Consider the following 72,089-nt stretch of genomic DNA (forward strand, 5'->3'; position numbering starts at 1 on the left):
ATTTATTTAATGTTGTATTTTCTGTGGAAGCAATAGAGGCTCTTATCTGGCTGTTACAAGAGCCAAGAAAAGTCTCTCTGAGTTTGTCATGTCAGATCCTCAGTCACAAAGGAAATTCTTTCCAAAAGATCCAAGCCAGTGTCTCATTAAGTCAAACATACTTTCACGGCTACTCACCCCAGTGCCAATATGGAGTGAATACAGGGAAAGTTATTCTTGGACTTCAATGCGTTGATTACATAATTGTTCCTTTCCATTCATATCCTATGCCCTGACTTAGTTCTTGTTCCCACTCATTTACACCAGTGGTAATTGGTTTTTTTTCTTTATCCATATCAAAGCAGATTTACTTTTGTCCTTCCTTATTCTTGATTCTTTTCTAATATCCCAAGACCCCCATGGACCTAGACACAGACAGTCCACTGGAGGGTGGGATTCAGCAAGGCCCAGAGGACTGACCAGCAGTGGTTGAGTAGGGTATTACATCAATTCCAATAAATGAATTAATGTATTTAAGGTACCTCAAAGAGTGCACAAACACATAGTGCAAGTTCAGTAACTGTTAAGTGTCATTATTATCATAATCAAAGCATAATCCAAGTATCAGAGTTTTTCTCCTCCAAAGATCTTCTTCCTCTAGCAGATTTGGAGAAGATAGAGTTTGTCTCACGTCTCCTGTTGGTCAGCACAGTTGCTTCTCCGCCCTGCTCTCGGCTCTCCCTCAGAATGTCTCCTGGCCACAAGCTGGAGCACTGAGCTCTTCAATGTAGAACAGCAGAATCTTTAGCAGAGTAATACAGAGTGGTCTTTGGCCCTCAAAATCCAGATCCCTTCCAGACTCCCTGAGAGTGGGACGTGTAATATGACTCCTCTTTCTTTCCGATTCTGTATTGATTAACTGTAATACACATACAGACACACACACACACACACACACAAACATGCACACACCTTGTCAGAACTGTAAAATCTAAATCCACTTTAAAGAATAAGCAATCTTCCTAAAATCCAATAGTGTGCTCAGTATCTCCAGAGCAAGACAGAGGCCACATTTTACAGATCATGCAAATCTGTGGAGTTCTTCTTTGTTTTTTCTTCCAGCCTGAGTCTCCAGAGCCTGATAAATTGGCCCAATTACACAGGATCACTTACCCCTGATTACCATTCCAAGGCCCAGAAGCTTTAAAACTTTGGAACAAAAGATTTGGATTTGATTTATCCTTACACAGCAGATCATAGAAAATTCTTGTGTGAGGGCTTCTTTTATGTACATACATGTATATGAAAAGGAGGGTTTATGATCTTCCTGACCAAGCAACGTCCTGAAGAGCTGGAAGATTATATTAGCATTGGCACCAAGGTATCTACTGTTGATCTTTAATAAGTCTGCTCGTGTAACTAAAGAGAAAACACTCCTCAACCTTTATACCACCACCTGCCCCTTGTTCCAGCCAGAAATGTTCTTGCTCAGAAAAACCCATTTAGCCTACCAAGAAAAGAATGGAAGGCATGGAGCCTCATCTTACTCATCTCTTGGGCCTAATACAGAGTTCAGTAAACAAAACGCATTTCATAGATGCTAACTTGCATGCAATGAGCCAATTTAAGTGTTGCAAAATAATATAGTCCTCAAGGAGAGTATAGGAAAGAGATTTCCAATTTTTAAAAGTGGAGAAGAGACCCTCTTTGAGGAAAAATATTAAAATTCCTCCACCTATAAATAGACACTTGAGTATCATGCTTACCGAGAATTGGTTGCCAGTGATACGAAGAGACCCATTAGAAGAGCACTCTCTTCAGGGTCTTGCCCAGGGCAAGTTTAATATCCTTATTCCTGAAACTGTAGATCAAAGGGTTAAGCATGGGAACCACATTGGTGTAAAAGACTGAGGCAAATCTGCCATGGTTCATAGAGCAAGGAAAAGATGTTGTTAAGTAGGTGAATGCCCCTGACCCAAAAAACAGAGCAACAGCAATTGTGTGGGAACCACATGTGCTAAAGGGTTTGGATCTGCCCTCTGCAGAAGGAATACGGAGGATGTTGGAGCATATCAAAGCATAAGAGATGATGATGCTTATGCTGGATAGCATGATGATTACTCCAACAACAATGAAAAATACCAGCTCATTGACATGGGTGCTGGTGCGGGAGAGCTGCAAGAGGGGGAGAACTTCCCACAGATAATGGTCAATGACGTTGGAATCACAGAAGGTCAGTCGCAGCATGCTTCCAGTGTGGGCCATGGCCCCAGCAAACCCTACCACATACGAACCAAACATCAGCAGAAAGCAGACCCTTGGGGTCATGGTGAGCATGTAGAGTAGGGGGTTGCAGATGGCCACATAGCGATCATAGGCCATTGATACCAACACATAGCACTCAGAATTGACAAACAGAAGAAAAATAGCTGAGTCATACATCCCACATAAGAGATGATACTTTCTATCACAAAGTCATTCAGCATTTTGGGGGTAAACACACAGGAATGACAGAAATCTATAAAGGACAAGTTGAAGAGGAAAAAGTACATGGGGGTGTGAAGGCTAGGATTTATCCCAATCAAGGCGATCAAGCCCAAGTTGCCCACCACAGTGAACACATAGATCCCTAAGAATAGAAGGAAAAGGGAGCTGGAGCTCCGGCTGTTCTGATAATCCCACAAGGATAAACTCAGTCACTGAGGAGCTGTTTCTCAGAGTCATTCTCTCTTGGCAAGTTGTCTGGGGAAACAGAGGGCAAAACACAAAGAGTCATGACAGGCACAAGCATGGCTAAGGAAAGAAGACTCTAGCAGACCAGCCAGTGTGCAGATGCCCTCCCTTCCATCCTCCCTCATCTACACACCTCCCCACCCTGAGGTATCGACAATGTGTCTGTGAGAGGATCTCAGCTCTGCTGGGCCAATCATGAATTCAAGCTAGCATGTGTTACCATGGGCAGCAAGAATTCTGTCTCTGCTTGAGAGATGAGGGGGGAGACAACACACCTGAATTGGCTGCCCAGGGACTCTCAGAAAGACACCCTGAGAACCAAGAGTACAACCTGGGCCACTGCCTCAGGAGCTGAGAGACCAGAACTCTCAAGGTCCCCAGGATGCCCTCCCATTCTCTGCCTCTGTCTCCCAACTAGCTGGTGGATTTCCATCTGGAGAGAAAGCCAAGAATGTTCCCTACTGGCTCTTTACATCCCACCCACCTCCTCGAACACCCTCCATTCCATCTCACCTCAGGGTCAGTGTTGAGAGCAGAGACGGGATCCATACTTCCCAGAGCCCTTGGTTGTGGGTTTCAAAGAGACCATCAGGAAAGACAGGATTCAGACCTTCACCTTCCTTCTCCCCGGCCCCACTCAGTGCTGGGCCTTACGCCATCTCTTTTTCCATTAGCCAGAAAGAGAAAATGGTGCTGCTTGTGCAGAAAGCACACAGCCTTGTGTATTACCTCTTTTGACTCCCTTGGTGCTGAGAATCAGAGCTTTTACAGACCCCAGGCTCCAAGGTGCTCAAGGAATAGACCATGGTTTCTGTTCGTGGATTTTCCCAGATGGTCTCCACAACTTCGGGAAAGAAAACTAGGAACTCTCATTTTGACCAGAACCCCAGCTGTCATATCGCAGAGGAATTTAAGCTGCTTGACGATCTCAGGGACCTGATTAGACACAGTTTCCCCTGGAAATTTCTCCAAGATCTGTCTCTATAGGGAAGGAATTGCACTGTCTTTGTTTACAGCCTGGATAACGGTGCTTACCTAGCATCTTGGGAGTGGGGGGTTCCACTCAAACTTTCCCTCTACCCCAGGGATTTCATGTTATTCAGTGCTGAGTTTGGGGACTCATTTTTTCCTTTCTCATTAACTCTCAGAGCCTAAGCTTGAATTTAAGGGTGAATAGCCCCAATCTTAGCCACCATCTCCAAATCTTCACAGGGAGCTATGAGAGTAGGACCCCTCAAAAAAGGTCAGATCAGATCTACAGAGAGCACCTCAGATAAACGGTTTCTTGGACCATGCGCTGCTCAGAACAGAAACCACACCACCTCCACCACAAACACCACCTACTCGAAACTCTAATAAGGGCCGCAGACAGGCCTTTACTATATATGAAGAGATTAAAATATCACAACACATATGCTAGAAAGCACACACTAACACACACACACACACACACACACCCCTACACAGAGTTACTCTCTAGGCATGCAGGCTTAAGGTATAATGGGAGATGGATGTAAGGGTTTAATCCTGCCATTATTCAGATGACAAAGCTGCTCTCCATATGATCTGCTAGATGAATATTTTAAGAAAAATTCAAAGACATGGGAGCATCTGCATTTGTAAGTTTCACTAAGGCGGCCTAAAATAATCCCAGTTTGCCTGGGACGGTCCTGACTTACACTCATTATCTCTGTGTAATTATTAATAGCATACCCTTTCACTCTCAGAAGTGTCTGGACTTGGATAACAAATTATATGATCACTGGATTAAAAGAGCAGAAGTAGCTTTTCAGGTCCTCTGGCCCCCAGTGTCTCCTAAATCCACTGACTTTCATCCCCTTTTGGACGGTCTCCGTCTTTCACCCTCCTTGGCCTCAAGGTCTTCCTTAACTGAGCCCACCCTTCTGGACAACCAGTGCTATCTCTTAAGGAGAACTTGTCTTCAAAAATGGGAAAGGCGTTAACTGCAAGCTGCTTCTGATTTATATCTAGCCCCAAAATCCTAAAGCAAAGAAGTAACAACCCGTAGTTACCTGCCTAAAATCAGTGAAAAGGAAAAAAAAAAATAAAGGGATAGGAATTACCTAGGTATAAGGAACAAATATTAGTACGTTGTTGTACATCACTGTATGTGGGTACAATAAATTGGTTGGCAGTACTTGACAAACTTGGACATATACATATATTTTGACCCAGTGTTCCACCACTAAGTGTATGCTGAATAAAAATAAGTATGCACATTTACCTAAAGACATGCCAAGACTGTGCACAGCAGCATTGTCCTTAATAGCCACAAACTGAAATCACCCCACCTGTCAGCCAACTGTAGATTGGATAATAAATGGTAGGATGTTAATAAAATAAAATTCCATATAGCCGTGAAAGATAATGACATAGATAAATGTCACAAACCAATAGGGAGTGAAAGGAGCCAAGCACAGAAGAGGGTATATTTTATTATTTCATTTATATACAGTTTAGAAACAAGGAAGCTAATCTATGGTGCTAGAAGTCACACAGCAGTTCTTCTTGGGTGGGCAGGCAGGGGCTAGTGACTGGAGAAGGATGTGAAGGGTGCTTTAGGGTTGCTGGCAATGTCTGGTTCTGACAGGGGTGCTGGTGACACAGATGTATGCAGTTAGCAAAAATTCATCGAGCTCTATCCTTATGTTACACTTAGATAAAAAGTTTATTTAAAACGTAAGTGGAGAATAAAAAATAAATCATTCTACCAAATTAGTTTAAGACAAAAATTACTCAACAGCTTTGAGCTATAATTCCCCCATTTGTAAAATGGATATTTACTGCCCTGACAACTCAATATAGTAGAATGTGCAAGAAAAATAACACCGTTTATGTTTCTTTTCCATCTTATGTCACTTAAAATAAAAAACCATTTTTTAATATAAAGGGAGGAAATCAAGAGAAAAGACAATTAATGCATATGGAGCAACTACAGAGTGCCTGGCCTTATGCTGGATGTTTTCTGATGTAATATGTTGTTTATAACAACTATACAATGTGTATGTGTGTGGCAGATTGTATTTCCCAAGTATGACTATACTGGTGCACACACACATACACAGTCACGCATGTATACCTTGCGTCCCATATGCTCTTGATATAATAGGACTGAAACTCCTCCAATCAAAAGATGAGGCCTATATGCCCTTATTTTGCCTCTAGGCAGGGACTTGGGATTTTTCCAATCACTAAAGTATGGTAGAAGTAATGCTATGTGACTTTCAAGGTTAGGTCATAAAAGGGTAGAGCTTCCACCAGGCATGCATTCTCTCTCTATATATATCTATTCTCTCTCTCTCTATCTCTCCCCTCGCCCCTGCACCTCACATCTATCTCTCTTTTGACACCCTTAACCTTCAGGAAAGTCATGTTAAAACCCTCTGGCTTTGTCGCAAGATAAAATCACATAACTACATGCCATAGGAACTTAACTCTTGTTTATGTCACTTACCCTATAGGAAAATTGCTCTCACTATCCAGTACATTATTTCACTTAAAGTTGTGGTTTCCAAGCACCTACCAAAAATGTTGAGTGTGGGCTTACTGTACACTATAAGGTAGCAAGCGTATGGTCATTTGCCCAGTGTTGAGGGGCAGGAGCCCCACAGGACCTACATGCCAGTGAGTGGACACTTGGAAAAACACTCAAGGGAAATAGCCAGGGGACTCACCAGGACAGGTCTGGATCACTTGGCCCAATTCTCCCACACTACCAAGGAAGTCTCTTTCCAGTTCCATATTTGAATAATGTTTATGAGGTTTACTTTTATGAAGAAAACAAGCATTGCTTTTTAGTACACATAATTCCTTACCCATTGCATTTTCCCATCCTGAATGGCAGTTTATTAGGTATGCAGCAATGATCTAACAATGGAAGAGAGAATCTTCTGTTCATTAGAGTAGACGTCAATTTATTAATCATCCAACAAATATTTATTAAAGCTAGTTATTTCCAGTAATACTGCAAAAGCTATTGTATTAGGGTTCTCTAGAGGGACAGAACTAATGTGATATATATAGAGAGGCGTTTATTAAGTATTAATTCACATAATCACAAGGTCCCACAATAGGCTGTCTGCAGGCAGAGGAGCAAGGAGAGCCAGTCCGAGTCCCAAAACGGAGGAACTTGGAGTCCAATGTTCGAAGGAAGGAAGCATCCAGCAGGGGAGAAAGGTGTAGTCTGGGAGGCTAGGCCAGTCTCTCTCTACATTTTTCTGCCTGCTTATATTCTAGTCTCGATGGCAGCTGATTAGATTGTGCCCACCCAGATTAAGGATGGGTCTGCCTTTCCCCAGCCCACTGTCTCAAACGTTAATCTCCTTTGGCAACACCCTCACAGACACACCCAGGACCAATACTTTGTATCCTTCAATATAATCAAGTTGACACTCAGTATTCACCATCACAGTTATATTCAGAAAGAGTTCTCCTGATAAAAACAAAAAACAAGAATTCTGGACAAAATATTAAAAGCATCTATTTGTTCACATTTGAACTCCCAAAAACTAAGTAAAAATCTGTAAGAGCAAAAGAGAAGAAGTAAGAAAGTAAGACTTCAGAGGGATCCACAAACCCCAGAGCTAGAGTTTGCCTTTGAGGAACTAGCAGATTCCTTGGAGGCAGAGCTGGGGTTTAATGAGTTAGCTATGCAGGAGTTAAGATAAAGCCTGGAATTTTAAGCAGGTTGGAAGTTTGGAACCATGACTGACATAATTCTGACTCCCCAGGAAAAAAAAAATTCTCAGTGGCTAACTTGGAGAAAAAATGCCCACAGCAGGAGCAGACCTAGAAATGTGACTGACTTGGCCTTGGCTCTAGAATGGCAGAAAAACAGACAAAATAGCCTCTGACAATTTCTAATCACCTCTGTGTTTCAAGTAAAACATTCATATTACAAATACGACAATAACAAAAAGTTCTTTCTGGAGACTACAACTTAAATCCAGATACGAAAAAATTTCCCCAGATAAATATCCAAGGATCATGAGCTCATGATGAAAATTTTAAACAAACACAAAATAATCCACCATCAATAAGACTCAACAGGAATGATAAAACACAATTTATATACCTAGCCAAACCTGCAAAATTACTAGCTTGTCAGAGACAGAAAACAAAATAGATCTATATGATATGTTTTTTTTTATTGTACTTTAAGTTTTAGGGTACATGTGCACAATGTGCAGGTTTGTTACATATGTATCCATGTGCCGTGTTGGTGTGCTGCACCCATTAACTCATCACTTAGCATTAGGTGTATCTACTGATGCTATCCCTCCCCCCTCCCCCCACCCCATAACAGTCCCCAGAGTGTGATGTTCCCCTTCCTGTGTCCATGTGTTCTCATTGTTCAATTCCCACCTATGAGTGAGAACATGCGGTGTTTGGTTTTTTGTCCTTGTGATAGTTTACTGAGAATGATGGTTTCCAGCTTCATCCATGTCCCTACAAAGGACATGAACTCATCATTTTTTATGGCTGCATAGTATTCCACGGTGTATATGTGCCACATTGTCTTAATCCAGTCTATCATTGTTGGACATTTGGGTTGGTTCCAAGTCTTTGCTATTGTGAATAGTGCCGCAACAAACATACGTGTGCATGTGTCTTTATAGCAGCATGATTTATAGTCCTTTGGGTATATACCCAGTAATGGGATGGCTGGGTCAAATGGTATTTCTAGTTCTAGATCCCTGAGGAATCGCCACCCTGACTTCCACAATGGTTGAACTAGTTTACAGTCCCACCAACAGTGTAAAAGTGTTCCTATTTCTCCACATCCTCTCCAGCACCTGTTGTTTCCTGACTTTTGAATGATGGCCATTCTAACTGGTGTGAGATGGTATCTCATTGTGGTTTTGATTTGCATTTCTCTGATGGCCAGTGATGATGAGCATTTTTGCATGTGTTTTTTGGCTGCATAAATGTCTTCTTTAGAGAAGTGTCTGTTCATGTCCTTCGCCCACTTTTCGACGGGGTTGTTTGTTTTTTTCTTGTAAATTTGTTTGAGTTCATTGTAGATTCTGGATATTAGCCCTTTGTCAGATGAGTAGGTTGTGAAAATTTTCTCCCATTTTGTAGGTTGCCTGTTCACTCTGATGGTAGTTTCTTTTGCTGTGCAGAAGCTCTTTAGTTTAATTAGATCCCATTTGTCAATTTTGGCTTTTGTTGCCATTGCTTTTGGTGTTTTAGACATGAAGTCCTTGCCCACGCCTATGTCCTGAATGGTAATGCCTAGGTTTTCTTCTAGAGTTTTTACGGTTTTAGGTCTAACATGTAAGTCTTTAATCCATCTTGAATTAATTTTTGTAAAAGGTGTAAGGAAGGGATCCAGTTGCAGCTTTCTACATATGGCTAGCCAGTTTTCCCAGCACCATTTATTAAATAGGGAATCCTTTCCCCATTTCTTGTTTTTGTCAGGTTTGTCAAAGATCAGATAGTTGTAGATATGCGGCATCATTTCTGAGGGCTCTGTTCTGTTCCATTGATCTATATCTCTGTTTTGGTACCAGTACCATGCTGTTTTGGTTACTGTAGCCTTGTAGTATAGTTTGAAGTCAGGTAGCATGATGCCTCCAGCTTTGTTCTTTTGGCTTAGGATTGACTTGGCGATGCGGGCTCTTTTTTGGTTCCATATGAACTTTAAAGTAGTTTTTTCCAATTCTGTGAAGAAAGTCATTGGTAGCTTGATGGGGATGGCATTGAATCTATAAATTACCTTGGGCAGTATGGCCATTTTCAAGATATTGATTGTTCCAACCCATGAGCATGGAATGTTCTTCCATTTGTTTGTATCCTCTTTTATTTCATCAAGCAGTGGTTTGTAGTTCTCCTTGAAGAGGTCCTTCACGTCCCTTGTAAGTTGGATTCCTAGGTATTTTATTCTCTTTGAAGCAATTGTGAATGGGAGTTCACTCATGATTTGGCTGTCTGTTTGTCTGTTATTGGTGTATAAGAATGCTTGTGATTTTTGCACATTGATTTTGTATCCTGAGACTTTGCTGAAGTTGCTTATCAGCTTGAGGAGATTTTGGGCTGAGACAATGGGGTTTTCTAGATATACAATCATGTCATCTGCAAACAGGGACAATTTGACTTCCTCTTTTCCTAATTGAATACCCTTTATTTCCTTCTCCTGCGTGATTGCCCTGGCCAGAACTTCCAACACTATGTTGAATAGGAGTGGTGAGAGAGGGCATCCCTGTCTTGTGCCAGTTTTCAAAGGGAATGCTTCCAGTTTTTGCCCATTCAGTATGATATTGGCTGTTGCTTTGCCATAGATAGCTCTTATTATTTTGAGATACATCCCATCAATACCTAATTTATTGAGAGTTTTTAGCATGAAAGGTTGTTGAATTTTGTCAAAGGCCTTTTCTGCGTCTATTGAGATAATCATGTGGTTTTTGTCTTTGGTTCTGTTTATATGCTGGATTACATTTATTGATTTGCGTATGTTGAACCAGCCTTGCATCCCAGGGATGAAGCCCACTTGATCATGGTGGATAAGCTTTTTGATGTGCTGCTGGATTTGGTTTGCCAGTATTTTATTGAGGATTTTTGCATCAATGTTCATCAAGGATATTGGTCTAAAATTCTCTTTTTTGGTTGTGTCTCTGCCAGGCTTTGGTATCAGGATGATGCTGGCCTCATAAAATGTGTTAGGGAGGATTCCCTCTTTTTCTATTGATTGAAATAGTTTCAGAAGGAATGGTACCAGTTCCTCCTTGTACCTCTGGTAGAATTTGGCTGTGAATCCATCAGGTCCTGGACTCTTTTTGGTTGGTAAGCTATTGATTATTGCCACAATTTCAGAGCCTGTTATTGGTCTATTCAGAGATTCGACTTCTTCCTGGTTTAGTGTTGGGAGGGTGTATGTGTCGAGGAATTTATCCATTTCTTCTAGATTTTCTAGTTTATTTGCGTAGAGGTGTTTGTAGTATTCTCTGATGGTAGTTTGTATTTCTGTGGGATTGGTGGTGATATCCCCTTTATCATTTTTTATTGCGTCTATTTGATTCTTCTCTCTTTTCTTCTTTATTAGTCTTGCTAGCGGTTTATCAATTTTGTTGATCTTTTCAAAAAACCAGCTCCTGGATTCATTAATTTTTGAAGGTTTTTTTGTGTCTCCATTTCCTTCAGTTCTGCTCTGATTTTAGTTATTTCTTGTCTTCTGCTAGCTTTTGAATGTGTTTGCTCTTACTTTTCTTTTTTTTTTTAATTGTGATGTTAGGGTGTCAATTTTGGATCTTTCCTGTTTTCTCTTGTGGGCATTTAGTGCTATGAATTTCCCACTACACACTGCTTTGAATGTGTCCCAGAGATTCATAATATGTTTTTAAAAATTAAAAAAGCAAACTGAAAGTATAATGAAGGAACCATCAAAACTGAAAGAACCCTCCAAACTTTAAAGAACCAAATAGAATTTTTAGAAATGAAAATATGATTAAAATTGGGACCTCTATGAATATGTTAGACAGCTTATGTTAGACACAAGTGAAGAGAAAATAAGTAAACTGGAAGTTAGATCTGAAGAAATTGTCCAGAAAAGTCAACATCAGTGTGGGAGAGACTATGAATTAGAAATACAATTTAAGATATGTAGAAATCAGAAGTTCCAACGTGTGTGTGTGTGTATACATATAAGCATTTAAAATAATTTAAACCCCATGTTTTGCTATAAAAACAAGGCAAAAATGAAAACAGACACAACCCCTTAACTTTCAAACATATAATCTAGATGGAGAAAGCTAGAAGAAACAGATACTGACACATAATTAGAAATACAGTAAGTGTGCCAGGAAGAGGTTATAGAGTTCTATGAAAACATTTAAAGTGGGCCCTACCAAGTCTTCAAGGTCAGAGAAGGCCTCCCTAAAGAAGTGAAATTCAGTTTTAAAGCTAAATTTAAGTAGAGATTTAAAAATATGTAGCTGTTTGTTTGTGACTGTCCAGCATTGGAATTCCTTCCAAATTGAGGACTTTGCCCCTATGTGAGCCTTGGCTGAAGCAAGGACCCAGCCTCCTTCTGTGAAAGCACCCCAGAGAACATCAGATCTGAGCTGAGCCAGTCAGATGTTCCCAGGCAGAAGTCTTGAGTTTGGGGCTAGCGACAGAAAAAAAAAAAACAACAGAAACAACTTATATTTCATTTTTGCAAAATCAAAAACAAAAATCTACCAATCAATAAAAATGTTAGGTACTAGTGGTGCCAACAGGAACAATCGGTGCAGCCTAACCAGATAGTTGTGTGGTATAACTTGGCTGAGATTCCACCTGTCTGGCTCCAAAAACTAGTTCCCTAGCCTGTTCTAAGATTCCATGAACTACCCCATTTATTGCTAATGAGCTCCCTTTTTTGCTAAAGTTAACCAGAGTCAACTGCTGCTTGCAGCTAAGATCTCCATCTACTAAAATAGGGACTGGTGGCTAAGGGGTCTGTGGGAAGGGAGTAGAGACAGGAAAAGCATCCAGGCTGTGGGGCAATTTTTTCATCTCCCTATGTTGGGATAAGCACACTCTCCACAATCATCTGCACAGAGTGTAACAAACCCTCCTTAAAATTTTGGTCTATTTTTAATGATTTTTCCCCTTCCAGGGATATGTTTGGATGTGGTTTGGAAAATAAAATAAACAAGCATCCCAGTTTCCAAGGACTGCTATTCTTCATACTCTTGCAACAAAGTTCTTAAAACCTTTGATTTTTCAATGATTCCTTTTTTTCTAAATAAGCTAAATTATGCTTCTCAGTGGAATGAATATAAGCTTCTTTGCTGGCTAAATAGAAATGCATTTAACGAATTATCTGGCCAGGTTTTTTAATGGGATGTGGGCCATATATAAATAAAATAAAAAGATGATGTTTAACATCTAAGGAAGATAATGGCTCAATAACTACTTTTATTAATGAATAATAGCTAGTGTAAGTTTACATTAGTCAATGTTATGATGGTGTTCTGCTTTTTCATATGCTCTATATTCACTTTATTGGCTTGGAGATCCTTTATAAAATCAATACCTGGAATAATTTTTGCACATATTGTAAAATTTGGAGAATAATTTTGCTCTTAAAAATTATAAGCCATTATAGAAAGTGTATCTTTGATTTTATAACAGGTTATTTTATACTAAATCTTTATTCAGTACATCTCCAGTTATTATATTTTTACTATGGAAATTCACAATCTGCTTTATGACATAGTTTTAGAAATGTATTGCTATTAGTCTTGAATAACAAGTAGAAGGTTACCAGCAGAGAAAATCAGGAAAGCGTTCTGAGCAAAAGGAACCACAAAAGGAAACGGAAAAAGTTATAAAGGAAAAAACACTGCAAATTTTAGGAGTGCCAAGTGACATAGAGAACAGAACAGCTGTATACAGGGCAAGGAGGGGTTGGAAATTGTGGACCAGGTTAATGATGAGAAATGTAAAAAGAAAATAAAATGTCCCAGATTCATTATGCTAAGGGGAAAAGTTAAGCCCTGAAAGCTGACTCACTCATGTTAACATGACTGTTTTTCTCCTCTGCTGCATGACTGTTGCTTTCTGACTTTTGTGTTGAGATGTTATACAGTAACTAAACTCCCTGTTCTTTATTCAAACTAGACTAAATGACACTGGAAATAGAGACCCTTGTGACTGTTACCTCTTTACAATAACATGTAAAACAATCCCCTTAGAGTGGAACCAATAGTAGTCAATCAAATCTTATATCTGTATGTTAGCCTTTGCATGGAAAGTGTAACCTGTTCAGCACCTCTGTTTTTTTCTGTATAAATTATCCTTATTTTTTACCACACCAGGAGCACAGATCACCATTCTTTGGTGTAGCTCTGCTCCCTGGACCATGCCCTCATACTTTCCATTTTAATGAGCTCTCCTTAAATTAGATTCTGACCCTTTTGATTATCTTAGGTTGACATAATCATATCCCTTTCTGTCTGAGTCCAGAATCAATTGAAAAAATAGAGACAGCAGTCACACAGGAAAAAAAAAATGCCAGCTTTATTGCTGATAAAGTTAATTGGAAAACCCAGCTTGGATGTGCAATAGGACCTTGTAATTCTCTCAATGCACACCATAGATTAAACTTGTGAATTTAGATCTAAACTGAGCTGGACAACAGTTGTCTTCACTACAAAGGAGAAAGGTTGCAAATGCAAGAGATTAGTGGGGGCCCTGAGAACATACCTATCCAACTAGGAAAAAAAAGGGAAAGGGTCTGTAGGAAGAAGGCTGGGCCACCCTGAACCACAAGTTCATTCTCCCAATTTCTCATCAGTCCTATAAAGCACTCCTCTCCCTCAGCAGCTTCCTGATTTACCTTCTGGGACAGAAAGCCCCGCATGCTCTAGAGAATGCGAGGTGCAAAGCATAAAGGAGACCAGAATCACAGTTTGGGCCCAGATCTGTTGTTACCACAATCTGGACTTGACCGTGGTCAATGGGGAGCAAGATGGGAGAGTGCTGACATCACCAGGCTGGCCTTCTGGCTTTTAGAAACGAGACAGATGGGACTGGAGACAAGAAAGCCGAACTAGAATGGTGCAAGGGATATGCAGAATTTGACACCTAAGGATAAGAAAGGGAGAGCTACTTTTAGAATTTAGAAAAGGAATTTAGGATCGTCAGATGAAATGTCACTGTTACAAAGTTCTTTGCAAAGAAGGAAATTATGCTTTCTGTGAGGCAAACAGAAACATTTGTCTTTCTGTTGACCTGATAGCTATAAACACAGCAAAGTAAAAACCATAATTTTGGTATAATATTTAATCATACAGAAAGCTGTTTACAACATTTTAAACAATGAAAATAAAACTGCAGGTCGGGTGCAGTGGCTAATGCCTGTAATCCCAGCACTTTCAGAGACCAAGGTGAGAGGATCACTTGAGGCTCAGAGTTCAAGACCAGCCTTGGCAACATAGTGAGACCCCATCTCTACACAAAATTTAAAAGTCAATTTAAAAAAAAGGAAATTGCAAAAGGGAACTTAACATGATCACATCTTTGTATATATATGTGTGTATGTGTATGTGTGTGTATGCGTGTGTGTGTGTGTGTGTGTGTATATATATACATACACATATATAGTTTTTGCAAACTGGTCTCTGCCATCACAACTACACAGACATACCCAGAAAAATATACACCAAAATGCTAAAAGTGGTCATATTTAGGTGCCAGGATTGTGGAATTTTTTAAAGCTTTTGCTTATTGCTACATATTCCTTATCTCACATGGTCCTACAATAGTAAAACATGGCTTTTGCAAATTTAAGAAAAATAATTTTTAAAAATTAAAAAATACCGCATAATTTCAGTATTTTAAGGCTTAAGGATTTCTTCAAAGTGTATTTAGCATCTTCTATATCTAGCAGGCAATAGCACCTGGCCGAAGTTGGGAATATAACCTCAATAAACATTTTCTAAATACATTATTGTATAATCCATATAACAGTAGATCAGTAGGTCTCAGATATGTTTACATTACTGATCCCTAATAATAATGACTGAGCTAATGCTTAGTGCATTAAATAAGGAGAAAAATCTTTAATGTCTTTATCTTAGCATATTTTTTGACAAATTGTTTCAACTGAGAGTGAATGTAGGGACTTGTTCAGCTCAAAGGCAGCAAGAATTTGGACTTTGTACAAGGTGAAAATATATATGCATCACACGTGCTCCTTCTTGCACACCCAGACTGAACCTTCTGGAAAGCAGCTAGTGTTGAAAGTGTGGGCGACTCTGGAGTCCTGCAGTCTAAAGTCAATTCTTTACTCCACCACTGACTATCTGTGCAATCTTAGGCAAGTACCTTAACTTTTTACAGCCTCGGTTTGCCCATTTATAAAACAGGGACAATTATCTCACACATTTGTACAGGAGATTAAATGAGAACTTGTATCTAAGGTTCATAAGACAAAGTCTCAAAAATATTATTGTTGGGGTTTGAAAAACTCATGTCCCTTGAATATTAAATTATTAACTATATGTCCACATTCATTCTCAGATCAGGGTAGTATGGAAAATTTTTAAAAAGGGAAGAAGCAGGAAAGGAAGGTATTGCAAAATATTACAAGAATGAAAGAAGCAAATGGGACAAGCAGTCATGTCTTTAAGGAAGCCAGACAGAATGGCATTTACAACCAAATTGTACGGGTAAAAGTCTCAGGGCTTTTTTTCTTCCACCTCAGGCTGATTTTCTTCTCATCTAGTCCCATCAGTTACTAATAGGAACCAGAAGAAGCTGTCATGTGAGAAGGTAAAAAGTGGCACAAAAAGAGCCACAAGTGACACTTAGGAATCACTGGCTTTGGCCACAGAGTATTGGCCCATTCACAGACAGCAAGTCCATTATTTGCCCATAGACAGGTGTATTCAGAGGGACAAATATGTAAGTGGTATTTTACAGACATGAATGTTCTTCCATTGAATATCTGCTCACAGAATGACATTAAATATAGCTCATCTCACCTTCCACTCATCTCTTAGTTGTAAATGCCATCAATTTCTAAACAGAACCAATGCTGGGCAGGGAATGGGCAGCAAGAAACTGAAATGTACCGCTTTGCCAGACAGTGATAAAGTGCTCAAAATCTGATGGTGCTATATTAAAAGGACACAGAAATCAGTGTGAAATGGCTTCCACTGGCCAAATCATGGACAAATGGAGCATCAGAGTAAACAATGACGATAATGAATCATAGCCAATTATAAAATTAGAAAGCATGAGTCCATAATGACATAAATGAATGAACAAACTGTTGAGAAGAAACAGCTCTTAACAGAATACCCACTAACAAATAAAGAAGGACTGATGGAATTAGAAAATCTTCATTTTTCAGGCATTAGAGTAATAATTGATTCAGGCAATAACTGATCATTAATAGATGCTAAAACCAATGTGTGAAAGTTTGAAAAGGAACGAAATATTTGCATAGTCTCAAAACCTCTCCCTATAATGTACTGTGAATTGCAAAAGAAAAAGTGGCAATCTTTGCCATTAAAATTACTGAGGAACTTAGTTACAAAAAAACTCTATATTATCAAATGTCCCAGAAGCAATTCTGGGAAGACATAAAACATACTCATTTGTGAGGATTTTTTTTTAAAAAAAAGAGGAAAATTTGTTCTGAGAAAGCAGTATTGTGCCCTGCAAAGACAGCAAAGATGAATCAGGCTATGGCCTTGGTGGCTTTTTTCTAAGTGTATTCATCTTTTCAAGGCGAGTGTTCAGGCAAGTATTCTGAGGAAAATAGAGCTCCATGCGTGAATGATTCATTTTCTCATCATGCAAATTTTTCTTCTATGTGTTATCTCTGGGATATCAGCTTAAATGGAGAGTACAAAATGAATGCTCAATTGTTGGTATTTTATAAAATCCTTCAAAGCCCTATGTTCAACTGAATAAAGATTTAGAGCTTAAGTTACCTATTTTATATTATGCTGTACATTTTACCATATAAAGGGGTGGAAAGTTGAGGTTTACAAAACTGAGGGAGGGACTAGTTTCTACTACAGCCACCAGGTAACATGAGCCTAAAGTTGGGGATCTTGAGTGAAAAGGAAGAATATGGTGAGGAGACCAGGGTGATGGACTTATGTTCATCAATGTGATGGAAGAAAGGAATGTGTTACCAGAAGGATGAAAACAGGAAAGCCTCTTTAGTAAGGCAGCTTCTAAAACTGCTAGACACTCCATTCTTGTAGCCAATAAATATTTGCTAAATTCCTACTCTATATGTGCCAGACACTGTGCTAGGTATGGTGGATATAGCAAAACAGACACCGGGGACCTTGCCTGTACAACACTCACAGTCTGAGTGTGGTGGGAGTGGATATGGAAAAGTAAGCAAGTAACAGTCCCACATGGTCTGGCACTTACTAGGTTACGTGCAGTGCACTGTGAAAGCACAGAGAAGTGGCACTGAAACCCAAGAGGAAGACAGGAGGAAGATATTCCAGAAGGAGACCTCATATTTATACATTACCACAAAGGCCAAGGGTGTCTGCCCTTTCTCTGATTAAACCGATCACCAGAAATATGGTCAAGCCAAGAAAAAGCCATTTAAGAAATAAGGCGAGTTTATATGGAAGGAAATGTAGAAGGAAAAAAAAACATTTTCAATGTTGCTCCCTGTTTTCTTTATCGATTCAGATACAAGTAGTTGATGAAATAAAGTAGGAGGAAAAAAGATGTAAAAAGGAGGAGACAATAATATAAACACTATCATCACGAAAACTGAAAGTAACATATTCCTATGAGCAGTGCCCTGACTAGGACAGAACCTGGCCAATAGTAGATTTTCCAAATGTGTTCATTCTGGTAATGAGAGTGCACATTGAGTTAAACTTTCAAGAAGGATTTTTGCAACCAAATTCAAGAATCTTGTGCAATTCAGTCAGTCTCTGTCTAGGAATATATCCAAAGTATGGGGAAAGCTCAAAGAGTTTCTGAATAAGTGTGTTAAGCAAGTATTATTTATAATTTGGAAAAATGGAAATAACCTAATGCACAGTAGTAGAAAATTGTTAATTACATTTAATACATCTATGATGGAATTTTGTGCAATCATGAGAATTGAGTTGGAGGCAATAGATCAGAACAAACAAATTCTTGCTGTGGGCTGTGCCTTTCCTGGGGTGTACGCTTTTGCAGCCAGAGCTAAAGCTCCCTTGTTTTCACATCATTACTTTCTCTCCCCCTACTTTTTTTACTAACCGCAACCCTTCATATACATTTTTAGGCTTTTCTCTCCATTTATTTATCTTAGTAACAAACCCTAATTCATTCCTCTTCGAATTAATTATCATAGTGGATATATTTCAAAGTAGGTTTTCATGACTTTGGAAACAAATTAAAAAGTTGTGTGTATGTATGTGCAGGCACACACAACTTGTACATGCAGTGACTATGTAAAAATATACAGCTAACAGGCAACCATGATAACCCCTAGAAAACAAGAGGACTGCATGACAAGAAAACTGAAGTAAAAGGAGGTTTCCTTTCACTGATTATTCTTTGGTACTAGTTTTAAATATCATAAACATTGTCTTGGTCTGTTCAGTCCACTGTAACAAAACTACACACCAGGTGGCTTTTAAACAACAAAAATTTATTTCTCATGGTTCCAGAGGCTGAGAAGTCCAAGATTAAGGCAGCAGCAGAGTCCATGTCTGGTGAGAGGCCACTTTCTGCCTCACAGACAGAGCCTTCTTGTTTTGTTCTTACATGGTAGAAGAGGTGGGGGAGGTCTCTCTCAGACTGTGTGTGTGTCTGTGTGTGTGTGTGTGTGTGTGTGTGTGTGCGCGCACTGGGATTACAGGCGTGAGCCACCGCGCCCAGCCTCAGGCCTCTTTTATAAGGACACTAACCTCATTCATGATGGCCCAACCTTCATTACCTAGTCACCTCCCAAAGGCCCCACCTCCTTTCAACATCTGTCATTTCAAAATCTGAGTTTGAGTGGACACAAGTGTTCAGCCTATAGCAAATGTGTTATCTGGTCAGTATATAAATAAATATATCTTGTAAATGGAATGTAGAAATAATCTGATAGAACATGATGATTTTCATATAAGCAAGCATAGGCCCAGAAAAATGAAGCAATTGTCCCAAGGTCACATAATACATTAGTGCAAGTGCTGATATTAAAAGGAAAAGGATCTGGCAGGGATAGAAACAAATTTACCGAGAATCTGGCATTTAATTCTCTTAACACCTCTAGGAAAAACGTTTTTAAAGATGAAGAAATTGATGCTCAGAGACATCATGTAATGCTTAAGGTAACACAACTGAGGAGAAGCTCAGGTTCAAGTTTGATTCTACCATCCAACTCTCTGGGCTCTGCTCTTTTTGAGTCTTTATGATGCTCTGCCCCTCTCAATCCCATAGTCAGCTAAATTCTGTGTTGTTTATCTAGTCCATGCTGTCCAAGACACAATCCCTCATTCTTTTGAATTCACCCTTATTAATCTGCAGCATCCCAAAGGGCAACACTCTACATCCATCCAAACTTTACTTTTTCTAAATAGAAGAGAATCTTCCTAAAGAGAGACTCATAAGTCAACACATTTTCACAGCATTTCACGTATCATTGTTTCACAAAGAAATCTACTATTTATAATCTTTTTAAACTGAAAAGCTACTCTACCTTCCTTTATACAGTACCATTAGGCTGTGGGCTTACAAACCTGAGCCACATCATTTCTCCCACCCTTTATTGGAAGGTGCAGCAGTCATGGTTTCTGCAAAAATCAGATGATCCACATAAATACAGTAATTGAAAATACAATAGAGAAACTATTTGCATTCGTTTAAGCAAAAGTGGTTGAGAGAAACCACAAAGAGATGGTCAAGCTCTCTGGGTTAGCAACAGCAGGGAGACATTATCACTCCTTGGCACGAAGAGATGAGGGAGGGAGCAGTTCTTATAGCCCAGTAAGAAATGAGGCATTCAGTTACTACCACTGTAGCCCAGCTGGGAGGAAGTCAGGGAAATAAATAGCATAATATCACACTCCTCCTACCCTCTGATTTCCTCTGCTGATGTTGCCATTGGTCTAACCCAGCTGAAACCAGAGGGCAAGGGGACCGGTTAAGGAATACCTCCCAGGATTCGGCATGAGGCGCCAAGGGGCAGAAAGTTGATCTGCGAAACCATGCAAAAAATACCCCTTATGGTTTCTGCTACATGCAGCATTATACCATTCGGTGGTCATTCCCTCCACTGACTGACTGCTGTGTGGGTCTCACCTGACTACTGACTTGTAACACAAGGCTCTCTGTGGTTCTGAAATATTCTCCAAATCTATAACTGACCACCCTAGGCTGTGGACTTCTCCATCTTGAGGTTTTTTTTGTTGTTGTTGTTTTTTAGATGGAGTCTTGCTCCATTGCCCAGGCTGGAGTGCAGTGGCATGATCTTGGCTCACTGCAACCTCCACCTCCTGGGTTCAAGCAATTTTCCTCCCTCAGTCTCCTGAGTAGCTGAGATTACATGCATGAGCCACTGCATCTGGCTCCCACCTTGACTTTTGAAAACAGGGAAGTGATTGTATGTGATTGTATGTGAAATAATTCCCAAATTCTGTTCTTCATAACCTTTACATTTTCTGTAAGTTCTTCCACCCAGCATCACTAAAACCCTTCAAGTCCAAGTCCCTGAAGCTCCACCCCACTGTCTTAAGAGGTACCATACATGCTGCTCCCTGGGTCCTAACACACTTCCCCTGCACCTTCTTCAAAATGCTTCAAGAATTTCCCTGGTCATTGGGCCAAGGCCATCTCAACAAAAAATTCTATATACTTCCTACCTACTTGCAAAAATGTGACATTTAAAATTAGCCTTTGAAGAGTTGCATGTAATTTCTGAGGACAGAATCAGATTTTAACATCCTAGGCCAGCTCACATTTGAAATGAAATCTTCCAGAGGCTGAGGGAGGAAGAAAGTGAGCCATAATGAAAAGCAGCCAGTACTGGAAATAAAGAGCCTGGATTTTAGTCACAGTTCCACTGCTGAGCAGCTGAGCAACCTCGGGGAAGGTACATAAGCCTGAGTCTATCCTCAGAAATAGCAGGGAACTGAGTGAAACAATCCTCAAGACTTACTGTGTGAGTATTCAAAGCTCTTAAGAATATTTGTAAATTAAAGAACCCTTAAAATGGGGATGATGAACCTGTTTGAGGAAAAATTATATTTCTTCCATGTAACCAATGGAGTCCAAATCACTTATGGGAGAAACAGTGTTTCCTTCCTGAGCGTTGCCCTTTTCTCAGGAAAATGCATTTTTATTCAAGATTTTCTTTAGAGCAACTTTGACGTCCTTATTCCTCAGGCTATAAATTAATGGGTTGAGCATGGGCACCACAGTGGTATAGAATAGGGAAGACACCTTGCCCTGGTTCATAGGTAAAAGAGAAGAGGGTTTGAGATACATGAATGCTCCTAACCCAAAGAACAGAGAAACTGCAATTATGTGGGAGCTGCAGGTGCTGAAGGCTTTGGACCTGCCCTCCGTGGAACGAATGTGGAAGATTCTGGAGAGAATGAGAGCATAGGAAATAAAGATGGTGACTATGGGCACACCGATATCAATACCCACAACAACAAACACTACAAGCTCATTCACATAAGTGCTGGTGCAAGCGTGCTTGAGAAGGGGAAGGATGTCACACATGTAGTGGTTGACAAGGTTATTGGCACAGAATGTCACACCCATTATGCACACTGTGTGGGCCATGGCCCCAGCAAACCCCATCCCGTAGACACCCAACAAAAGGAGCAACCACACCTGGGGAGACATGGTGACCATGTACCACAGTGGGTTACAGATGGCCACATAGCGGTCATACGCCATTGCTGACAGGATGAAGGACTCAGAGACAACAAAGAAAAGGAAGAAGAAGAGCTGAGTCATACACCCAGCGTAGGAGATGCTGTTCTTCTTTGAGACAAAGCTCATCAGCATTTTGGGAGTGATAACACTGGAACAGCAGAAATCTATGAAGGACAAGTTATAGAGGAAGAAGTACATAGGGGTGTGCAAGTGACAGTTGAGCCTTATCAGGGTTATCAAGTCCAGGTTCCCCACCACAGTGACCACATAGAAGCCTAGAAACAGGAAGAAGAGGGGGATCTGGACTCCTGGTTTGTCGGTTAAGCCTGCGAGGATAAACTCTGTCACGAAGGAGGAATTCTCAGCAGCCATTGTCATTTAAGGCATTCTGTGGGGACAAGGGAAAAAGTTATTTAGAGAGAGAGAGAGAGAGAGAGACCACTGCTGCCCTCCCAGTCATCCTTTCTTCCTTCTTGAGAATAGGAGGCACACAGAGAGATTTTGAACTTCAGCAGAGGGGGCTTTGCTGCGGCTCCCTCTGGAGCACACCCCACCTCCATGGCCAGGGCAGGTGCTGCTGGGAAGGCCTCCTGTCTTTACTTTGATCCCTTTGTTGCACCCTTTCAACTCCAGTTTCTACTTAAGTTTACAGAAACTGTGGCTAGTCTCCAGGAAGAGTCCTCTCAGAAGCCAGACCCAGCCCACCTGTGCCTGGAGAGTTAGGGTTAAGGTCATCCTGGACAGAGCAGAAGGATGGGGTGGACTTTCCCAGAGCTTTAGTACCTGAGACTGGGGACTCAGGAAAAGTTCGGACTGCTCATCCGGATTCAGCCTCTCATCCTCTTCAGCCCAGAGTTTCAGTGATGTACCTTTAGGTCCAGCTCTTATCTTCACTTGTTCAGACAGATTGGCTGCGGAGCTATCACAGATGAAAGACTAAGCACCAGCCCGCTACGCCCTATCCCTATGGCAGCACTGGAGCCTCGGCTGCCTCAGAACTCTTTCTGAGCTACAGTACATGACATCTGATGGAGGCTGTGCCCTGAGGCCTTTCTCTAGCTTGCAGAAAGGCGACAGCATCCTTACCATTATCAGTGATAGCCAGTGACAGGAGACTGAGCAGTTTTATTCTGAGTTTGGATATCTGGGGAACTGATTAGAAGTAGGGCAGCAGAAGTTTCTCTGGGATCACAGCCCCGGATATAACAAAGTTGTGCTCATACCCTTGGTAATATTTGAATGGGCTTTTAGAAACATGAAAATATTTGTTCGGAAATACACAAAGCATTGTGCAAAAACAATAATGTACCATTTATTGAGCACTTAATATATACCTAATGCTTTTTTTGTCCTAGCATTATGCACTGACATCAGCATGCCAGGATCCAATACCATTTTTCATATAATGCTTCATTTTAATTCTACCCCAAATTCTATGAGCTGGGTTTTATCACCCTCATTTTAGAGATGAAGTAACTCCCCAAATGTTAAGTTACAAAGGCCATATTAAAACTAGGTCCACCTTACTCCAGATTTGGTGTTCTTAATAACTGAGTTTAACACCTCCCTGTAGAAGGTAATGAAGTATGTAAAGCCCAGTTCTTGCCTTCAAGACTCTGACCATGTCTTGAAAAAGACACTAGAACACACATAACTGAGCAAAAGCATGTGATAAGATCCAGAAAAGGCAAAAACAAAATGTTATGCCACTCTGATGGAGGACATTCAACCTATCACTTACATTTCAGTTCATTGCTGAGCTGCACAGTACCTAGTCCAGAAGACAAACCAACCTGTCTTTTCTTGGAATTTGTGCTTGATAATAAAAGTCAATCTCCATTGGTTAAGAAGAGTTTTTTCCAAAATTGCTAACTTGTTGGGATTCCCCTAGATGGCCCTTGTCCTCTATTATTGCTCTTTCCAGTCTTATTTTCAGCTTTCCTCAGGCTCCCATCCCCTCATCGTGAGCCTGAAGGCCTTGTAGCTTGATTCTCCTTCTTCCCACGGGATATTTGCTTTCTTGTTTTGCTTGCTTTGCTCTTTTCATACTCTCCTCTCTCATGACAAAAGTCATCCCTTCTGTGTTCTAGCCTCTCAGAGCCTTGCTTGAGCTCAGTGACAGCTAGTTATCATTCTTAGAGACCCATAAATTTGAATCAATATTTAAAAATCACCTAATCCTGTGGTTCATAAACCTGGCTGTGCAATTGAATTAGATAACTATATCCTTATTAAAAGTACAGATCCTGCTGCCGCAAGCCAGGCATCATAAATTAGACTCTCCAGGGGTGGGGTTTTATAACTTGTATTTCTCACCCTATTGATCTGGATATTTAGACAGATTTCACCCTATTGATCCAGATGTTTAGGCAGGTTTGGGATTCAATGCCCTAATACTCTACCCTATGTTTTCTAGACAGGAAAATTGAAGTCCACCAGTCAGAGTTGGTTGGTGATGGAGTCCAGAATAAAACTTGTGTCTCCAATCTTTCCAGTTACATTGTCTGGAGGAAGTTCGCCTGGCCTTTAGTTTGGCTGGAATGTAGAGTACAGGAAGGGATATAGTTGTGTATCAATGCTGGAATAGCATCCCAGGTTCCTACTGTGGAGAGACTTGAATGTCATGACAGGAATTATGTATGTAATGTGAATCCATGGAATATATTGAATATGAGAGTGACATGGTCAGAGTTGTGGGGAGGGAGACCAATTAGTCTATTGGGCTATTGGGTGTTGATGACTTGATGCCATGTTCCCCCCAAATGCTATGTTTAATGTGTAATTCAGACACGAAGCCATAGCTCAAAGCACCAGCAATAAGATAAAGGATGAATTTTCAAATCAAGTAACAGGGAAATGGAGCAAAAGTCCTTTCTAAGCTTTTTAGCACATTGCAAGTCACATAAGGCTGGCCCTGCCTTCTAGCTGTGTTGTTCTCTGCCTACTATCCTGAATATTTTCACCAGGTCTGAGTTCAGGTCCCATCACCAAGCTCTCTGTGTTGCACATGTTTTATGCCTCATTTTATATTACTCAGCTTATCTTTTGGGCTTCTGCTGTTGCTGTGGCAGCGAGCTGCATCCAGCTATAGCCCAATAACAATGTTTCTTGACTGCACTACGTATCCCCTCCTTTCAGCCCTAGGACATCTCTGCCACCACAAAGTGGTACGTCTGAGAATCCATTCAGCCATTCTGGTGCACGTGCTGACTTTTAAACATGAAGGAATTAACATCCCTGGGAGCCAGTGGGTAAATGTCTCCCTTTTCTGTGTCTCCAGTGGTTCATTCTTCTTAGTACATCAAAAGATCCCAGAGGAACTAATCCTAAATTCCCCATTAAGGTAATATATAACAGAACCTTTTATTGGTTTTCTTTACTTCCCTGTTTTTCTCTCTCTCTTCCCTGGGATGACTTCTAAAAATAAACTATCTGCATGCATGGCCTTGTCCCTAGCACAACTTTTTGTGGAAATCCCAGCTAAGGTACTCCTAAAACAGTATTTGGAGCAGGTTTCAACAAAATGTTCCTTACTTCACCTGAGAGGAAGCATCCTCACCCAAGGCTCTTTGATTCCAGGACAAGAAACTAAATATGCATCACTAAATTCATCAAGGACCTGAAATTGTTCAGTACCATGTTTCAGAGAATTTGTATGTCTTGAGCATGACCTATCAAAACACCTAAATGCCAGAAGGAGTAATCTCAAATAATTATCAGCTCACACCTTAATAGGGATTAGCCATGACAAATCCTACGATACTTTGTTCTTAGATCTCTTGCAGCCCTACTCACCATGTATTACTGTCCTATCCCTCCATGAACTATAATGATGCTAGCAACATTGTAGTTTTATTCACTTTTATATCTTTGAATCATATAGCTCACAAAATGTTCATTAATCTCTAATTCTCAATCTCCTCATCTATAAAATGGGGATGATGGTGATAATTCACAGTGTTGTTGTGAGAGTTAAATTAAATCATGAAAGTGGAAGAGCCGAGCAGAGTGGTTGACAAAAGAAAGAGCCCTGATAAATGCTGTAGGAAATAGACATAAAACAAATATGAAATGCATATATCCTAGGGATGGCATGAGGGAAGGAAAAATCTTGCTTAAAGCTGAATGAGCCTGAAAGAGACAAGAGAGGGCCTGCCATAGGGCAGAGGAAGAGAGCTGACAAGAGTGAGAGGAGCTTGGGAACAATACACTCTTCAAACTTTAAGGCCTGTCTCTCCAACATAACCCAATCCACAGACAACATCAGGCCCTTGTGTATATTACCCTGTCCCTACTTCCTGTCCTACCACCAATGCCTATTTTTCAAATATCCACATTCTACCACACCACAACAGCCAAATTCCAAAATCAGATAAAGGTTTCTTTACAGCCTCCCGTTTTCTCTTCCTATACCCATCTCTAGTCTCCTAGTCTCAGCAAAAATTCCTCTTCACCAGCATTCACAATCTTAGTGCTTACTTTCCTTCAATTCTATGTCAAAACTAAATTTTCAGGAAGAAACAAATTCATCAGCACACAGTCTACTAAAACTTTCTGGGGACAATCCACATTATTCACCCTCTTCCAGGCATTTCTTAAAATGAAGACAAAGTCTTTAGGAAAAAAAAATACATCTCTAGTTATGAAATTTCAAACAGCACTAGTTAATGAGAGGTACATTTTGGTCAGGATAAGGCAGCTGAAGTGGTGGCTTCACAATTAGAGCCCCATTGGCAGCTGTCTGACCACGCAGCAAGCTAATTACCATCCTTCTCTCAGTCCTGTGTCTGTAGTGGGTGTGGGTGTGTGCACGTGTGTGTGTTTTGTGTATAAGTGCTGGGTGACATTTGAACATACCTCAGAGCTTGCTCCTCTGCCACATGTGGAATGTATTTTAATCACTGCTCAGAAACAAGAGGCCTCAAGTGTAACTCTTATACCTAGAAATTTGCCACTCCCGCAGTGATTATGAGAAACCTGAATCCTTGCTCTCATTTCCACTGTAGTCAACTCACAATTTAAGAAAATAAGTCATTATAACAAGCATGAAATGAGTCCCACAGGAAAGGTGCTCCTTAGGGCACAGAAAGCAAAGACTCCGGCTTCATTAAAAGTTGACTTTTCTCTGGGAGCCTTAGAGGATTCTTGTTTGGATGATAGAACAACCAAGAAAAGTTCTTCTGGATGTATGTCATTTTAAAGCCTGTTGCCATGGAAACTACGCTTCAAAATCCTCTCAGCTGGGGCTTTACTAAAGTCTTGTTGCCTGAGGAGCAGATGAAGCCCAAGCAGGAAGCAGTGTAGGAAGAACTATTCTTAACTCTGTTCCTTTTGTTGCAGAACTGCCCTCCTTCCAAAACTTGAATTTCTGTATAGTGCTTCTTGGTTTTATTTATTTCTATTTTTTTCCTATCTTTTTAAAATTACATTCTAATTTGTGTGATTTCATATGTGATACATGAATATGAGTCAATACAATGTTTCTCACACACATGCATTAACCCTCAGACTTCTGGTGGCACAAGGTTGGACCCAACTGCAGCAACCATCACAACATACCAAGAAGACCAAGTACAAGTTCCATAAGAAGCTATAAGAAGTTACAGAACCTGATCAGAGAAAAAAGATGGCAACTGAAAGTTCTTCGTTTGAAATGGCCTTCAATATTAGCAATATTAGCAGTAATCTGTTTCTGCATTATACTTAATCTCATTTTACTTTTATTATTTTCAACTCACTGATATACAAACCTACGCATAAATTATATATGTATTTAATATAGAATTCTAGAGTTAGATGGGACCTTGGAGGTCTATGTTGGGGAATAATTACCATGTATAAACACGTATGTACCAACCACTTTGCAGGAAGTTTTATATACATTATATCATTTGCAGAAAACGAGTAATCTCCACAAAGTGCAAAGCTGAAATTTTAAAAAATATCATCCAATCATATTTTAGTATCATTAGTATTAAGAATACTAATACTAATACTAATATGTTATACTTTGTAAGCGCTGACCATGTGCTAGGAACTATGCTAAATGCTTTACACATATTAATGCCATTAGTTTTCACAAGTTATATTAAATGGTTACTTTTATTATCCTACTCTGCACAAGAACATTTCCTTGAATTAAAAAAATCAAACCTGTTTATCTGTTAGTTGTGATGACCTTGTCTCTTTAGGCCTCAAGTATTTGTAGTGATAGAGAATTAATAAATTTGCTGTATTAATGGTTATAAAGGAAGAATCGAGAGGGAAGGCCAATTGTCAAAGGTTACTAAAGTCTCAACCCCAGGACCTAGAAATAAGGAAGTAAAGAGAGAAATAAAGAGATAGAATTCAATTCTGACTTTCATGTGCTGAAAGTACATATAAGAGCAAATGGTCAGTAGTGAGTCATCAGCGTGAGATCAGAGCTGAGAAAAAGATTTCAAGATACATATTGAAAAGTCATGTAAATAAAAGTGATTGCAGAAACTACAAGTCAAGAGTAAAGGATGGAACCATATAATTATCCATGATCAATAAAAGGGAAGGAGAAAACTGTTAGTAAATTTGTCAGAGAAGGCAAATATGGTACCCTGAGCAGGCTTTGTAGCAAAATGACCTGGGATCTCATTACGTCTCCCACTAGCCAAGCAAGGTTACACCATTTGGACCTCAGTAACTCCATCTGAAATCAGATATGTTAGCACCTAGCATACAAGATTGTGTGAGGATCAACTATCACAGTGTTCAATAAGTAGCTTCGAATTAACAAAGTGTTATAGACTTACTGAAGTATTATTACTACACATCTTTTTTATCCACTTAGTCTAATTTATCCTGCTTTAGGAGTTATTTACCCCAGCCACAGCTATGTTATAAGCTACTAAAGTCAAGATCATATGTTTGGAGCTGGGGGCTTATGCCTGTAATTTCAACAACTAAGGAGGCTAAGGCAGGATGATCACTTGAGGCTAGGAGTTTGAGACCAGCCTGGGAAAAATAGAGTGACTTTGTCTCTTAAAAGTAAATAAATAAATAAATAAATAGCCAGGGGTGGTGGCACACATCTGTAGAGTTAACTACTTGGAAGGCTAAGGCAAGAGGATCTCTCGAGCCCAGGAGTTGAAGGCTGCAGGGAGCTACGATTACACCACTGTATTCCAACCAGGGTGACAGAGCGAGACGCTGTCTCTAGAAAAAAAAAAAAAAATCATATCTAGTTTAAAAATCTAGTCAGAGAAAGATGGCTGATTAGAGACACCTGACTCATCTCTCCCATAAGAAAAGACCAAGACAGTGAATAAACAGCTAAGACTAGACTGGAGTGTCAATGTGAGAGCACCAGAGTGCAGCAAGGGAGTGGAGATGCATCTGTGATAACAGAAAATCCAAGAAGGCAGACTCTGCATCCATATCTCCCCAGTCCAGATCAGATTGGCCCAGAAACAGGAGGGACTTCTCATTACAGGGAAAATACATACTCCCAGGCCAGCAAAGCAGCTGTGTACCCATGTGCTGAACTTGAGAAACAGCCCTGGGAACCAACCATAGGCCAGCCAAGCAGACTTGTACCCACATCACAGGCCTGAGAAACAGTCTCATGAGTTGCCTCTGGTAGACACACTCCCAGGCTGAATGAGCAGCTGCACACCCATGTCTTGAGCTGGAGGAAGAGCCCTGTGGGCCACCCCAAGCAAACACACACACCACAGCTGAGAAGCCACGTGACTGTGTCTGGGGCCTGAGAAACACCCCTGTAGGCTGCCTCTGGCAGACATGTCACCAAGCTGGCCAAGCAACCACATTCCCATGCACCCATCAAGAGTAACAGTCCCATGGCCTCAACTGCAGCAAGGTAGACCCTAAGTTAGTTGGCCCACCAAGTGCATGCACATGTCCCTAACCTGAGAAACAGCCCAGCAAGCCCACCCCTGGCAATGCTGTACCACCACTGCCATGAACTCTCTCAGCCTAGGCTACCAAGAAACTCACAAATGCCACTAGTGTGGATTACAGCTGAAGAAACTACACAGAAACCACACTATTAGGTTTACCTAGAACCAAGGCCAACACATTCCACTGAACCGTCACCCCAAGACTCATTTAAACAAATAAGACTTTTCCTAAGAAACTTACTACATAAAATTGGAAAAGGTGACTTTTCCACCAGATGAGTAGAAATCAACACAGGGACATATCAACAATAAAAAAGCAGGAAAACACATCACCTCTAAAAGAAGATAAGAATTTTTTAGTAACAGACCCTAATCATAATGTATAAACTTCCAGAAAAAGAATTTAAAATAATTCTCCTAAGGAAACTCACTGAGATACAAGAGAATACATCTAGACAATTCAACAAATCTGTGAAAATGATTCATGATTTAAATTAGAAATTCAACAGTGAGACAGATATTATAAAAGAACCAAACAGAAAACCTAGAGCTGAAAAATTCATAAATAAAATAAAAAACACAATTAAGACCTTCAATCACAGACTAGACCAAACAGAAAAAAGAATTTCTGAACTTGAAGACAAGTATTTTGAAAAAACACAGCAGACAAAAAAAAAATAGAAGCAAAGGATTTATGTAACATCATTAACCAAACAAATGTCCATGTTATGGGTATTCCAGAAGGATAAGAAAGGTAAAAATATGAGGAAATAATATTTGATAAAATAATATCAGAAAACCTCCCCAGTCTTGGCAGATAAATGAACATCCAGTTCCAGAAATCTCAAAGAACCCCGGATATATTTAACCCAAACAGATCCTCTCTCAAGTACATTATAGTCAAATTGTCAAAAGTCAAAGATGAAGACAGAATTTTAAAAGCAGCAAGATAAAAGTATCAAGTTACATATAAGAAAATCTCCATAGGACTAACAGTGAATTTCTCAGCAGAAACTTTGTGAACCAACAGAGAATGGGATAATATATACAAAGTACTGAAAGAAATAAAACTGGCACCCAAGAATATTATACCCAGCAAAGCTATCCTTCAGAAATGAAGGAGAAATAAAATATTTCACAGACAAGAAAAAACTAAGGGAACCCATCACCACTAGACCAGCCTTACAAGAAATGCTCTAGGGAATCTTACATCTGTAAGTGAAAAGATGATAACCACCATCATAAAAACAGGCAAAACTACAGAGCTGGTACACAAAGGAAGGAATCAAACCTTATCATTACAGAAAATCACTCAACTGCAAAAATAAATAAGAGGAAGTAAAGAACAAACAATACATTAAATAATGAAAAACAATAAAATGACAGTAATAAGTCCTCATCTATCAACAATAACCTTGAATGTAAATAGATTAAATTCCCCCATTTAAAAGATATAGACTGACTGAATATTTCTTTAAAAAAAGACCCAACTATATGATGCCTACAAGAAACTCATCTTGCCCATAAAGATATACATAGATGGAAAGTAAAGGGATTGAAAAGAATATTCCATGCTAACAAAAAACAAAAGCAAACAGGGGTAGCTATACTTAGATAAAACAGACTTCAAGTTAAGAGATAAAAAAAAACAATGAAAGCCATTCAGTAATAATAAAGGGATCAATTCAACAAGAGAATATAACAGTTATAAAAATATATGCACCCAACACCTGAGCATTCAGATATATAAAGCAAATATTATTAGATCTAAAGTGAGAGAAAGACTCCAATTAAATAATAGTTGGATGCTTCAACATCATACTCTCAGCATTGGGCAGATCATCTAGACAGAAAATCAACAAAAAAAAGTCAGATTTTAATAGCGCATTAGACTAAAAGGACCTAATGCATTTACAAAATATTTCACCCAACAGCTAGAGAATACACATTTATTTCATCAGCACGTGGCACATTTTCCAGGATTAACCATATGTTAGGATGCAAAACAAGTTTCAACAATTATAAAAAATTAAAATAATATTAAGTACCTTCTCAGATTACAATGGAATAAAACTAGACATTAATAACAAAAGGAACATTCAAAACTGTACAAATAACTATAAATTAAACAACAATCTCCTGAATGATCAATGGGCAAAGGAAGAAATTAAGAAGAAATTTTATAATTTTTTGAAACAAATGAAAACAGAAACACAACATACCAAAACCTATGGGACACAGCAAAAGCAGTATTAAGAGGCAAATGTATAGCAATAAATGCTTACATTAAAAAACTACAACAATTTTTAAATAAACAACCTAATAATTCCCCAAAAAGAACTAGAAAGGCAAGAACAAACCAAATCTAAAATTAGTAGAAGAAAATAAAGATTAAAACAGAAATAAATACAATTGAGACTAAAATATTAAAAAATCAACAAACAGCTGTTTTTAAAAAGAAAACAAAATTGACATACTATTAGCTCTACTAATAAAAAAGAGGCAACACCAAAATAAATAAAATTAGAAATTAAATAGGAGATGTCACAACAAATACCACAGAAATATAAAGGCTCTTTAGAGAGTGTAGTGCAAAGTATACACCAATAAATTCAAAGACCTAGAGGAAATGCAAAAATTCCTAGACATATATAACCTACAAAGATTGAACTAAGAGGAAACAGAAAACCTAAACAGACCAATGACAAGTTTTCCCAGGAATGCAAGAATGGTTTAATATACACAAATCAATAAACATCATACATCACATCAATAGAATGAAGGACAAAAACCACATAATCATCTCAATACATGTAGAAAAAAGCTATTGATAACATTCAACATTCCTGCATGATAAAAACTCTTAATCAATTGAATATAGAAGGAAAGTATCTCAACATAATAGAGGCCATATATCCCAAACCCACAGCTAACATCTTACTGAACAGGGAAAATTTAAAAGTTTTTTCTCAATAACTAGACCAAGACAATGATGCCCAACTCTCACCACTCTCATTCAACATTGTACTGAAAGTCCTAGCCAGAGCAATAATGCAAGAAAAAGAAATAAAGGACATCCACGTTGCAAAGGAAGAAGTCAAATTGTCCTTTTTTGTAGATGACATATATATATGTAGAAAAACCTAAAGACTCTACTAAAAAAACTCTTTGAACTTATAAACAAATTCAGTAATGTTACTGGGTACAAAATTAATAAATAAAACTCAGCAGTGTTTTTATACACAATGAACTACCTGAAAAAGAAATCAAGAAAGCAATCCCATTTGCAATAGTGACAAAAAATTAAAATACCCAAAGATAAATTTAACCAATGAAATTAAAAACCTGTACAAGGAAAACTACTAAACCTTGATGAAAGAAATTCAAGAGGAAACAAACAAAAAGAAAGACATCCCATGATCATGGATTAGAATAATTAATTTTATTAAAATGACAATATTATTCAAAGCAATCTACAGATTCAGTGCAATCCCTATCAAAATACCAATGACATTCCCCACAAAAAATAGAAAAAAAATCTAAAATTTGTATGAAATCACAAAAGACCCTGAATAGCCAAAACAATCCTGAGCAAAAAGAACAAAGCTGGAAGTATGATGCTGCCAGACATCAAAATATGCTACAAAGTTGTAGTAACTAAAACAGCATGGGCTTGGCATAAAAATAGACACATTGACCACTGGAGCAGAATAGAGAGTTCAGAAATTAATCCACATATCAACAGCTAACTGATTTTTTGACAAAGACACCAAGAGCACTCGTTGGGGAAAGGACAGTCTGTTCTGTAAATGCTACTAGGAAAACTGGATATTCTTATGCAGAAGAATATCCTCACCTCTCACTCTATACAAAAAAAATCAACTCAAAATGGATCAAAGACCTAAATGTGAGACTCAAACAATTAAACTAGTATAAGAACCCATGGGGGAAATGCTTCAGGACATTGATAAAGGAAAGGATTTTATGAATAGGGCCTCCAATGCACTGGTAACAAAAACACAAGTAAACAAATGAGATTATATCAAGTTACAAAGCTTCTGCACAGTGAAGGAAACAATCAACAGAGTGAAAAAATAACCTACAGAGTGGAAGAAAATATTTGCAAACTACTAATATGATAGACAATTTATGTCCAGAATATACAAGGAACTGAAGCATCTCAATAGTAAGAAAACAACCAATCCAATTAAAAAATGAGCAAATGATCTGAACAGACATTTCTCAAAAGAAGGCGTACAAATCGCCAACAAATATAAGAAAAAATGTTCAAAATCACAAATCATCAGGAAAATGCAAATCCAAACCACAATGAGATATCATCTCACCCCAGTGGATGGCTATTAACAAAAAGACAAAAAATAGCAAATGCTGGCAAGGATGCAGAGAAAAGAGAACTCTTACATCTGTTGGTAGGAATGCAAACTAGTAAAACCACTAAGGAGAACAGTATGGAAGTTCCTGGAAAAACTACAAATAGAATTACCAGATGATCCAGCAATTCTGCTACTGGGAATCTATCCAAAGGAAAGGAGATCATTACATTGAAGAGACATCTGCACCCTCATGTTTATTGTAGCACTATTCACAGTAGCCAAGATATGGAATCAACCTAAGTAGCCAACAGCAGATGAATTGATAAAGAAAATGTGGTATATATACACAATGGAATACCATTCAGCCATAAAAAAGAATGAAATCATGTCATTCACAGCAACAAGGATGGAACTGGATGACATTATGCTAAGTGAAATAAACCAGGCACAGAAAGTTAAACACCACATGTTCTCACTCATATGTGGAAGCTGAAAATAGTTGATCTCAAAGAAATAAAAAGTAGAACAGAGGATACTGGAGGCTGGGAAAGGTAGGAGGAAGGGGGTGATAGGCAAGGATTTGTTAAATTATACAAAATTACAGTTAGCTAGAAAGAATAAGTTCTAGTATTCTATACCACTGTAAAATAACTATAGTTAACAATAATTATAATTTCAAATAGCTAAAAGAGGATAGTAAATGTTCCCAACACAAAGAAATTATAAATGTTTGAGATGATGGATATGCTATTTACCCTCATCTGATATATGCATTAAAACGTCACTATGTACTCCATGAATATGTAAATTATTATGTCAATTTTAAAAATGTAAAAAAAAGAAAAAATATCGTATGTTCAAATACTACTTAACTTACCCTCCCAACATGGAACACAATGATGAATGCATATATTATTCATTAATATTTACTAGTTTCAGTAGAAAGAAATATAAATATGGTTCAATAAAAGCCTAGATTTTAAAAACGATAAATTAAGGGATATATTTAGTTTTTTCGAATACTGAAGGAGCTTTTTAGAGATTTTTTATAAATAGCTATGTGACTAAACCCATTTTCAAAAGATTCGTAAATAATGTAGATTATACATAACTAGTTTTACCATAATTATAATTGACATTTTGAATATGCGAATGTTGACACTGAATTGACAAGTGATGCTAGGTGGTGTGTGCCCATTGGGTGTGACTTTCAGCATCAAGATATTTACAGATTAAAAGGAGCTTCCTGACATTTTGAGGACTAAGAAAGGAAAGTTACTCAGTGACAGAAAGAGTTGCAAAGGCTTCTGAAGTTAGGAGCTGCCCAGAGCTCAGTTTCATCGTAGCCCACAGTTCGGAGCTCTTAAAATAGGAATCCATTTTTAAGTGACATTCAACTCAGGAATATATGTGCTATAAAAAGCAAATTATACTAGGACTCGCAATGTAAAATATATGATTTCAAGGTGTATTAAAGGCACATCATGTTCCAAAATTGTGCTAGAGAAGGAAAATGTAAGGAGATACAGTCTTATTTAAAGGCTATTTGATGGAGTGGGGGTTATTCTAGGCATTCGTGGGAATGTCAATTGATTTTAAAAAGAGTAAGCCTTAAACATAAAGATTCACAAATCTTATAGAAAGCAACAGAATTTCCTTGTTGGATAGAGATGTTTCAGAAATCCTAATTACAGCATGGTGGAGGCTGACTGCTATTTTCTGACAGCTCTGCAGGTCAGGAAAGCCACAAAACCTCTCTGTAAAATATTGACATACTTTTTTCAAAGCTTTCTCTAGGGAACCTTTTTCTAAAGTCTACTTGTAATCAAGAGGCAATGTGATACACTTGAAGAAGCCAGGCTTATGTGTCTAAAGATCTAGTTGTGTGGCCTTGGAAAAGTCAAAATGTTTTTTAATCTGAGATTTCCTCTTCTGTAAACAGAAGTATCAAAACTTGACTTATCTGCTTTATGATACTGTATGCATCACACTTAATGGCTTCATCTCTGCCCATTGTGAAATATTGAACTTCCTCAAATTTCTAATCTCATCTTTCTTATCTCTTCATCTCATATAATTTCCTGGAGTAATTCCATTCATTCCTATGGCTCAAATATCACCTACTGATATGTTAATGTTAAGTTAATTGCCTTAAGTATTCAATTGCTGAAAAAACTTACAAAAGACTCAAATCATTTATGATCACAAAACAGCTTTATTGGGGTAAAGTGTACAATACAGCAACAACAGGAGAAGAGTATGTATTTAAAGGGATACAGAGATCTCTGGAGCAGGCTCCTGTGCCATCTCATCACTGTGTTGCACAAGATGCACATTGCCACCAGATCTTGAACCACCACCAACATATGTGGGAAGCCTTTTGGTACCAAGAAGACCAAAGGTTGCTACTTTTATGAGATGATCTTGTAGACCGTCCACCTATGTGACCAACCTGAACCATTGAAACCTCCTAGGTGCTGATGAAACCAGGTGAAATTATTTTTATTATTAATATATTCCAATGCTTATTTCTAGACAATTTGGTAAGCTAGTACTTCCTGCTCCAAAACAGCTCATGGACTCATGGTTATAGAACATCATTTATCTTTAATACATATATTTCTTCATAGCATTGGCTAATGTTCAATATCATGCCCCAGGAAGCTCTGGAGATAAACATGCAGTCAATCCATACTGCATGAGATTAACTCATGCTAGACAATTGACAGCTGCCAAATGTACATGTCTAGGTCTGACTTGGGTCCCATATCTTTAATAGACTAATATCTCCACTTGGAGATCTCACAGGAAACTAAAACTCAGCCACGCAAAATAAATTTATCTCCCTAAAATGTTCTTCCTCTGTGTTGTCTGCCTAATGAAGGCATAACTTTTTAGCCTAAAATCTGAATGTCATCCTGCATTCTGCCGTTTTCTCACCCTCTATAATCCAATCAGTCAACAAATCCCGAGAGGATACTTTTTCAGATGCCATTTCAATTTGCCCGATGACTGATTTATCAAAGTTATTTCTTTTGATTATTTACCATCAGCTGCCTTCTTATTTCTTACTAGGACACTTTCCAAACATATACAAAAGTTATAGTATAACAAACCTCCATATATTAATCACCAAATGTCAATGATTATCCTCATTTTAACAATCTTGTGTCATATATTTCTATTAATACATATTTTTTGGCTAAAGCATTTCAGAGCAAGTCCTAGATACAAGATTATTTCAAACAAAAATAATTCAGCATGTGTTTCTAATACATATGCCTATTTTCCCTTTAACATAATCACAATACCACTAAATAAACTGGTTTTTAATGAACTGGAGAAGAATGTGGAGCAGAGAGAGGAATAAGATTATTACTTATCATGTGCTAAGCACTCAATGTTATTATTAATTTTTCGAATTCAAGAATGTATTTCATTCAAACATATACCCCTAGAACATATCTTCAAACTTATTTTTGTTAAGGCTAAATTCAGTAAATGTTTTTTTCATAAAGTGTTATTATTCAAATAATGAACTCACCTTTCTACCTTTCTATTTCTTTATTCTCTTTGTTTTTCTTTATCAAAGATTTTCTCAACTTTATCTTCCATCCCTTCTATTTGAGCTTAATTTTTATTTTGATTATATTATTTTTAGTTTTCAATCGCATTTTTCTTAATTTTTCTGATTTTTTCCTGTTTGTTCTTGTTTTGAAGATGCAATAAGAGATTACATTCAAAAAATGAAATTTAAAGTCAGGTTTCAAAATATGCAAACACCTCAGGACAGCCAGCTTACTAACTTTTATCCATTCGGAATCACTATATCACATATAATCCTCCAGTTTTATAGAAGATGTCTTCCATTCACACCCTTCCTTGCCAGTCATATTTTAAAATCATAATATCTAATAAATAAAAATGATATCATTGGTAACCCTTTCCAATTGCCCATTTGCCCAGAAATCTTCCACCCTTAGCATCTTGTTTTCTACTTAACAAGAGCACTCAGTTCACTTCTATCAAGTAATTTTTTAGAAGAAAGTTTCAATTTGTATTTTTGTATGTCTTCTAGTCATTCAATAGCAAAGGAGAAATGAAGATAAAGTTGTCAGAAGTCACAAAGACAATGATAGCAATTATATCTAAAGTCCAAACTTAAACTTGCTTTTTTTGTTTTGGTCCAGTTCTTTCCAGGTAGCCTTGCCATCTACCTATAATGTCTGTTGGTTTCAGGTTTCCATGTGTTACGCATAAATTGACCCTGAAGTTGAAAACTATAAAAAAGTATACATATAGAAATAGAAATCAACAGTATAAAAATAGAAGGAAGAAAAAGCAATGAAAGTGGTTGAGATTATTCAGGAAAATCAAGTAGAATGAGAAAACCAAGGACAGACAGAAGCCTGGAGACCCCAACATCAAAGAGCACACAAGGAAGGCAGAGCCAGTGAGGAAGCGTGTTCCCCGCCTCAACACCCAGTCGCAAAAGCTCCATATTCTGTTTCTAGGTGCACTAGTCCTAGTCTTCATCTGACATTAACATTATCTGGGCTACTCTAGCCACCAAAAAAAGAAGAGAACATTTTTCTCATTTCCTATGTTGCGTGCAAAATAAACTGTATCCCCAGCTTAGTTATGCCAACTTTCCAAGATACAAAATTAACAACCAAATTTAACACTATCTTTTTGTTCTTCATATGACCTCCCTATCCAACTAGAATTATAGATGTTGATTATTAACCCAAAACTAGACTTAACAGCTATGATTTTTTTAAAACCTGTCATTCATTAGTTTGTTACCACATGTAAAGCAAAACTAGTTATTTGGCATCGATAATCAAAGAGCTACATCTCTTTCTTTTGATTTTTTAATTTAATTCTTAATATATATACCCACATATATATGCATAACTTTGCATAAATGGGAATACATATGTGGCTTTTTGTGAATATGTGCATGTGGTATGTGATATAAGGCCTAAAATTAAGGCCCAACATTATGTGATGCATTGACATTTGGGGGAAATTAAGAGAGCCTCAAATGGCCTCACTGCAAGTCCCCTCCCAACTCTGGTCCCACTTATAAAATGTGCTAGCCAAACAACCCTCTTTATCTTGGGGATCAAGAAGATAGCCCTGCTTATCCCTGCCTGTCCTAGAGTTTCAGTTCCCTGCTAGCCTGCAGAATTATTCAAATAAACCAATTCTATCTTCTCATAAAAACCAGCCCCGCCCCACCCTCTTGACACTACAAAGCCTTTTCCCACAGCCCCTGGTTCTTCACCCTGTTTCTTAGTACAGCCCCTGTGTAGCCCTGCATGGCATAATGTTTTCCTCCCCTGGGCTATGAGTATAAATGACTAATAAACTTCTGTCCATTGCCAAGTGTTGTTGTGTTCAGCCCTCTTGATAACCATAGGGCAGGAATCCTTCTCTCTCAAATGGAGTAAGTAGAAGATGATAAAAATACTACAGCCTTTTTGAAGTCTTTTTAAGGACATCCTGCCCACAGCACAGATACTACAGAAGGGTCTAAAACAAGCACGTTTTTCAATGATTTTCTTAATATCTCTCTACTTTTAGCCAAGTTCCAGTGATGCTGACATCCTCATACCTTTCCTAAGGTGAGGCTCGAGCATCAATAAAAAACGCTTTTACCCCAGTTTATTCCCCCAACTCTAGTTGTTATCTGACTTCCCCCCACATTTTCTGGGTCCTCTACTATATTGGACGACAAGCTACAAATCCAGGTAAAAGTTGAAAATAAAACCTGATGCCTGAATGACAATCCACATTTAAAAAGCATACTAAAAATTGAAAAATATTTCCATATTTATTACCTTAAACAATCCTTAAAACAACCTTAAATTTATTATTTCTCTTTACAACTAAGGAAATTGACTTGTTACTCTGTAAAAGTTAAAACTGAGATTCAAGGGCTAGTAATTTAAAATAAATACCAGCCTCTATCAACCATGCCACACTACCATTACCTGAATTTGGGATTGTGGAGCCATAGTTTTTATACCCTGGAATGCATTTGAGGATTGCCCAGATGAAAAGAGAGAATTAATTTCTGAAGTAAGTTACATCAGCAAACTCAACTAATGAAATAGGCTGGTTTTCACCTCTTACACTATTTGATCAAATTGTAGCCCAAAAGTTCTCAACATGGCTGCACAGTAGAATCACCTGATGCTCTTTATAAATCTTGATTCTCAGGCCATATGACAAACCTATTAAATCAGAAATTTTGAGATGCACCTTGGCAGCAGTAATGTTTAAATTTTCTCAGGTGGTTCTGAGAGGTGAAGCTGGCTAGGCTTCTGGGTAGGGTGGGGACTTGGAGAACTTTTACTTCTAGCTAAAGGATTGTAAATGCACCAATCAGCACTCTGTGTCTAGCTAAAAGTTTGTAAACACACCAGTCAGCACTCCGTAAAAATGCACCAATGAGCACTCTGTGTCTAGCCAAAGGTTTGTAAACACACCAGTCAGCACTCTGTAAAAACGGACCAATCAGCGCTCTGTAAAATGGACCAGTCAGCACTCTGTAAAATTGACCAATCAGTGCTCTGTAAAATGGACCAATCAGCAGGATGTGGGTGGGGCCAAATAAGGGAATAAAAGCTGGCCGCCTTAGCCAGCAGTGGCAACCCGATGGAGTCACCTTCCACGTTGTGGAAGCTTTATTCTTTTGCCCTTCACGGTAAATCTTGCTGCTCCTCGCTCTTTGGGTCCGCATTGCCTTTATGAGCTGTAACACTCCCTGCAAAGGTCTGCAGCATCACTCCTGAAGTCAAGCAGGACCACGAACCCATCAGAAGGAAGAAACTCCAGACACATCTGAACATTTGAAAGGACAAACTCCGGACACACCATCTTTAAGAACTGTAACACTGCCAGTGTCTGCAGCTTCATTCTTGAAGTCAGTGAGACCAAGAACCCACCAGAAGGAACCAATTCTGGACACAGTTCCAATGGGCAACTAAGGTTGAGAGTCACTGTTGTTGGTGAAAAAACTTCAGGTCTTGGCCCTTTTTCCTCTCACATTCTTAGTTTCTGAAATCAAGAAGACTCTGGTTGGTTCAACTGAAAGGAGAAGGAAGGATCGGCCTGGTGGCTCACTCCTGTAATCCCAGCACTTTTGGGAGGTTGAGGTGGGTGGATCATGAGGTCAAGAGATTGAGACCATCCTGGGCAACATGATGAATCCCTGTCTCTACTAAAAATACAAAAATTAGCTGGGTATGGCTACTCGGGAGGCTGAGGCAGGAGAATCACTTGAACTCAGAAGGTGGAGGTTGCAGTGAGCCGAGATCACGCCACTGCACTCCAGCCTGGCAACAGAGCAAAACTCCGTCTCAAAAAAAAAAAAAAAAGAAAAGAAAAAGAAAAAAAGAACAGAGGAAAAAAGAAAGAAGGAGAAGGAACAGGAATGAGTCCAGGACTGCTCAAGCAAGGGCAGATGTTCCTGCCTGGCTTCAACAAGTAAATTCAGGTATGACCTTTCACAGGGCTCTTCTTTTCCATTCCTACAAACATCCCACCCAGAGGAGAATGACTGTCAAAAGTCATTCTATAGTGAAAGAGTTCAGTCTCAGGGGATTAACGAAGCGGCCAAACCTCCAGCTCTTTCACTTCCTCCTTTTCCTCGATATCCATGTGGTCACCATGGTGGGGAACCTGAGCATGATCACTCTAATTTGTCTGAACTCTCAGCTTCACACCCCCATGTACTACTACTGCAGCAATCTGTCACTCCTGGATCTGTGCTACTCCTCCATTACTAACCCTAAGATGCTGGTGAACTTTGTGTGGAAGAACATTATCTCTTATGCAGGATACATGTCATAGTTCTACTTTTTCCTGGTTTTTGTCATTGCTGAGTGTTACGTGCTGACGGTGAAGGCCTGCGACCACTATGTTGCCATCTGCTGCCCTTTGCTTTGCAACGTCATCATTTCTCATGTCACCTGCTCCCTGCTGATGGCTGTGGTCTACACCATGGGACTCATTGTCTCCACAATAAGAGACTGGGCTCTTATTAAAACTGCCCTATTGTGAACTCCTCACCAGTCACTGCTTCTGTGACATCCTCCGTCTCATGAAGCTCTCCTGATCTAGTACCTATGATGTTGAGATGGCAGTCTTCTTTTTGGCTAGATTCAATCTGAGAATCATGATCTTGACAGTTTTTGTTTCTTACACCTTCATTCTCTTCAGCATCCTCCACATCAGCACCACTGAGGGCAGGTCCAAAGTCTTCAGCCCCTGCAGCTTCCACCTTGCAGCTATGGGGATGTTCCACGGATAGACTGCATTCATGTACTTAAAACCCTCCACAACCAGTTCCCTGGCCCAGGAGAATGTGGCCTCTGTGTTCTATACTACAGTAATCTATGTGCCGAATCCCCTAATGTACAGCCTGAGGAAACAAGGAGGTAAAAGCTGCCGTGCAGAAAACACTAAGGAGTAAGTTTTGTTGTAGATGTAATTATCTTGAGTTGCTAATCAACCCAATACGATACCAATATAGGAAAGAAGCTTTCTGGAGATTTATAAAACCATAAGTGGCTTTCCTTCCAATTTTCTAGTAGTCATACTTCTAGCAGTCTTCTCAGATGCATTCCAGCTGTTCATAAGAGTGCCCTCCAACATTGTCCAGCCTGTATCTCCGTATGAGAATCGTTCTCATCTTAGAACCCATGTGAGCGTACTGCTGTGATACAGCACTCATCTTCTACTGCTTCCTGTAAATTGCAGTAGAAGGAGACTTTCACAAGAAGTGCCGAAGACTTCTTCCATTCCTATATTCAGAAAGCATACTCCTGGGAGTCCAGAAGTAAATTACTTTTTCTCAGTCTGCTGTCTACCCTGGTTGTGACCAAATGTTCCTTAGATATACTGACCCCAGCCACCCACCCCAGCCCTTCACCTTAATCAGTCCTTCATCTTCCTTCTTTCCCTTCCATATTTCCCTGTCTCCTATCATCAGTTATCTCATTTCCACTCAGTGTCTTCTAGTATCTCTGTATCTCAGTATCTTTAGTATCTCATTTCTGCTCAGTATCTTCAAAAAATTCCTTGAATCGTGTTAAATAAAATTTTATCCCCATATGGAAAAATGTAAATAAGATCATTGATTCTTGAATATCAAGCTAGATCACTTTCTAAAATATCTGTTTGACTTTAATCTGAAACTCTTCAGTCAAATGTCCTGTGACATTTCAACTGATAAAGGGCAAGACATTTTACAACTTTATAAGGTAACAGTTTTGCATAAATTGATAAGTCATAATTTGTATAGCTCAATAGAGTTAACTCTAAAAGGAGTATGGTTGTACTGCTCTGTGGGATGTTAACCATTCACATATATAACAAGCGATCTTATTTCAGCATGATTTTTCTAACTACGTGCATGTATGTGTTTGATTTTGTAGATATATATATAAAATCTTGTAGGTATGTCCCCATACCTTAAATGCTCTTGGAACTAGCTTCTTTGTCTTCCTGGTGGCTGCCTCATTAATAAATGAAATGTAAGTTTGACATGTGCTAATAATAAATAAATAAGAGCTGAGCTTTTTAAAATTCATAGTAATGATATGAATGGTTAACATGTATTGGATGCTTAATTCAAGCCAGATGTTACTGTTTATATGCTTTATCTCATTTAATTCTTAATGAAATAGATTCTGTTACTAATTTTACAAATGAGGAAACTAATATTTACAGAGATTGGTAATTTTCTGGCATTTACAGAAGTGATAGCCCCAGGAAGCAAATCCAAATTGTCTTGCTCTACTTACCAAATTCTTAGCCAATTGATAACCCATTTCCTCTGAGCTTGTTGGTTTTGCCATAAACGTGTACTTCAAATTTCAATAGCTCCTTAAAAATAGCTTCAGATCTTTTCCTTCCACTGTCTGCCCACAACTTCCTCCCTTTAGAGATAGTTTCTTCCATATGATCAGGGCAGGAATACACTTCACTGCAAAGTCTTGTGTCCTGCATAAATAATTGTCTTCCTGCCCTCGAGGATGTATTTCTATATACTTCTGCCTACCCTATCACCCTGACCCACTAAGTCCAAAACCTATAGGTTGACACTGGTGTGGCCCACATTTAAAGCAAGAGTTGACCCTTGTACTGTACTATATATTTTAAAATCAATTCATGCCATATTTTAATCAATCTTCACAATCCTGGAAGAGCGCATTATTTTTCTATTTTACATGAAAGGAAGCTGGGGCATATGTAACTTCTTTAACTCAAGTAGGGATCTTTTGCCTTTAAATTTCAAAGTTCATCATCTTTTCAATATTCTACCTGGCCAAGCCTCTCCTAACTTTTCCAGAAGACTTATGGGTATAAAAGAAAATTCTAACAATGATACTGAAACACTTTGGAAAAAGATTGGGGTCACAGAAATAAAGTTTGTACCAAATGCAAGGCGGTTTGGAGGAATTATTCAGGGCCCAGATCTAAACATCCCTGGGACAAAGAGTTCCATGAAGGGAAGCAATGCTAGATGAGCCTTGTGTCTCCAATTTCACCCCCAAAAAACGAAGGCCTTCAATGCATTTTTTAAAAACTCAAATCAAATTCCACACCCATTCCAATTAAATGGGTGGCCTGGCCCCAGAGCACTCCCCTTCCCCACCACCTCCCACACCTCGGTAATGAGAGGGCAGCATAAAACCACAGGGCTCCACTTATGCAGGGCCAGCCCAGGGAGAGCATCCTGGCACCAGTCCCCGGTGAAGCCAGCGTCTGCATCCTCTTCCAGCAACCTACTCAAGAGCAAACCTCCCTGTCATTATCAGTGTTCTGGCTCACAGCCTGGCAAGACACTGTAGTCCCTTCTTATCCATGGCTTTGCTTTCAGTTACCCACAGCCAACCATGGTCAGAAAATAGGAGAGTCCAGCACAATAAGATAATTTGAGACAGAGAGACATTCACATGGCTTTTATTAAAGCATATTGTTATAATCGTTCTATTGTATTAGTTATTATTGTTGTTAGTCTCTTGCTGTGCCTAATTTACAAATTAAACTTTATTATAGATATGTATGTATAGAAAAAAACTATTCATGGTTTCAGGCATGAAGTCTGGGAAGGTATCCCCTGCTGATAAGGGAGGACTGCTGTATTTGGAGACTTGTCTCATGCTGTTAGCACTGATCCTCCCAAGACTGGAATTGTAAACATCCTCTCCCCAGAGCCAGCTGCCTGAAGCTGTTGCATCCTCATTCTGCCTATCCTGGGCTTGCAACCGACTGGCTGTGCACACCGCACACTCAGCAATATCATGTTCCTTACACATGCAATTGCAGAGCACACACTCTCAGGTGCCCTGCTGCCTCACCACACAGGCACCACCTCCAGGGGCTGAGCCAGGAGTGGCCCTTGGATCCGACAGTCATGTTCCTGGCAGCAGGCTTCCCCTTGTTGCTGATGCCCTGATGTCCCTAGTGGTCTGCTTTTGAATCATAACCCACGGTTCGAAAAATCTTTGTCTGAAACATGTATTTTGGAGACCAAAAAAGAAGGGACCAAAAAACTGAGAAAGTTAACATGAATTATTATTGTCTCCATAATATTCAATGAAAGACCTAGAAATAAGGTATTTTATCTTCAGGTTTGTTTTTTATTACCTTGAAAAATAACATTTTAAATCATATGGATCTTGGAATTTGGGCCACAATAATCTTTTCAGGGCCCAGAGCTTCAAAAGTTCTTAGGCAAGGCATTATTCTCTCTAAGTGGCTTTCTGTTCCCCACCTCCAAAGCTCTAATTACACATGATTGGTGCCCAACACTGCCTGGCACATAGTATGTGCTGAATAAATGTTGTTTCTGTTTCTTCTCTACTTTCCTTTCCATCTCCTTATAAACCCCATCCAAACCATTATTACATGTATAATTTGGAGCTCTCAACTTGTTCATCCACTACAAAATCTTACTACAGAGAATATGGCAGAGCACAGATGATTCTCAGAGCAGTGAAACTACTCCGTATGATACTATAATGGTGGATACATGTCATCATACATTTATCCAAACCCACAGAATGTGCTACAGGCAGTGAGCCCTGCTGTAAATTACAGATTCTGGGTGATAATGTGGTGTCAGTGCAGCTTCATCAATTTTGTGACAAATGTACCACTCTGCTGGGGAATGATGATAGTGGGGGAGGCTGTGCATGTGTTGGGGTAGGGGGTATGTGGGAACTCTCTTTACTTCCCTCTCTATTTAGCTGTGACCTAAAACTGCTCTGAAAAAAAAAAAAAAAAAAAAACTCATAAGAGAGAGAGAGAATATGGAACAACAGCGAGCTGGGAGACCTGGCCCTCTTTTTTCTTGTGATGTGATTTGCATACTGAATTATCCATGGAGGGAGCCCTAACCTCATGTCACCTGTTTTTTCACCACAAAATGAGGAATGCATCAGCTCCTGTAATTTCTCCTTGTGGGAAATGATAATGGGAAACCAATCCCAAAGGCTTTCTTCCTGCTCCTTCTCCTTTCCTTCAAGACCACCCCAGCCTGCATCTAGACTCAAAATCCAGGCCATAAATCCTCTAAAAGATGTCACCTATCCCAGGGTAGATATCAACATCAAAACTATAAGAGCCTGACGCCAAAATGCAGGTTAGCTGATGCCATCTACGGCTGGCCTGTCTGGTTCAGTAGCTGTGTGGAAGAAGAAGAATTCCCATAGCAGAATCCAGAGTCAGTGCATTTGGCTGGCCTGGGGCAGATGAGAGTGCTGTTCCCATTCCCTCCATGGCTCAGCGGGGCCCCACCAGAAAACCTGGGCACAGGAGGTGGCAGACAGTGCCTGCCAGATGCGAAAGTTTCTAAAGAAGTGAAGCGTGGTCTCCAGAAAATTCCTTATTGGTTCTGTTGCAGCTCTCATTCTCCATTCCTGCAGAGCGCTGATGGAAAAGAGTGTTCTTGTTCCAGAGCTTCCTATCGGAGTTCTTTCCCAGTAACTTCAGTAACAGGCAGGCTACCTTCATGGTCATCCCATGTAGGAACTTCCCAGTGACCACAGACATGATCAGACTGGTCAAGACAAGATAAGTTCCGGTCTGCCACATTAGATCAGCAGTCTCAAGATTCTCATGCCATTAGATAGACAGTAAATGCACATAATATTCTCTGCTTCGAGTTTTTTTTTTTTTTTGAGATGGAGTCTCGCTCTGTCACCCAGGCTGGAGTACAGTGGTGCAATCTCGGCTCACTGCAAGCTCCGCCTCCCGAGTTCATGCCATTCTCCTGCCTCAGCCTCTCCGAGTAGCTGGGACTACAGGCGCCCGCCACCACGCCCGGCTAATTTTTTTTGTATTTTTAGTAGAGACCGGGTTTCACCGTGGTCTCGATCTCCTGACCTCGTGATCCACCCGCCTCGGCCTCCCAAAGTGCTGGGATTACAAGCGTGAGCCACCGCACCTGGCCATCTCTAGTTTCTTTTATTCATCTTGTAATCTTTCTTCAAATGCTCAATGATCCCTAAATGTTTTCTCAAAACTAAGAATATCATTAGTTTTCTCTAATTTCTCCTTCTGGGAAATGACTATAGACATTGATAGCCACTCCGTGGGCTTATGTCATGCATGGAAACTGGAGGATGTCACTCATCGTGGTTCATGTGGGCTATTTTTTGGAGGAACACCAATTTCAGTATCTCTAGGTCTTTCCTTATAGGCTGGTAAGTATCCCCAGAAAGGAGACCACAGTCTCCTAATTTATGGGGTGGAGAAAGAGTGGCCTTAATAATAATGCCAGCCATATTAAGAGAGTTCAGTGATTAACTCCAGGAATTTCACATAATCCCTGTCTTTTGAGCTCAGTCTCTTTACCCTCAACTGTGCCTTGTATCCAGAGTCCAGGGGTCCTCCGATTCAAACTCCCCTCAGAGTAAACTTTAAGACTTCTGCCAGGCTTGGGAAGGGCAGAAAAATTGCAAAACTGTTTCTATGAGAAGGGAGGAAAAAGAAAAAAGGAAAAGCATGTGATAATATTTCCACAACTTTTCTGGAATGTTAGCTGTAAGTAGCAAGTTACTGAATGTCTCTAAGCGTCAGTTACTCTGTCTGTTAAATGGGAAAAGAGAACTTACCTGTCACTGGTGTGCAACTCAAGAAGTGGCTTCCTTTTATGTTCTTACCTATTATATAGTACTTCAAAAATAAATTTTACTAAATTTAATTTCAAATATTTCCTTTAGAAAGGAAGGAAATCAACTGAAAAGAAGTATCCGACACTAAGAAAAGTGCTTTCCATAAATTTTTTTTTTTTTTTTTTTTTGAGACAGAGTCTCGCTCTGTCACCCAGGCTGGAGTGCAGTGGCGCGATCTCGGCTCACTGCAAGCTCCGCCTCCTGGGTTCACGCCATTCTCCTGCCTCAGCCTCTCCGAGTAGCTGGGGCTGCAGGCGCCCGCCACCACACCCGGCTAAGTTTTCGTATTTTTAGTAGAGACGGGGTTTCACCGTGGTCTCGATCTCCTGACCTCGTGATCCGCCCGCCTCGGCCTCCCAAAGTGCTGGGATTACAAGCATGAGCCACCGCGCCCGGCCAAAAAAAGTGCTTTCCATAAATTACATACATTAATATAACAGACATATGAGAGTGGCATTATTCCTATTTTACAAGGAACTAAACTAAGTTTAATATAGTAAAATAATTAGCTCCAATACATCTGGTTAGTAAAAGAGCAGAGCTACAAACTCATGCCTACTATATCTGAGAAGAGTATGCTATTATCAGTATACCAGGCTGTAATATAACCAAACTTATAACAGATTAAAATTATGACTGATTAGTAGGTTGTGGTTATAAGGTGGGATCCAGGCAATAATTAGTTCTCTTGTTCTCAGAGAAATTAAAATGATACAGCAATATCATTCAGTGCAAAAATAAAGGTTTTAAGGCCAGTCCAAGCTACTTCAAGCTCTAACTCCCTCATTTACTGTGAGAACAATGATGAACGCTGCTAGGTAGTAGGATTTCTTATGCAAAGTCAAAGGCATTGGCAGCGTCAGTATCCCAAGGGAGACATAGACTCTCAAACAAAAGCCAACAGTGAGAAAGATAGCCCTACATAGATTGAGGAGGGAAAAGCGAGCCTCCCTCTATACCTGGACTTTGAGACGGGCATATTCAAGTGAGACGTTAAATATTGATTCCACGTGATGGAAGCGGCCACCATCGAACACATGACCCAGCCTCAGCCACTTGGGTGCTTCCACTCATGATCATGTATGTCTCTGAAGAAATGCAGAGTTCATAATGGAGAAGGCAGAGGCAACATATTCCAGCAACAGCTCTGGAGTGTGGTGAGATTTCGGGGTGGGACTGCTGCCAGCAGTGCTCAGCTGCCTGTGGAGGTGGTGTTGGTTGTGCCCGTCAGCATCCTGACAGTTTCTGCGGTGTGACTTGGCTGTGTTTCCGGCTGTCTGCCTTCTCCTGAATCCTGCCTGTTCTCAAACCTGGTTCTTTCCCATAGCCCATTTCCTTCCAATAAACTCCCCTCTTGCGCAAGTTAACCAGCATCATATATGGTTGTTTGCACCTAAGAACCCTGACTGGTTACAGTGGAAGCTGGCCTGGCACAGGGCTGAGGAAGGGCTGGGAGGAGGCCAGTGTCCAGGCTGTGCAGCAGCTCTCCTGTGCCCCAGTGATTTCCCATAAACCCCATACATCATCACCTTAGTGACAGGGTGACAGACCCTCCTTTTGTTTCACACACACACACACACACACACACACACATACACACACACACACACACACAAAAACTGTGCTCTGTTTGGATGTATTTAAACCTTCCAGGCTGCATTTGATAGAGTTTGAGGAAAAAAAATGGATAAAAAGATCAGATTCTAAAGACCGCCATTCTTCATCTGCTCACACCTAAAATTCTTGGTGGGGTTCTTAAACCCTTTATCATTGTAAGATATGCATACATACACTCCTGCACTCTAGATTGTATGTAATGCAGGAATAAAATGTAGGAACAAAAAAGGTAAAATGCAGGAATTTCCAGTGTCCAAATCAATGTCTATCCAGCACAAGGTACAGAATATTTCCAACACATCAGAAGATTCCTTCTTCCCCTTCCCAGTCTTTTCTATCTTCTGTCACGTACAATTACTTTTCCCTGTCCTCGAACTTTGTATAAATGGAGCCATTTAATACATAGCTTTTTATGCCTGGTTCCTTATGTCTGTGAGCATCATCCATGTTGGGTGATGCAGTAGATCATTCCTTCTTATTGCTGCACCTACACTAAGTATAAATATGTAATTTATTTATCCATCTGCTGTTGATATCAATGGGTATTTCTTAAAAGAGTAAGTCTTTTATCGAAGCATAAGGGAAAAGAGCTAATGCATGCTTGGTTTCATACCTAAGTAATGGATTAATAGGTGCAGCAACCCACCATGACACACATTTACCTATGTGACAAACCTGCACATCCTGCACATGTACCCCTGAACTTAAAAATAAAATAAAAAGAGTAAGTCAAACTTTGATGCTTTCATGATGATAGAATAAACATAAAAAGAGTTCATTTGCTACACAGAGGTAATATATTGAATATACATATATATCAACTGAACATTTTCTGGACAGTTTTGTAAAATAATAGCCATCAGTTAATCCACAAAATTTGTTAATGCTTATTAAATCTAATGAAATAGTTATTAATTTAATGTTTAATTAAAATGAATATACTTGGCATTTAGATTTTAAATGGTCTATGTTATGACAAAGATCTATTTTTCATGGGCTATGATTTACAGGTTAATGACTATTGAGGTGCCCTATGTAATCAATACAGGAAGTAGTTTATTGTTCATTTTATAAAATTGGAGATCTGATTTTAATTATAAAATAATTATTGCTTATTGTATATGATGTATCGTTTTGCTTTTAGGACAGATCATTGATCATATTTTTATTTGACGCTAAATTTCCCCTCAGAAACCATGTCTCATTATAGCATTGTTACTATAGAAATACATGGTCAGGTTTATGTTATGCTGGGAACATATTGCTATGAGTCCTGAATGATAGGTAGAAGCTGACCAGCAGAGGAGAGGGCAGACCTTTCCAGGCAGAGGAATGACCAGAGTCCCAAACCCTACACATTTGGGGAAAAGCAAGTGATATTAGGAGATGAATCACTGAGTGTATAAAGAGGTCGATAGAATATTTGGGTGAGAGGAATGGTAACAGGGACAATCAGTCTCCATTCAGCACTCTGAGGGGAGAACTAATGGAGAAATAAGATACAGTAGTCAAAAGGAGATCAAAAGAGAAGATTTAATTTGGGTAAAAGTTGATTGGAAGGCAGAGCTTGGATCTGCAACTACAATGGAATTCTCTAATGCCTTCTAACGCCACAGAGTAATTTTACAAACCCAGCTACGATCACTTCCCTACAAATTGGGCGAGAGCACATCACATGCTCAGTTTGGTCTCCCAGTCCTAGCAGTCGGGAGCATAACAACCCCCTTTAGAAAGAGTAAGGAAGGAAATGTGAGCAAGAAAGAATTATTTTCATTCTGTGCTCCCCTAGGGCATGGAAGGATAGGTTTCCAGTCAAAGAGGAATGGAATCATCTGCTTTAAACCAAAGATCAGCTCCTTCACAGGATTTATTTGCACAAAGTCATATTTCCTCTTATGGACCAACATAGAAACATATATCTCAAATATATGCATAGCCACAGGTAAAATCTTGTTCCCAACATTCCATAAATATAACTCAAATCTCCTTGTGTTTGAGTGCAAAATTCCTAATTTTTTAAAGCCCCAAAGAAGTAAATAGAAAGTTTAAAAACATAGCTTCCCCTCAATCCATCTATTTTCCTGTACTAGTCAGTGATGTGAACTGCGACTGGGAGCTCAGGATATTTGGGTATAATTTTTTTAGGTAGCTTAACAAAATGTTTCTCAAATCAAAAACACTTCAGAGACATCCTACCCTATTTGGGATGTCTCTGGGAGCTATATTACAAGCCTGCTTGCACCGTAGATAACTTTGAGAAAGAGAAACACTGCTCTGAAGCAATTCACCAGCACTTCCAACTTAGGATGAGATTCCTGAATTTAGGGCATGGACAAGAAACTCTACTCCACCATTCTTTCCATGCGCAAGCAGAGAAGAGAGATGTGTAACTGCTGATCATAATCTTCATCTTTCCTTTGTGCCTGTATCCTACAGCCTGGTAAAGTAGTTGAGTATACCCACACTGGCCAGACAAGAGCTTGGAAAATGGATCTTTTGGTTCACCACCTCAGCTCTCTGGTGCAGAATCTACAGAACAGAATAAACCCATATGGTTTACAGTGTTGTCAGTGGGATGTAGGAAAATCACCGGGTTAGTGCAGGGCTAGTAAAGGAGGCACCATTACGATGTGTAGGCTGAAGTGGACAAGGAGAGAACTGTGTGGGAGGGCCTCACTTGGCATGAATGTGACTCCTGGTGGATGGATGCGGTCCACAGCACTCCCACAGGAAGAGGACGGAGGAATAAATATCCTGCCTTGCTCTTTTTTTTCCCTGCATTGTTCACTAAGACAAAGGGCAAGGAAGTCTGCTAATGCAGTTCAGATCAGCAAGACTCCCAAGGGACAGTGCAGGACAGATAAGTGCAGAGACTGCATTTGAATGTCAAACAGAGGACAATCAGCAGAGTCAGAAACACAACCCTACAAATGAGGCCCAAATGGATAGGACAAGTAAAATGACAAAATGTAGGCCACCCAACTATCTCAGGCATATGGAACGGGAGGCCGGGAACAGCAAGAAGACATCCAAGTCCTCCAGGGGGGCGGGATCTGTTGGAAACTGCTAGTTTTCGTCAGAAATGGAACAGGGCCAGGGTAAGTGGGACGGAGTCGTGGTTGCAGCTCTAAATGGGAAGAGCAAAGACGGAGGAAGCAAGGATATCGCTAACAGTAAAACAGGCCTCTTTTCCATTCTAAGGGGGAATAATTGATTCCAATGGGCAAAACCAAAACTTTCCTCAACAAATAGAAACTAAAAATTTAGATAAGTATACTAAACAAAGGAAAAGCTCAAGAGACAATTCAAATGCAATGCAGTTTGAATTTGGGGTTGTGGGTTTCACTAACATCTCAACAGCAAACCTAAAAACACCTGTCAGTTGGGAATTGTACCACATCCTTTCATTGTTCCTCCTATGTCCCCCATAAGATTTTATTTATTTATTTATTTATTTTTTGTTTATTTATTTTTTTGAGATGGAGTCTCACTCTGTCGCCCAGGCTGGAATGCAGTGGTACAATCTCGGCTCACTGCAGCCTCCACCCCCCAGGTTCAAGCAATTCTCCTGCCTCAGCCTCCCCAGTAGCTGAGATTACAGGCATGCACTACCATGCTCAGCTAATTTTTTTTGTATTTTTTAGTAGAGAGGGGGTTCGCCATGTTGGCCAGGCTGGTCTTGAACTCCTGACCTCAGGTGATCCGCCCACCTCACCCTCCCAAAGTGCTGAGATTACAGGCATGAGCCACCGTGCTTGGCCTCTTATCAGATTTTTATGCACAATAGCTTCAAGTAAGTTTTCACGAAATTCAAACACCTGTTCCTGCTTCTCTTTTCCGGAGAGCTTGCCTCAGGATGCTGATGTGTGGTTTATCTACACAGGAGATGCAAAATTACTTGGAAATTTGCACTTCATTGGAGGCAACCCAGAAGGAATGACTGATTAGTGTGAAGGCGTAAATACTCTAGCCCCACTACCACTGACAAGGACAACTCTGGCATGTGAGCTGAACTGAATTTAGAGCTTCTAAATCATACATAACTGCTAGATATGTATTCTTTTATATCTATGATATAGTTCTTAAAATTCAGACTTTGAGCAGGAACAAAGCCTAAAAACCCTGTAAGAGTCCAGAAAAGCAAGAAGCCACCTACAAAAATAGAAGGAGGTAAGTGAAAAGAGAGCAAGTTCCTAGCACCCTAAAGAAAAATCTAGCTCGATTGATTGATTGCAGGATCCCTTTCCAACTCACTGGCTATGTTCCCCTCCTTTCCATAAATGGTCAAGTGGGATCCCCAGTTCCTTCTGGAAACTGATTAAAAAGGAAAGAGATTTTGAATTAAGAATAAGCCCTTTGGACAGTGTTTATATTACAATGTGTCATTTATATATATAGTTCTCCCACAAAAGGGTGGGTTCAATTTTTCGAAATAAAAAGTTTTGCAGTCCCTATGAAGTCCAAACTTAAAGTGCTCTTTCAAGTTTTGCTACATAGAGATGCCGGTTTTCTGAGGACCCTAATTGACTGCTAGATAAAGATTATGAAGATGAGAGTTGACAAAAAACATTTAAGTAGAAAAAAAAACCATTTAAGTAGAATCTCCACTTTTTATAAAGTGCTGCCGTAATGAGGCTAATTTCTGACTGTGTGCACTACACTTCCCACTTATACCTGAGTCCCTTTAGGAAAAGATCCTTCTCACTCAGAGATAAAGAAGACGGAGGGGTGGATGTAGAATGAACTCTCAAGAACAGAGAGCAACCACTGTGAAGAGAATGGGCCATTCACTTATATTTTGAGATGCTATCTGTTCTCTTTAAATGTGTTTAAATTAATGGCTTCAGGAAATCAAACGTGGCCTTGTAAAAAATAATTTTCTAAACCTCCTGGAACCTTCATTCTTTCACCAACTAAATAGTTATTAAGCATCCACGCCAGTAACTCTTCCAAGCAATGTTGAGGTAACCACGCCCTCAATGAATTTATATTCTTCATCTATGTATCTATACTTTCACCAATACCACACTGTCTTCAATAATATAGCTTCATTGTAAGTGTTGAAATCAAGTGGTATCAGTCTTCTGACTTTATTCTTCTTCAGAATTGTGTTGGCTACTCTGAGTTTTGTCCTTTTCCATATAACTTTTTGAATCAGCTTGCTGATATAAATAAAATAACTTGCTGGGATTTTTATTGTGATTGCATTGAATCTATAAATCTGTTGGAAGGAACTTAAATCTTAGCAATGTTGTGTCTTTCTAGTCGTGAATATAGAATAGCTCTTTATGTAGATCTTTCATTTGTTTCATCAGAGTTTCGTAGTTTTCCTCATAGAGATTTTGTACATATTTTGTAAGATTTATTCCTAAACACTTCAAGTGTTAATGTGAATGGTTTTGTGTTTTTAACTTCAAATTCCATTTATCCATTGCTGGTATACATGAAAGCAATTAACTTTTTATATTTTTTTCTATTTTTATAGTAACCTTGTCTCCTGAAACTCGTTATAATTGCTTATTGGTTCCATGGATTTTTTTATGTTCATTCTTTGCGATTTTCAACACAGACATTTATGTCAGCTGCAAACAAAGTTTTATTTCTTCCTTCCCAATCTGTATACTGTTTACATCATTTTCTTTTACTATTGCATTAGCCAGGACTTCCAATACCATGTTAAATGGGAGTGGTGAGAAGCAGCATCCTGTTTTTGTTCTGATCATAGGAAGAAAGCACCTAGTTTCTCACTAATAAATATGATGCTATCAGTAGGTTTTTTTTTTGTAGAGGTTCTTTATCAGATACAAAAGTTCCCCTTATTCATAGTTTTTCAGGAAGTTCTTTCGTGAATGGGTGTGGGATTTTGTCAAGTGTTTTTTGTGCATCTATTGATAAGATCTTGTCTCTTTTCTTTAAACTTCTCTGGTCTTAATGAAGAATTTTATATTGATTCTATCTTTTCCTCCTTTGTTAGCTGATCAATTATACTTTTAAAAAAAATTTTAGTGGGTACTCTAAAGTTTGCAATGTGCATTTACAACTAATAGAAGTCTACTTTCAAATAACACCATATCACATCCTGGGTAGTGCAGGTACTTTATAACAGAGTATTGCCAATCCCTCCCTTCCATCCCTTATAACATTGCTGTCATTAATTTCACCTGTTCATAAGCTGTGGTTACCCAATATGTTAGTGCTATTATCATTTTAGCAATCATTTCTCTGTTAGATTAATTAAGACTAAGAAAAAGGAGTTTATTTAACTTTCACTTATTCCTCCTCTAATGACTTCCCTTTTTTTATGTAGATCTTCTTTCTGAAGAACTCCTTTCTTGCATGACAGCTGTACCAGCAACAAATTCTCTCAGCTTTTGTTTGTCCGAAAAAGTTTTTACCTAACTCTCCATTACTTTTGAAGGATAATTTCACCAGATACAAAACTCTAGGTTGGTGAATTGTTGTTGCTGTTGTTGTTTTTCCAGCACTTTAAATCTGTTACTCCACTCTCTTCTTGCTTGCATGGTTTCTGAATAGAAGTCTAATGTAATTCTTATCCTTATTCTTTTATAGATAAGATCATACAAGTAAGATGGGTATTTTTCCTCTGGCTTCTTTCAAGATTTTTTTCTATTATCTGGTTTTCTGCCATTTGAATATGATATGGCTAGGTATAGACTTTTTAATATTTATCCTGCTTACTGTTTAGTGAGGTTCTTAGATCTATAGTTTTGATGTCTGTTATTAATTTTAGAAAATTCTTAGCCATTATTATTTTAAATATTTCTTCTGGATTTTTTCTTTTTTTCTCTCTTCTAATATTTTTATTATGCATATGTCATGCCTTTTATAATTGTCCCACAATTCTCTCGTATTCTGTTCCATTTTTTTCATTCTATTTTCTCTTGACATTTCTGTTTGGGAAATGTCAGTTAACATATCTTTAGGACCACTGATGCTTTCCTCTACCATACCCAGTCTACTTATGAGTCCATCAAAGGCATTTTTCATTTCTCTTACCGTGGTTTTTGTTTTTTTAAGTATTTCCTTTTGAGTCTTTCTTAGAAGTTTCCATCTCTCTGCTTACATTGCTCATCTGTTCTTGCCAGATGTCTGCTATTTTTATTAGAGCCCTGAGCGTATTAATCATAGCTGTTTTAAATTCCCAGTCTGATCATTCCAACATCCTCCCTTATACCTTAGTATGGTTGCTTGTTTTGTCTGTTTACTGTTTACTGTAGCTGTAGGTGTCTAAAGCTTCAACTTTCTCTAGTACCATCTTGTCTCCCCCTGTTGTCTCAGGATTTCCCTAGAAACTCTCTTAAACAGAGTCTGAGCTGTACTGTAACCCCCTGGTTTTATACAGGAGATTAATGGATGTGATAGTAAAGTGTGGGCAGGAGGCAAAACATTCTCTATTGCTATGATTAAGTCTCGGCCTTTTCGTTGGCCTATTCCCTGGGGCTGTGACCTTCACAAGTGCTTCTCAGCTCTTTCTCCTCCTTAGGTGAGACAGAAAGACTAGAGGGAGCAGGAGGGGACTGAAGTTGGGAATTTCACTTCCCCAATATTGTGTAGAATGAAGTATGGTTTCCTGGGAGGTTAAGTGAGAACAAAAGGCTCTGAGTGTGTTTTGAAATGGTTCCTTTTCCCCTCTCCGTGTCCAACACTAGAGGAAGTAGTCTCTGATCTTCACCATGAAAACCCAGTGGGTCTCCTGGAGGTAGAACTCCCAACAGTGTGGGGACTCCCCCACTAAGACTGGGTTCCCTGGAGTTTTTGCCTTTCAAGCTGGTCCACACTCAGACTCCAGCAATTCATCAGCTACCTCTCAGGTGTTCTGTGTTCATATAGATATGTACACACATGCATGCTAACTCCAGTAGTTTCTGCTCTGGATAAGAAGTTATTCTCTTCTCACTTATTTCTACAGTTTTCAGGGAGTCAGTTTGTTCTGTGACCTCAATTCTCTGATGGCTCTAAGAAAAGTAGTTGATTTTCAGTTTGTTTGGCTTTTTACTTGTGAGGATAAGAGTTATAACTTCCAACCTCTCTGAGCTCAAACCATCTCTTATTTTTTAAAATAGATATATAAGTTAATACATAAATGTTGTTGAATTGAAAATGTTTGCCATTCTGGCCCCTTAAGAGCTCAATGTCTCTTCCTCCAGGACAGCAACAATCAAGCAAAGATACAGGTGATCAAATCATGGGGTGGAGGTGGAAAATCAGAAGAAACCAAAATGTTGCCAGAGTTGAAATTACCATGGGTTAGCTCTGTTGCTTCCTCTCCTCTCTTCTGTCCTGTTCATTCTCTAACCCATGCCTCTTCTGTGTTTGATTTCTCTTCTTGTTGCCTAATAATGTCCTATGCTCCCTCCTCTTTAAGTCATTTCCATTGGAAGATACATCCCTAAATCCCCTTTTATTAAATTTCAAAACAAAAAAGGGTCTCTAGATACATAAATATGTAGGTAGATAGATAGAAGGTACAGAGATATGCTTGTATATACCTATTCTATTTCTGGGAATAGTTGCATCCAGGAGGAAGAACATAAGCATGAGTGAACTGACATGAAAGAAAACCTTATTTCTACTGTATACTTTTTTGTACTGTTTAATTTTTTACCATGACATGTATTCTCAAGAAAAATATATTCCTTCTTAAGTGGAAGCTGTTAATCACCCACCCATAATCTAATTACTGCCATCTGCAGAAGAAAACAAACCCTACAGCAAACATCTTATTCAACAGTGAAAGCCTTAATGCCTTTACCCTAAGGTCAGAAACAAGACAGGGATATCCATTCTCATCTCTGTTAATCATTGTATTGGAAGTCTTAGACAGGACAATGAAAAAAATAAAATAAATAAAAGGTATAAAGACCATTAAGGAAGAATCAAACCTGTCTTTATTTGCAGATTACATGAGTATATACAGAAAAAACAAAGTTCAAATTCTTAGTTTCTCTTTTGTCAAGTTTAGTTAACAATTAGATTTCATAAGTGCAATAAAAAAGTTGCTAGATACAAATTCAGTGTACAAAAAACAACCGTGCTACTGCATACTACTAATAATTGAAAATTAAATTTTAAAAAGTTATTTAAAATAAAGTAAAAGGTATGAAAGGTATGAAATTCCACTTCGAAACAAGACAAGCATGTCTGTTTTCCTCATTACTATTCACCACTGTAATGGGAGAATACAGCACTTTAGCTCCATGTCAATTTCTCTCAAAGTAGTCCCACTAAATTATTGTCACTTGATCATCAAATATACACATACAAATATAGCCAATACAATTCAGGAAGGAGAGAAGGTCTTTTCAATAAATGATGCTGATGCAACTTAATATCTTTATGAAAGAAATAAAACTTACTACTGCACACCATACATAACTGATTTAAAATTGATCTAAAATCTAAATATTAAAGGAAAAATCATGAAGCTTTCAAAGGAAAACCTGAGAATGACTCTGTGACTATGTAGTAGGAAAAAATTAAACAGAACAAAGCATGAACAGTAAAAGAAGTGGACAAATGAACTTTATTAAAATTAAAATATCATTATCAAAGAACATAATTAACGAGTGGTCATGGGGCAAGCCAGAGACTGAGTAAAGATAACTGCAATGTGTGTGTCTGAAAAAGCACTCATATCCAGAATACACTTTTTAAAAAATTCTAATCCATAAGATAAAAGACTAACAACACTTTTTTTTTTTTTGAGATGGAGTCTCACTCTGTCACCCAGGCTGAAGTACAGTGGCGTGATCTCAGCTCACTGCAAGCTCTGCCTTCTGGGTTCACGCCATTCTCCTGTCTCAGCCTCCTGAGTAGCTGGGACTACAGGTGCCCACCACCACGCCAGGCTAATGTTTTTTGTATTTTTAGTAGAGACGGGGTTTCACCGTATTAGCCAGGATAGCCTCCCAAGTAGCTGGGATAACAGGAGCCTGCCACCACGCCTGGCTAATTTTTGTATTTTTAGTAGAGACGGGGTTTCACTATGTTGGCCAGGCTGGCCTCGAACTCCTGACCTTTTCTTAAGAGACAAAGTCTTGCTCTGTTGTCAGGCTGGAGTGCAATGGTGTGATCATGACTCACTGGAGCTTTGAACTCCTGGGCTCAAGCTGTCTTCCTGTCTCAGCCTCCTGAGCAACTAGACCTATAGGTACATGCCACCACACCTGACCACTTTTTCTATTTTTTGTAGAGATGAGGTCTCACTATGTTACCCAGGCTGTTATCAAATACCTGGGCTCAAGTGATCCTCTCATCTTGGCCTCCTAAAGTGTTGGGATTACAGGTGTGAGCCTCCACACCCACCCTTGTTGGGCACTGTTTATATGTTCATTAGCTATTTGGACATCACCATTTGTGAAGTGCCTGTTCAAGTCATTTGGCCACTTAAAAATAGTGTTGAGGCTGGGCATGGTGGCTCACGCCTGTAATCCCAGCACTTTGGGGGGCCAAGACGGGCGGATCAAGAGATCAGGAGATCGAGACCATCCTGGCTAATAGGGTGAAACCCCATCTCTACTAAAAATACAAAAATTATCCAGGCGTGGTGGCAGGCTCCTGTTATCCCAGCTACTTGGGAGGCTAAGGCCTCACTTCATTTCCTTAATTATATCTTCATTAAACCAAAAGATTCCAAAGGAAAAAAGCTAAACATTAATCCAAACTTCCCCTTTTTCTAATAGAAGATGACTTTTCAAAGTTTGTAAATTAAACTATCTTCCAGACAGTTCATATGCCATGAACCTGGAAGGTGGAGGTTGCTGTGAGCCAAGATCATGCCACTGCACTCCAGCCTGGGTGACAGAGCAAGACTACGTCAAAAAAAAATCATTTATCAGGGAAATATTTAAAAGACTAAAACAATATTGTACTACACACCCAGCGGAGTAATTAAAATGAAAAATACTGAAAATAAGGATGAAGAGTATCCTTTTCTGGAATTTACTGATGGGAGTGCAAATCAGTTTAAATATTTTGGAAGACAATTTGATAGCATTTAGAAGGCTAAACATATGCCTACCTTGTGACCCATAAAATCTACATCTAGGTATATACCCAAACAAAAATAAGTGTATATTTCCAGCAAAATACATGTTCAAGAATGTTTTTAGGCCAGGCATGGTGGCTCATGCCTGTAATCCCAGCATTTTGGGAGGCCGAAGCGGGCAGATCACGAGGTCAGGAGTTGGAGACCAGCCTAGGCAACATAGTGAAACCCTGTCTCTACTAAAAATACAAAAATTAGCTGGGTGTGGTAGCAGGTGCCTGTAATCCCACCTACTCAGGAGGCTGAGGCAGGAGAATCATTTGAACGCGGGAGGTGGAGGTTGCAGTGAGCCAAGATCATGCCATTGCACTCCAGCATGGGCAACAGTGCGAGACTACGTCTCAAAAAAAAATGTTTATGACAGCTTTATTAATACAATGTAGAAATTGAAAACAAGGCAAACGTCCATAAAGAAGATATTGATAAGCAAATTGCTCTACATTCATACAATGGAATACTAAAATAAACAGCAATAACCAAGAAAAGTATTATGTGAATCTCACATGACTCTCTATGTTAAGTGAAACATAAAAAAGTAAATGCACTATTTAACATTTATATGAAGTTCAAGCATGAGAAAAATGAAACTGTGATGATAAAGAATAGTGGATATTTCCAGGAAGAGCATGGGGAGTAGTAATTACTGGGAAAGGGCGGGCAGGAGTACCCTGAAATGATAAAAATCTTCTGTATTTTCATTTGGGTGGAGGTATGTAATCATAACCTTATAAATGTGAAAAAAAATCATTGAGCAGTTAATGTTTGTGCACATCACTATAAAATTTATATTTCAATTTAAGAAGGAGTAGGATGTTTACACTGTACTGGTTCTCCATCATTCCCACTGCACCCTCAATCCATGTGTCTTGAATTTAATAATCATTCCTCTCGTTTAGCATCAAAACACAATCCTCCCCTACACTTTCATTTCCTTAATTATATCTTCATTAAACCAAAAGATTCCAAAGGAAAAAAGCTAAACATTAATCCAAACTTCCCCTTTTTCTAATAGAAGATGACTTTTCAAAGTTTGTAAATTAAACTATCTTCCAGACAGTTCATATGCCATGACTTTTGAAAGAATTGTTACCATTACTCATGTATTCAGATCGAAAAGTTATTATTCTCATTCTTTATACAAAGTTATACTTCCACTTACCCAATGCTGTGAATATATGACCTCTCCTAAGACCACCATCCCTTCCCTTTATGCCCTATTGTTATTAATAGAAGGTCACAGATATATGCACAGATATAATGGCAATTGCTTCCTCTAACAACTAGTTGGCTGCTGTGGTTCTAATGGCTCACTTATCCAGAGCTGTCTGTTACTAATTTACATTATTCAGACCTTTGAGGTGAGGCTCCAAATTCTGTCTCCGTTAATCTTCAGATAACGAATAAAGCTTGTATCTAACAAACTTAACTCCCTCAAATCTGTTTATCTCTCCCTAAGAAGGCCTTCTATTGTGAGCCTTGACTCAAGGCTCTATACTATCTCCATGGGCACCATCCTTGATTCTATTAGGAACCTAATCTACTTCTCACTCACACACCCCAAAATTCTTTACAAATTTCTCTTGTCTTTTTGTCAAGACCACATCAACCACATTTTTCACTTCCAACACTCCTGCAAAAATGTGATTCCAAAAATTAATGCTTGAAAAGTTGCATGACATCACTATGAATATAATTAGATATCTTTAAATGCAAAAAAAAAAAAAAACAATTTAAAATGAAATCAGTCAGGGAAACAATGGAACAAGGAAACGTAGCTGAAGAAAAACACAGCAGATTATATTAAAATTCAAGAGCCCGGACTCCAGTTTCAGCTCTGGCCCCAGGCACATGTGTGTCCTTTGGCAGCCTACAAAATATTTATGAGTGTGATGTATTGCATGAGGAGACTGGAGTAAATGATTCCATAAGCCTATTCAAGATTAAACCCTGTATAACAGTAGAAACTATTCTCATAAAATAACAATTGGAATAGTTGGGGTGGATAAGCAGTACAGGGAGTAAGTGCACTTAAGAATAAAAGTTAAAAATTTTCTCTAAATATAGGAGAGAAAGCACTGGCATTTGTTCCCTCACTGAAAAAAAGATTAACAAAGGTTTGGATTCCCTTTCTCATTCATTTTTAAGAGACTAATTTTCTGCAAAAGGTTCTCCTCAGGGCAACTGTGACATCTTTATTCCTCAGGCTGTAGATTAATGGGTTAAACATGGGCACCACAGCAGTATAAAAAATGGAGGACACTTTCCCCTGGTCCAGGGGTAGAGCAGAAGGTGGTTTGAGGTACATGAAAGCACCTGACCCAAAGAAAAGCGATACCACAATTATGTGGGAACCGCAGGTACTGAAGGCTTTAGACCTGCCCTCTGTGGAGCTAATGTGGAGAATGCTGGAAAGAATAAAGCCATAAGAGATAAAAATGGTGACAATCGGCACCCCAATGCCAATGGTCACAATAATAAAAACCAACAGTAAATTTATGTAAGAGCCGTTGCAGGAGAGCTCAAGGAGAGGAAGGATGTCACACATATAGTGATTGACAAGGTTGTCTCCACAAAAGGACATAAACATTATGTTTCCCATATGAGCCACAGCCCCAAAAACCCCCATCCCATAGACACCCAGTAAAAGGAGCAAACACATCTGGGGAGACATGGTGACCATGTACAACAGTGGGTTACAGATGGCCACACAGCGGTCATACGCCATCGCTGATAGAATATAGGATTCAGAAAAGACAAAGAAACAGAAGAAAAAAAACTGAGTCATACACCCTGCATAGGAAATGATGTTCTTCTTTGAGACAAAGCTCATCAGCATTTTAGGGGCGAGAGTAGTGGAATAACTAAAATCTACGAGGGACAAGTTGAAGAGGAAAAAGTACATGGGAATATGCAGGTGAGAGTTGAGCCCTATCAGCATTATCAAGCCCAGGTTCCCCACCACCATGACCGCGCAGAAACCTAGAAACAGGAGGAAGAGGGGGATCTGGAGTCCCGGCTGGTCGGTTAAGCCTGAGAGGATAAACTCTGTCATGGAGGAAGAGTTCTCGGCAGCCATTCTCCTCTAGGACTGTCTGTGAGAGAAAAAGAGTCACTCAGAAAGAGAGAAAGGCTACACACAGCAGGAAGTTAATGGAAATTAAGGTGGTGGGAGGGAGAAGAAAAGAAACATTTACTGAGCACTAACTGTGGGATAGGCACTGTTCTAAATGCTGTGTGGCATCACACTCATCCCTGGCTGGGCTACCTGTACAAAGTCCCAGGGCTACAGAGTTGCAGCAGCAAGAGAGCTCCGTGGTCTTGCTCCCCTGGTCTGAGCATTTTTTGGGAGCGGGGAGTGGGGGCGGAGGGTGGCAGGGATAAAGACTTTATTTTCCACTGTATATTCTCAATGTTTACTTGGTTTTTAGTTTTGTTTTAACACAAATTAACAATTTAAAACTTATCATTAAATAATACTCAATTACAGAGGAAAATATCCACAGTACTATAGGAAAAAAAAATACCAATGGACGCAGGAACTATTATCAACATGACTCATCATTAAATAAATGCAGATTGAAGGTAGGAACAATAATATGAGTTAGTGTGAGCTTCACAGGAGCATCCAAATTACTCCTTTTATCTTCTAACAGTTGACACTGAGCCTTCCGTGACAAGCCGGGGCTCTGACAGCTGAGAGTGGTCTGAGCTTTCTTTTAACCACTCTGCTGTGGCACCCGGTGGCTCAGACAGGCACTCACCCCCTTCAGCTTGGAGCCACTGCGCTGCTGTCTACTGCCTGTCGCCCATCTCTTTCACAGAAATCCAGTGGCCATGCTGAAAAGAACGTGACAACTTGGAGCCCAGGCCCCTCTGCTTCTGCTTCTCCACTTTGAGAATCCTTATTCTCTTTGAGAATCTTGGTTCTCTTGCAGAGCTGAAGAAAACGGTCTCTGATTGTGACTTTGCCCCGAGGCTTCTGCCCAGCTTCCAGGAATGAGACAGCAGTCTTTCCTAACACCGTGGATAACAGGCGTCTGGAGAGTTTTATTCTGGAGTAGAGACCTCGGAGTAGTTACAGAGGCTCCCTCAGAGCCATCTCCAGAGATCACCTTCCCTAAGGAAAAGAAAATGTTTGTTTACACTCTTGATCATACTTTTAATGACCTATTCTTTCATTCAGGTTACAGCGTTTTAAGCACAATTAAGGACAAGGCACTATGGGAAAAATCAATGCTTGCTACCTTGTATTGAGCACTTACTGTATACCAAACACTGTATCCAACCCAGCACCTTCATGCAGACACCAAGAATCCAAAACCAATATACAAATGATTTTACCTCATTTATTTCTCACAACAACCTCATAAATTAGACATGTTAATCTCCGCTTTAAAAGTGAGAGACACACACAGCTATCAGATTCCAGAATCTTAAGTCAAACCCTGGTCTCTCTAACTCCAATTTTCATGGTCTTTTCCACTGGCTGTACTACCTCCCTGTGAGTGGTAATGAATTCTCTGAAGCAGGATTTTTACTTACAAGGATCTCATGAGATTCTTGATAGATAAAAACAAGCAATCTTAAAGCATGGCTGCCATAGTTTGGATACTTGACCTTCCAAACCTCATGTTGAAGTTTGAGCCCCAATGATGGAGGTGGAGCCTAAGAGGAGAGTTTGAGATACAGGGGCAGTGCCATCCTAGTGGTAATGAATGAATCCTCACTCTATGAGTTCTCATGAGAGCCTGGCACCTCTCTTTCCTCTCGCTTCTCCTCTATTGCCATGTGATCTCTACATGCCAGTTCCCCTGGCTTTTTGCCGTGGGTGGAAGCTCCCTGAGGTCCTCACCAGAAGTAGACGCTGGCACCATGCATCTTGAACAGCCTGCAGAACAGTGAGCCAAGTAAAATTATTTTCTTCATAAATTACCCAGTCTCAGATATTCTTTCACAGCAACATATGTGGAATAAGACAAGGGTAGAAAAGTGTTAGAGCCAGGAAAGGTCAAATTAGGGAATACTGGGCTTCAGAGAAGAATCATTATTCCACTCACATCCAATATTTACCAAAAATTATACAAACTTTTCCAAGCTCAAAAAATAAAGAAATCTTCCCTGGTTTTCCTGCATTACCTGTTCGTGCAAATTAAGCTTGATAATTGAAAACAAATACTAATTAGATAACTAATATCAATTTTTGTCAAGATGTGAAGGCCAGGGAAGGGACCCCACAGCTAATATGTCAGATAATGGGGACTTGAAGAAAGACGTAATATTCCTTCAGCAAATACATATTGAGCATCTACTATGTCCCAGAAACTCTTCTAAGTTCTTAGTTGGGGGGGAAAAAAAAAAAGCAAATCCTTGCCCTCATGAAGTTTTCATTCAAGTGGGAGAAGACAAAAAAAAAAAAAAAAGATATAAATGAAAGAAAAAAAACCATGTAAAATGAAAAGTGCTATGAAAAAAAAAAAAAGCCAGGGAGAGGGGGAGAAAAGGAAGGGGTAGAGATTTAATTTTAAATAGAGTAATCTGACATTTCAGCAGTGACTCAGAAGAGATTTGAAAAGTGGTTTACTTGATATGATCAGTTACTCTTCTAAAACATTAGGCACTCATGGCTTAACCATCAACCCTCCAAGGCATCACATTTTTATCCTGCACTTTAAATGCAATATCTTAAGCCAAATTACTGGCTCTAAGGAAGAAAATTATGAAAATAGTAAGAAGATAAAGGGTCAAGAGAACTTGTTGAGGATTCAGATAATCACAAGTCACACAATATTGGTTAATGACTGAGGCTGGTATGAAGGCTAAAAAGGCTTTGTGTAGCAACTTGCATTTTATAGCCCTTACTATGGACTTCTATATATTAAAGATGACAGATTTCATAGCCAAGAAATAAATCTCTATTTGGGGAAATTCAAGCTTCAGTTAGCAGACGGATTATACATGTTTTTCGTCAGAGTTAAAGGCTGCAGTCCTCTTGGAGAAGCTATGAAATCATAACACAAAGGCAGAAATCTTCTTCCAGGCAAGTCCACTGCACACAGGCCAGATGTGCACATATATCAGTGAAGACTTGCTCACCCTCAGCTCAGTCTCAACAATGATAGTGTCTCATTGGTCAATGTACACTTGAAACTGTCCATGTCCCAGAGTAGTTCTAATGAATCCCAATTCTTGTTCTCAATCCCATTATGCACACTTAAGAAATGGAGAAAAACAATTCATTATCAAAAAATTAAAATAATAATAAAAATTAAAATTAAAATAATGCAATTTGCTACACAAAGCTTTTTTAGCCTTCGTACCAGTCTCAGTCATTAACCAACATCGTGTGACTTGTGATTATCTGAATCCACAACAAGGTCTCTTGCCCCTTTATCTTCTTACTATTTTCATAATTCTCTTCCTTAGAGCCAATAATTTGGCTTAAGATATTGGGTCTTGAGACCCAAAGGGCAAAGAGGACCTTAGGGGTTCATTTAACATTTGCTTTCCTCTAGAAGATTTAGAGGATTCTTGTATTCCTGATGCCACACCAGGAAAGTTCTTCTGAGGTTTTTGTCACTTCAGAGATGGTTTCCATGGGAACTTCATTTCAAATGCATCAGCATTTTATTTCAAATGAACCAAGGTTTCTTCAAATCATTTTCACTGTTGATTTGCTCCAATGTAAGCACAGAGAAGCATAGAAATAAATATTCTTGCTTAATTTACTTTTGATGCAGAACTGTCCATTTTTCCAAAGCTTGAATCTCTGTATAATGGATTCTTTGTTCTATTTATTGCTAACATTAACATTATTAAAATATATATGAGACATGGATTATAACATACTCATCTGGTAAGCATATGTACAATGTGCTTTGTATATATGGCACATGCATTAACCTTCAAGTGTCTTGTAGACTGTCAAACAGCACAAGGGTGGGGGTAAAGGCAGTATCCTTCACTCCACACAAAAGAAATGTAGGAATAAGCCACAATTTCAACAAAAAACATATGAAAGCCTGTCCAGAGAGAAAGGATGGCAGCTGAAATGTCTGCATATGAAATTATTTCAGTTAGGATCTAAGGATGGGCACAAAATTAGACTTATCTACCAGAAGTCATATGGTTTGCAATTATACTTAATGGTATATTAGTCTTCAATATGTATGTGTGGCATATTAAAATGCTAATAAAGGATGCAAAAGAAATCGTTGACTTCCTAAAGAGATTTATAGTCTAATAGAGTCATCTCACATTCTGTCTCTTTATCCTCCTTACCCACTCAATATTTCAAAATTCCCAGTGACCAGTTCTCAGTCATCTCTGCCTCTTGTTTCTTAAATGTTTGGGCATCTCATCTCATGACTTTGAAAACATTCTCTACATGGTTAGTACCTAAATTTGCTCTTACCTTTCTGTTAATTCCCTGTCCTGTGTATATGGCCTCTCTAGCAAAATGTTCCAGTATCATGCTCGTTGTCACCCTGAACTCAACAAGTACAAAGATTAACATATCACCTTTGTCCTCAAAATAGACATCTGTCTAACCTTCCCAGTTTTATTGGAGAGGAAGTAGAGGGTAGTATTAATATGATATTACTAGTCCTGGTTTGTTTGGGATCCTCCACTTTTAGATCTATTGTCCCAGAAAAATTACTAGTAACAATCCTTTTCACTATGAAACACATTCCACTTAGGTCACAAATTGAATGATCTCTGTATGTGTTCAGAGCATAAACTTTAGGATCTAACCAACTTCTATGATTACTTGCTCTGCCACTTACTAGCTGTGTGACCTTGAAAATGTTTAACTTCTCCTGAGCTTCAAATTACTTATCTTAAAATGGGGATAATAATCATAAATGGTGCAGTTCCTAGTATGTAGAACATGCAACACAGAAGGATTAAAAAGTATTAGGTTGCTATTATTATGTTCAAATCTATGCCCATGGATGAAAGGAGTATTTTAAACTGCCATGGTACACAGGATCAGCTAAAACAGGGAGAGACTGAAGGCAGGAAGATCAGTTAAGGTGGTTCCACAAGCAGTAGAAATAGTAAAGCAAAAACAGAATCAAGTGATGACATCATGAAGAAACAGGATTTAATATCTCTATGGTTTGGAGAAAGACAGAAAGGAAAAAAAGCACAAGTGAAAGCTGACCAAAATTTTAAGATGAGGGAAGTTTGAGTAGGATGGCAGAAAATGAACAAATAAAGAATGAGGAAGATAAGAAGCTAAATTTCAGTCTACGTGGCAAAATGCTGCTCGAACCCTTCAAAAGGAATAATAAGTTTTAAAAAAACAGCAATGAAGGAGGGAGAAAAGGAGTCAAAATACAAATTAGGGAATCAGCTAAACATAGGTGAACCCAAAAGAATGATGACTTGTTCCAAGCAGAAATATTTAAAGACAGACTAGTCAAGGATTAAGAACTAAGCCCTTCCAAAAATACGCACAGTTGGAAAACGGGAGAAGGAAATTGACCAATGGGAATGTCAGAAAAGCCAAGTGGAACAACTGAGAGCAAGATTTAGAAACAAACAGGCCTGGAATCAAATTCCAACTCCATAGCTGTGTGAATTTGGAAAAGTTATTTAACATCATGGAGACATAGCGTTTCTATCTGAAAACCAGATATAGTAATAACATGCTTGCAGACGTGCATAAGGTATAAAATTTGATTTTTGTGAATATTCTTTTAGTATTTCTTGAATTTATGGAATTCACAGAAGCCAAAAAAAGAGAATTTCAAGAGTGAGGATAACTAATATTTCTGTGCATTCAAGAGGATAAAAAAGAACTGAAAACGACTTTAAGTAACTTGTACCCTTGCACTCTAATTTTCTTCTTCCATATCACTATTTATCTACACTTTGACCTTAAATGTTTGGAAGAATTCATCATTGAAGCCATCTTGGCTTGAAATTTCTTTTGTAAAGCACTTTAAGAACAAATTGTATTTTTTAATCCGTTAAGAAGTGTTCAGAGTTTCTATTTCCTCTTTCGTAAATCTTAATAATTAGCATCTTTCAATGAATTTTCTAGTTCTTCTAAATTGTCAACTTTATTGGCATAACGTTTTTTATAATATTATATATATATATATATAGATATACACACAATCTGTAGGATCTGTAGTGATTGACCCTTTCATTCTTGATATTATTAACTTTAGTTTTAGATCTTTTTCTTGATTGACCTAAAATTTTATTAATTACAAAATTAAAATTTTATTGACTTTTTACAAGAGCTACATTCTGTTTTCATTGATTTTTCTGTATTAATTGTTGATCTTCTATTTCATTAATTTTACTTCACCCTTATAATTTCTTTCCTTTTACTTACTTTGGGTTCAATTTGCTATTCTGTTTCTAGGTTTTTACAATGAGGGTCATGAGTTATTGATTTTAAACTTTTCCTCTCTACTATGAAAATTTCAAATTATAAATTTATCTTGAAAAACTGCTTTAGCTGAATCATACAAGGCCTAGCATTTTTTTCATTTTTATTCATTTAGAAAATATTTTCTAATTTCCATCATGGTTTCTTTTTCGATAATTGGGTTATTTAGAAATGTGTAGTTCAATTTCCAAATATTTAGAGATTTTACAGAGATCTGTTCTTGGTTTCTAATTTAATTCCACAGTAGTCAGAGAACATATTCTGTGTGTTTTCAGTACTTCTAAATTTATTGAAACTTGTTTAATCTCTCAGCATATGGTCTATCTTGGTGAATTTTCCATTGGTACTTGAAAAAAATCTCTATTCTATTGTTGTTGAGTAAGATGTTCTATAAATGTCATTTTGTTCCTGTAAGTTGATAGTGTTATTTAAGTCTTCTATGTCCATAATACTTTTCTGTCTCCTTGCACTAAAAGAAGAATGTTAGAATCTTCAACTTCAATGATGAATTTTTCTGTCTTTTTTCAGTTCTGTCAATATTTGCTTTATGTATTTGAAGTTCTGTTATTAGTTGGGTACACATTTAAAATTGTGTATTTTTGGTAAATTGATACTTGAATTGTTATGAAATATCTGTGATGATCTTTGTTAATATTCCAAATTCTGAAGTCTACTGTGTCAGAAATTAATATAGATATTCCAGATTTTGTTAGTTCTTATACAGTGTTTCTTTTCCCAACCTTTTCTAAAAGAAAATATCTGTCTTTATATATAAAGTGTGGTTTATTTAAATTGCATTTAGTTGAGTTTTGGGTTTTTTTTTAATCCAGTGTGGCTTTTTCTGTCTCTTAATTGGCATGTTTAGACTATTTATATTCAATGTAATTATTGAGTTAAGCCTACACTCTTGCCATTTGTTTTCTACCCGTCCCATCTGGTCTGGTCTTTGTTACATTTTTCTTCTCTTTTCTTGCCTTCTTTTGGTTTATTTGAGTACCTTTTAGTATTCTTTTTCATCTCTTCTGTTGTCTTATTAACTATATCTCATTTTATTAGTGGTTTCTAGCAGCATTGACAATATGCAACTTTATCAAAATATCCTCAACTAATATTTTAATACTTTATGCATGGTATAAAGAACCTCAAAAGAGTATACTTCCATTGCTCCTTCTATCCTTTACGCCATCATTGTTGTGTATTTTATTTTATCATGCTGTGAACCCTATAATAGGTGGTTCTAATCTTTGCCATAAACAGTAAATTACATACTAAGGAATTTTTTAATGAAATAAACATTAGTAGATTATATTTAGGTTCTTTAAGGTGATCATGGAAATCATTTCTCAGATATACCCCTTCAGGAAGTGTGAATGATTAATCACCCCTGATGCTGCACTCTAAAATCAATTACCATATTTGCATGGAGGCTATGCTTCCCAAAGGCTACACCCAGCCAATGACTAAAAGGAACAGAGATATTAAAGCAGGTCTATTTCTGCCAGA

At 38.8% G+C, this 72,089-nt stretch overlaps 3 protein-coding genes and 1 pseudogene across 3 annotated transcripts; 1 reads left to right on the forward strand and 3 right to left on the reverse strand.

The window, feature by feature from the left end:
* Positions 1 to 1,779: 1,779 nt before the first annotated feature.
* On the reverse strand, positions 1,780 to 2,703 carry LOC116477470 (olfactory receptor 8B4). The gene is given in 3 exon segments (XM_032168154.1): positions 1,780 to 2,393; positions 2,396 to 2,625; positions 2,627 to 2,703. Coding segments are annotated over 3 exon segments (921 nt in total).
* A 16,114-nt stretch (positions 2,704 to 18,817) lies between these two features.
* On the reverse strand, positions 18,818 to 27,049 carry LOC116477471 (olfactory receptor 8B8). Its single transcript, XM_058446563.1, has 3 exons — positions 26,929 to 27,049; positions 22,855 to 22,990; positions 18,818 to 22,459 (listed from the first exon to the last, which is right to left on the reverse strand). Exon 3 carries the CDS (start codon positions 22,447 to 22,449, stop codon positions 21,508 to 21,510), a length of 942 nt encoding a protein of 313 aa, XP_058302546.1. The 5' UTR covers positions 22,450 to 22,459; positions 22,855 to 22,990; positions 26,929 to 27,049; the 3' UTR covers positions 18,818 to 21,507.
* Positions 27,050 to 41,854: 14,805 nt separating this feature from the next.
* LOC116476227 (olfactory receptor 8A1-like) lies at positions 41,855 to 42,876 on the forward strand (annotated as a pseudogene).
* Positions 42,877 to 63,320: 20,444 nt separating this feature from the next.
* On the reverse strand, positions 63,321 to 64,256 carry LOC116477473 (olfactory receptor 8B12-like). The gene has a single exon (XM_032168156.1). The coding sequence runs from the start codon at positions 64,254 to 64,256 to the stop codon at positions 63,321 to 63,323; it is 936 nt and encodes a 311-aa protein (XP_032024047.1).
* Positions 64,257 to 72,089: the final 7,833 nt, after the last annotated feature.

The sequence above is a fragment of the Hylobates moloch genome, unplaced genomic scaffold (assembly GCF_009828535.3).
Source record: "Hylobates moloch isolate HMO894 unplaced genomic scaffold, HMol_V3 SCAFFOLD_11, whole genome shotgun sequence".
Lineage (NCBI taxonomy): Eukaryota > Metazoa > Chordata > Mammalia > Primates > Hylobatidae > Hylobates > Hylobates moloch.

Excerpts from the sequence above, each read along its gene's own strand:
- LOC116477471 (XM_058446563.1), bottom strand. The coding sequence starts at position 22,449 with ATGACAATGGCTGCTGAGAATTCCTCCTTCGTGACAGAGTTTATCCTC.
- LOC116477473 (XM_032168156.1), bottom strand. The coding sequence starts at position 64,256 with ATGGCTGCCGAGAACTCTTCCTCCATGACAGAGTTTATCCTCTCAGGC.